The sequence below is a fragment of the Dermochelys coriacea genome, chromosome 8, assembly GCF_009764565.3.
Source record: "Dermochelys coriacea isolate rDerCor1 chromosome 8, rDerCor1.pri.v4, whole genome shotgun sequence".
Taxonomy (NCBI): domain Eukaryota; kingdom Metazoa; phylum Chordata; order Testudines; family Dermochelyidae; genus Dermochelys; species Dermochelys coriacea.
In genome coordinates, this window is record NC_050075.1 from 102,630,033 (window position 1) to 102,696,630 (window position 66,598).

General features: G+C 45.6%; 1 protein-coding gene and 2 long non-coding RNA genes across 3 annotated transcripts; 2 read left to right on the forward strand and 1 right to left on the reverse strand.

Moving 5' to 3' along the window:
• The first annotated feature begins 1,421 nt into the window (after positions 1-1,421).
• Positions 1,422-21,252, forward strand: LOC122455526. Its single transcript, XR_006273754.1, has 3 exons — positions 1,422-1,554; positions 3,326-3,484; positions 21,104-21,252. It is a non-coding gene; the product is annotated as an uncharacterized LOC122455526 (long non-coding RNA).
• Positions 21,253-22,447: 1,195 nt separating this feature from the next.
• On the forward strand, positions 22,448-46,587 carry PDZK1IP1 (PDZK1 interacting protein 1). Its single transcript, XM_038413934.2, has 4 exons — positions 22,448-22,714; positions 35,874-35,982; positions 43,454-43,555; positions 45,749-46,587. The coding sequence occupies exons 1-4, from the start codon at positions 22,648-22,650 to the stop codon at positions 45,819-45,821; spliced, it is 351 nt and encodes a 116-aa protein (XP_038269862.1). The 5' UTR covers positions 22,448-22,647; the 3' UTR covers positions 45,822-46,587.
• Positions 27,898-44,914, reverse strand: LOC122461263. The gene is made up of 4 exons (XR_006283141.1): positions 43,144-44,914; positions 41,769-41,917; positions 39,063-39,289; positions 27,898-28,893 (listed from the first exon to the last, which is right to left on the reverse strand). It is a non-coding gene; the product is annotated as an uncharacterized LOC122461263 (long non-coding RNA).
• Positions 46,588-66,598: the final 20,011 nt, after the last annotated feature.

Here is a 66,598-nt window from a genome sequence, read left to right on the forward strand (position 1 = left end):
CCTTATAATGGTTCCCTCTGTACCAGCATACCTTTAAAAATCACGTCCCCCTGGGTTAATATGAAATCCATTCAGCATTTCTGGCTTCCTCCTCACTGCCTCATTACAATGGGAGGCCCATAGTGATTATGTGAAGCAGAGATGTATGCGCTCAGATTCATCTCCCCCCCACCCTTTAGTACCTGCATCTGCTTGCTTGGTCTATGGCCAAAAAAGTGACTTAAGTTCTTGTGTTTTTGTTAGATTTTTTTTTTTTTAAACAAGCAAACCCGCCTGCCTCTTGCAAAGCTACAACCAAGTGGCAAGGCCAAAATCCTGGGCCTCTGTTATGGTAATTGCACGGTTGCCGTCTCCACGAAGCAGATGCCGACTAGTTAATAATAAGACTGTTTAACAGCCACAGAGGACAGTGACTCTTTTGCGAGGCACTTGCCCAGGTTGGAAGACACTTGTAAGGAAACAACTGGAGCTTGTTGAATAGAAGTGCAGGTTATCAGATGGGTTTCGCTTGTTTCCGATGGGTCTGTTTTTTGGGGGGCTAGGGGATGGGTTTTGTTTTCCCTGCTGCTGAATTAGGGAAGTGCCTTGGCTGTAGCAATTGGTGGGAATAATGCTCCTGTCCCACAGTGGGTGTTTTCCTTTCAGGAATGGCCTGGGTGTGTGTGTGTGTGGGGGGGGGAGCTGAGAAAAGCAGGGCAGTCTTTTAATATTACTGACGGTGCAGGTTGGAAGTAGGGCGGGTCCCCTGTTGGGGAGTCTGGCTTCTGCAGCTGAATCCGGGTTGACGGAGCTCAGAAGCTCCGGGGCTGTTAGGAGCTGGGGTTTGGTCCAACCTGTTACAAATGGAGAGAGTGTTGGTGACATTGCGAGCAGGGTGTGGATTTCAAATCCCCTCCAAAGTGAATGGGTGCTTCTGATTCACAGGGAGTGGGACACAGAGGGCAGGCCAGGGATGGGGAGGGAATGTGGTCAGATCACATTGCACTACAGCTATTCTCTGCTTCCATGGCTTGGTGGGGACCAAGAGAAGAGGCTGCTCCAACTGAGGCCAGTGGACAAGCAGGACCCTGCCCAGCCTCAGAATATGGGGTGTGTAAAAGTGACTTAAAGCCCAAAGGGCAGAATACCAGAGAATCGGAGCAAGGGGATTCAAGCAAACCATTTTGTTTGGTCATCTTCTGAATGAAGGGTATAGGCTGGGACTCCTGTCTCAGCCTGGAGACAAAGACCTGGTCTAGCGGGAGCATGGCGCTCCTGAGATCTAATCCTGGCTCTGACACCCACACCGTCTGTGGACTTTAGCAAGTCACTTAACCCATGTATGTTTCCATTCCTCTATCTGTACAAGGAGGGGAAGAATGCTTAGTTGCCTGCCCATGTCTCGGGGCGGTAGGAAGGATTAACCAATTAGTTTTACAAAATGCTAATGAGCAATGAAAGGCACTCAGCCCAATCTGAGCCTGAACATGCTGGTTCAAAGTCACCCCAGATGTGTGTGTGACATCATTGACTACTGGGGGGTGCTTAGACCTTCCTCTGAAGCATCTAGACCTGGTGACTATCTATCTATCTAATCAGCCATCTTGATCCTCTCTGTAAACCAAGGGTTAAACAATCACTCCAGCAGTTTAAGTAATTCTGCCAACAAAAGATTCAGATACATAAATATATTCCTTCTCCAATTCAGGTAGCTCCTCCAGGCTTCAGTGTGATCTCCTAGGACTCCAGAGTCAGTAGCCACCCTATTTAATCAGCCCATATGATCAGTCCCGTTCGTCCCTCCCAAGTTGCAGAAAGGCCCTTTGAAACCTTTGTCTCTTTAATGAATTATCTGCGCGTTGCCATTGATGATTTAACCAGCCAGCCTATTCTGCACTACAGTTCTCAGGTTAATAATGTGCAGTGCTGGCTACAGTTGAGAGCTTTAAAAAAACAAACAAAAAAGCTGAAACCCTGAAAAAGCAAAGCACCATAAATAATTACAACTGTCAATTTCCCTTTGCCAAACCTCCATTGTCCTCAGTGGTTTCATTTGTAGATCTCAGTCACTGAGTGTCCCATTTAAAACAATGTGGTTTATACACACAATGCACTGGAATGGAAGGGTTCCCAGTGAAATCCACAGCAAAACTCCCATCGGTGTGAATGGGAGCCGGAGCAGATCCAAGCTAGGCACTTCTGTGAAGTCAACAAGAGTTGGGATAGCTCAGGATTTGGCTTCAAAAAACCTGATCCAAAGCTGATTGAAGTCAATGGGGTCTTACTGTTGACTTCAGTCTTCTTTGGTTCAGGTCTATAAATACTGGTTCAGGAAAACACTTAAATGCCCTTCTGGACTGGGAGCCCTAGTTGAGAAAGTCACTTCTGCTGGGTTCTACTGAAGGTGGATTTCCCCCAAGAGCTTTGCTACCTGTGTCAGTCTGAATACTTCCCTTTATAACATCAGATGGGCACCAGCTTGCATATTGCTCCAAAATTGACAATAATAATAAATATGCAAGCAAACACATCCAGCTCACCTCCTCCCAACTCACGGGATACGGAGTTTTCCAGGAGGATGCTGTTGTTAATAAATCACAGGCATGTCAATATGGCCCACCACCGAGACCGGGGAGGCAACCTAATCTACAAGCGCATTAGGATGTGGGAAAACAATCATCCAAGAAGGAAACACATTATCTTGCCTTGTCACTTTACAAAGTAATTTAAATTAATTTTTCCCTAGAGTGGTTAGGGACCACTGCTGCTTGCCCTTGTCTATTCTCTCTGGCTAATGAAGCTTTACCAGCTACTGCTAGTGAATTTCTATTAAGACCTCATCTTAGAGGTTACGGGGCAAAATCATTTCTGCTCCTGGGAAAGATGTCTATGAATTTGTAATTGTAAGTCCATGTTTGATAGGGATTAGCATCTGAAAGGGATAGTGTGTGTGGGGGTGGGTGGGGGGTGGGGGTGGAGGGGCAGAACATTATTTCAATTAGTAAAAGAAAAGCAACTTAACGTCTGGTTATAGTTTATGCTTTTAATTTTCTTCTATTCAGGCACCTGGGATAATTATTTTCATAGGACATTTCTCTCCGCTACCACTGCCTCGCAGCCCTCTTAAAGTCCACTAGATGAGATGAAGTGTTTTCAGTCTTCCGACTTTCCTCCCACGAGATAGCCATAACTTCACAATTCAGGGGGGAAAGTTGCTTCCTCTCCAACTGTATCTTCTCTGGGCCTGACCTGACCTGTCATTTGTGCGGGTGATAGTAACTATGATGCTATTGTTCATAAAGGGGCACTGATCTATGAACTAGTTGCTTTATTCTTATTTATTTAGACAGGAAGCTGCTCTTGTTCTTAAGGCACTGGACATGGGTCTAGGTTCAATTCCTGGGTTGTCCAGAGACTCCTTGGGGGACCTTGTGGAAGTCACTCCATTTCTTTGTTCCTCATCTGAAAAACGGGGCTGAAGACAGTACTTCCTTCTCTGAAGATGGTAAGATCATTGAGACTGGCCTGTCTCTGATTATGTCGAGATACAGTGCTTAGCACAATGGGAGCCTGATCTCAGGCCTCTAGGCACTACTGTAATACTAAAACTATAATAATTAAAAGTGATTAATAATAATTAATAATAATAATAATAAATAATAATAATAATAATAATTAATAATAATCACCATATTTTTGGAGGTGTAATTTCGTCTCAGCCTGTGAATAGCTTCTACATCAAGGCTAAGTCAGCCACATACAACAAAACCAGCTTTGTGTTGAGCATCATTTGGCCTCTACATAAGACGAGTGCTTAATTTCACATCAGGCAAATGTGATCACACTTGCCTTCAAATCTGCCAATTTCAAACTACACAATGAAGGCCAAAGCAGATTATTGGCGCACCAACGGGGCTTAGTCCATGGGCCTAACCTGTAGCCCAACTGCTTTCTCTGCTCAATCGGGTCAGCTATTCCTTGGCAACTGTGCAATCAGTATTCATGACTGGAGAGTCAATGTGACAAAGGCCAGTTATTATTTCGGGATGATCATGAAATCCATTTAGGGTCATGCCTAGTGAAAAGAAGGGAGAAAACTCTTCCACTACTGATGCTGTCAGCTGAGATTATCATTGTTATGGGGTTTCCAGTCCTTCCAGCTTCCTGTCTTATCAGTGAATGCAGCTGGAGGCTTCAAACATCCTCCCAGCTTGCTGCTAATTTTATGGGGTGAAGATTAGAGATGTTGATCGGATAATAAATTATGCATTCCATTTGATACCGGTGGGCAATAGGGAATATCTAGATAAAATTAATCTTTCCCCTCTTTTTAAGTATCACATATTGGAATACTTACTATCTCCCACCACAGTATTACAGTAACACTTGTCCTTGAATTACTAGTCATGTAACATCCTTCTGTGCGCTGAACAGAGAGCAGAAGGAAAATAATGAATGAAAGGTCTCAACGACTGCACTCAGGCAGGACTGATGTTACATGACTAGAATCCCTAGAATTATTCAGAGTTTCATAGATTAAGGCAAGAAGGGACCACTGGTAGTCTGAGCATCTCCATAACACCGGCCAGAGACTTTCACCCTGGATGGGGCAGAATAGGATAGGTTGGCTCTTTTGTGAGAGATGAAGTTTTAACTTCCTTGTCCTGGCCAAGTTGCTGTTTGGCTGATCACATTTTGCTTGGCTGAAATTCCCTCTGCAGCTTCTATTGGACTCAGTGTTCTTCGCGTCCACTCCAAATCTGCTGAACAGGGTTGCTGTGTGCTGCCAGGCCGCTGTCGTATTCATCTCAAGAGTGGAACAGAACAAACCATTTGCCTTGAGTCACGCAGTTAATGAATGCAGGACGCTCCTGCGGCTTGTGAAGGATCAGTCAGCAGGGGGCGACTTCCTAAGATTTATTCAAGAAGTGGTTGCAGGTTTCCCCCAGGCAGCTCTGCTCAAGAGCTAGATGCATTTCGGATGGTTGAGTCTGTCTGTCTGCAGTGTTGTTGTAGCTGTGTTGGTCCCAGAATACTAGAGAGACAAGGTGGGCGATATCTTTTATTCGATTGGACCAACTTCTGCTGGTGACAGAGACAAACTTTCAAGCTACATAGAGCTCTCCTTTGGGTCTGGGAAAGGTACTCCCAGCATCACAGCTAAATACAAGTGGAACAGATTATTTAGCACAGGTAGTGAGCAGCACATATTCCAAGGGACTATTCAGGCCGATTAACACCTCTGCAGTCATAGGACAAATAAGGGGAGGGGAGATTAATGAGTTACAGATTGTTGTAATAAGCCATAAATCCAGTGTCTCTGTTCAGTCCATGATGTTTAGTGTCTTGCAGACTTATGAATTTAAGCTCCCAGGCTCTTTTTTGGAAAGTATGGTGCAGGTTTCCTTTGAGGACAAGGACTAAGAGGTCAGCTATAGAGTGATCACTTTGTGACAAATGCTCACCCACAGGTGACAGGGTGTTTTTGTCTTTTATCATTCTTCAGTGTGAGTTCATTGGAGAGCCTAGCGATTGTCTGGTTTCACCCATGTATTGTTATTGGGGCATTTAGTACACTGGAGGAGGTACACCACATGTTGTGATAGGCATGTGTAAGGCCCATGGCTCTTGAAAGGGGTGTTGGGGTGGGAGTTGATCATTGTAGCAGTAGCGATATGTCTGCAGGTTTTGCATCTGTTGTTCTGGCAGAGTCAAGTGCCACTCTTGTGTAGGTGTGTCCTGGTCTGTCGGGAGCTTGCTTCTTAGCTTGAAAGTTTGCCTCTCTCATCAACACAAGTTGGTCCACTAAAAGATATTACCTCACCCACTCTGTCTGTATAGCCGTTACTCTTGTGAGTAGTCCCACTGGAGAATTCTTGTAAGTACTGCTCCAGGGTTGTATAATCAGTCTATAAGTCTGTGGCTATGAATGATAATTGTGCTGAATCTGGAGTCGTTTTGCTCCGTCTCTATTCAGGCCCAGCCCATTGAAATGGGTGGGAGTTTCGTCTGCTAAGGACTGAATAAGAATTCTAGGCTTTAGTCCTGACCTTGCAAAGTTCTCTGGGTTCCCTGGGAATGAAAGGTGCGGCAATAATATCATTAATGTTTTAGCTACAAATTAGCCAACACCTGAGGCACTGGTTACCCAAGGAGGATGCATGAAATATTAGGGCAATGGGACAGTAATTAATAATCCAGATCCTCAGCTGGTGTAAATCAATCGCTGGAGCGATGCTGATTTACACCAGCTGGGGATCTAGCCTAGCATTTTGAATTTCACTTTGTATGGGAACTGCTCTCTGCCTCACTGGAAGCTGTGAAGCAGGATGGGGGCTCACTGTATTGGTTTATCAGCTAGTGCCTTTGGATTATGTACTGAGCCGGGGGGGGGAGAGGGGTCTGGTTTTTCTCTTGCTCACACCGGCGTGAATCCGGAGCGACGCTGCTGAAGTCGATGGAGTAACGCTGGTGTGAAAGGGTTGTGAGAGGAGACCCTGGGACCTGGTCTCTAGGCACACTTTCTAGGCATGAAAACTTAACAGAGTCAAGGCACAACTCAGGCCAGAGAGCGAAGGTGTCATCAGACATCACCGGTGTGGTGCTCTGCTCTGTTCAATGTTGATAACAGTCGGCTGCATGCGTGGGTCCCTCTGTGTGCTGCCCAGACTCTGCACAGATCGCTGACACAGCAGACCCCGAGAGAACCCCCAATGACCCGGCCAGGTTTATTGTCAAACGAAGCACAGTGATAGTTGCCTGCAGACTCTACAGGACATACTACGAATATGTGCTCCCTGACAATGGACTGGCTCAGTCAGTGGCGGGATTCTCCACTGACCTCTAGGCCAGACAAAGACAATTCTTCGGGGGGACACTTTTATACCCAGGTACAAACAAGTTACACGTTACTCCTGATGCACTGAGGTGCAACCCCGCTACGTGTTAGGGTGCCGCCTCTCACCTTGTCCATGTTGATTCAAACAAAACAACTCTCTCAATCATATTACCCTCCTGCCGCTGTCTTTAGGATGGGTCAGCCTGTTCCTTGTTATCTATGTGGAATGTGCTCGTGGGCTAAACACTGTTATGTGCTTACCTTATTTTACCATCCGTACACACCTGCCCCGTCTGTCCTGTAGTTTGCACATTCCCTCGTATGACTGAGGGGCAGATTTTATTATCCAATTATATTTAGTCCCTTATGGTGGGTCTGGGAATGTAGGCCCGGGACCCTCGCCTGAGGAAGGTAGTTTTATAATTGAGTCTTAGGGGCACTCCCAGATAATTACTATATATAAGCAATATGGATATGGGGTGTATATTTGTAGTGTAAATGGGCATCTATGTATAGTATGTATGTCTACATATAACAGCACTTCATATCCAAGCATAACAATTCTTTTCCAATCTGGTCGTGTAATTTGGCCCTTGTGGTACTGCAGATAGCAACACACTTTTATGAGGGCAATTGCAGTTACCGTCTGTATCATTTTTAGCAGTAGGCTGAGTGTTTTGAAATGCTGGGACAGGGATTGTGATAATGTGTCCCACAGGGCAGTGTATATGAGAAGTAAAACAGAAATTTGGAGTAGTGACACTACCACTGAGGCCTTTATATATATTGTAAATAGTTACTACCCAGTACTGTCCATCCATGTTATAGATTATCCTTACTGCTGGTTGTCACCCTCTGGTAAGCTTCACTGAGCAGGAAACAGAAGCGGCCAGCTTCTCTGTTCCATGGGTTGAACTGCTCTGTGATACACCAGTAGTTGACGTAGATCCAGTTGTCTCTTATGGCTGCTGTCTTCCAGATAACCTACTGAATGGACAGTAACCAATTTATCAAATATTGCTGTGTCAGGATGTAGTACTGGTATCCAGACACTGAACAAGATTGTTTTGAATAACGTGCCTTAGTTAGGATGCAGTGTCAGTAACCCAAATTATGACTGGTACTAACAGGGAATTTGTTTACCCCATTTGTAGTTACTGTGTAACTTAATTTCTTTACCAATTTGTTTTTTCCTTGCCTACATGTTGTTTTCTGCTATTTATTTGTTGATTTTTACCTGTGTGTTGGTTAAACAGTTTAGCAATGTTATGCACATTGTAAATGATATAGAGCAATAATACAGTAATGCAACAATAATACAACACTACAACAATAATACAGTAATACCAGGGCCACCCAGGGGCGGGGGGGGCAAGTGGGGCAATTTGCCTCAGGCCCTGGGCCTCACAGGGGCCACCGGAGAGTTTTCAGGGGTCCTCAGGAGAATTTTCGATGGCCCTTTGGCAGCGGGTCCTTCAGTGCCGCTGAACATACCTGGAGTGAAGGACTCGCTGCTGCTTCTTCCGCTCTGGGTCTTCGGTGGCAATTCGGCAGCGGGGGTCCTTCCGTTCCATGTCTTCGGTGAAGTGCCCCGAAGACCCAGAGCAGAAGGACCCCCACTGCCGAAGACTCCAGGCCCCCTGAATCCTCTGGGTGGCCCTGAGTAATAAAGCAATAATAGTTGCTTTTACACAGTAGCCAAATTCAAATTAACTTACAGTGATTTCTAGCTGATTGCCAACTTAATTGTTCATATATGGTAGATTGAAGTGTATTTGACCAATCTCTTACTTATAAAGCACTTCATTTTTCTTTTTGTGATACCTGGGGGGTTTCTTCACTGTATACTGACATAAGCTGGTGTTTTTGTGGTGTGATATCTTCTGCTGTCTTTGGTGTGGTATCTTCTGGTGTCTTTGGTCTGTGGAATGCAACCTTAAACAGCCAGTTAGTTAACACAATGAAGTCTTTTGTTTGTTTTACGTCTCTTCTTGTTTTCAGTAATCCAAATTTAATACACTGATGAATGTAGTTTGTTTACGAGTGATGGGGACCAAGTCTTTTATAACACAAGCTATACTTTTGCAATTGTTGTATAGACATTCATTTTCATTTGAGGTGCATTACTAATACTTTATACTAAATAAAATGCTTAACCACTAAAATAGATGCTCACAATCTTCTATGAGAAGGTGTATTGCTTTCCCTTGCTGAGCACTCTGTTTTAGCAAAACAGTTAATAACAGATTTTTTTACCAAGCTCTTTAGATTTAATTTGCTTGTGATACCAATTCCACTTCTGTTAACTGCTTAGAAAAACAAACTTTAATAACCACTACTTCCCTTTAACATAATATAGAAGAAAATAAAAATTAAACCAAAATGAATTTTAAATACAGGTCTATTCAAATACTTTGAGGGTATTGTACTTTTAGGATGCTTGGGAGACAAAGGTGGAAACCTGTTGAAAAGATGGAAACTTGTTGAAATTATTTGGTTAGCTTTATGCATAAATTTTAAAACGTTTTTGTTATGACAGTCTTATAACTATATTCAAAAGTGCAAACAAGTTTATAAAAAGCCCAAACAAGAAATTGACATTTTGTTAATATTACCTTAATCTTAAAGTTGAGATTTTCCCACCTTTTTATTTCTTTGAATAAAAATCAAAAACAAAACTGTGATTAATAAAAGAGTATTCTTTTTGTTTGTGATAGCGTTATTTGTTGAGACAGCTCCTCTCTCCTAATGTGCTCTGTGAACTGTTCCATTTTTTCCTTCATTTGATTTACCAATTCAGTGAAAGTATTGTGTGCTACTCTTTCCTTCTGTGCACTTACTTCTCCCATTCTGACAGGCACCAGTCTAGGTCTCAGTTTAATTTAACCGGAACTTGGCTTTTATTATAAGGTGGTGGTTGCAATGCAGTGGACCCCGTTTCCTCTTTTAATTTTGTTAGGGCCACCTTTTTCCATTTCTGTCCCCATTCTTCAGTCACAGGGGAGCTACCTGAAGCCTGCTGTTGATCACAAATCTCTATAACAGGGAATGGCACATCTCTTTTTTGTAGGTTTCTTACAGCTGGTTTTATTCTGTTCCTGTGCTTGCTGTCTGTGGACCACTTTCCACCCCACAAGGAGAGTGAGAGCAGGCCAGGGCTTTGTAGCATCTTCTGATTCTTTTAACACTTTCTTTGTTTCTGTTACTTGCCCCACCAATTTTGTGACATGTTGGTCTTAACCATTTAACAGCTATGGTTATAGTTTGCAATATTCTACATTTCAAGGCTACAGTTTCTGCCCTAGCCTTACAAATTTCATTCCATGTTTCTTCCCCACTATATTTTTTAAATTCATATGGACCTCTTTTGCTAGCAACCCAGTGGGTCCATGAGTTATCAAACTCTGGAGGGATTGGAAGGGAGGGGATAAGGGGGTTCCCTAGCTCGTGGCTTTCTGTCATGTTAGATCGTGATTCCTACAGCGGACAGCTCACTTACTCACCAGATCAGCGGGGTCACCAATGTCATCAGATGTCACCGGTGTGGTGCTCTGCTCTGTTCAATGTTGATAACAGCTGGCTATGTGCATATGTTCCCTCTGTGTGCTGCCCCAGCTCTGCAGATTGCTGGCACAGCAGGCCCCGAGAGAACCCCCAATGACCACAGACTCTGATAAGGTATGAAGGCACCCAGCCAGGTTTATTGCCAAAAGAAGCACAGTAATAGTTTCCCGCAGACTCTACAGGACATATGACGAATATGTGCCCCCTGACAATGGACCGGCTCAGTCTGTGGCAGGATTCTCCACTGCCCCCAGGACAGACAAAGATACCGCCCCAGGGGTACACTTTTATACACAGGTGTTATACCAATAAAATAAAAAACAGTAGGGTCTTATTAAAGGGGATAAGACAAAATGCCACATTTATTGTAACACAATTTGATTGATGACCAATAACTAATATCTAAGACCTATGTATACACACACACACACACACACGCACACACACACACACACATCAGATGTTCTGCAGAACTGTATAGTTACCAGTGTATAGTTACCAGTCCTGAATGTAGCTTGAGTTCATGGCTTGGGTTCGAAACTTGTGGCGGCTAACTGGCCAGGAAAGCCGGGCACAAGGAAGGGCTGGGTCTCTGTTGGGCATGCACCGATGCCCTTCCATGTTGGCAGCAGAATGTTACCCTCCAAAATGTTCCATCTCATCCATCCTTTTTTGTAGGCTTTAGTTTGAATCCAGAGTCTATAGGTCTTGCTGCCTCTGGGTTCAGTGTGATTGATCACCCATCAATTGCAGACATGACTTTCAGCCTAGGACCTGGCTTTGATGTTTCTTCAATTGTGCTTTTGTTCTTTTCTTTTCAGGGTGGACTCTTCTTGCTTTGTCAGGGCTCTTGTCTGCATCTGCAGCCTTTGGTTTTTACACTTTATTTCATCAGGACAGGCTGGGGCTGGAGGTTGATTCCACCATCCATATTTACCTCATTCAGACATCTAAACCAAACTAATAAGATTACAGCAGGGTTTTGCAAAAATGAAGGTTGCAGCAAGCTTTTACAAAATGGAGTGAGCATTTTAAAATGGAGTTCAGGACAAGTTAAAATGGAGTTTGAGTTACAATATGGACAAGTGTAAGGAATGGCAAACAGTGAACAGAAGTTACAATATAGACAAGGATAATGAATGACAAACAGTGAGCAGAAGTTACAATGTTGAAACAGTGTAAGTTTCAGCAATTTAAGCAGCAATTGGATTGAAGGTGAAACTCAATTAGCCAGTTATTGGGGTAACCGGTTTTACGAATGAATGTTGTTTCAGTCATAAAACTTTGCTTTGAAGTTATATTAATAAAGTGAACAATTAAAAACAATTTCATTGATCAGTTCTACACAGGTACAAACAGGTTACACATGACTCCTGATGTATAGAGGTGCAACCCCCCTACGTGTTAGAGTGCTGCCTCTGACCTTGTACATGTTGGTTCGAACAAAACAACTCTGTCCATCATAGAATCATAGAAGATTAGGATTGGAAGAGACCTCAGGAGGTCATCTAGTCCAACCCCCTGCCCAAAGCAGGACCAACCCCAACTAAATCATCCCAGCCAGGCTTTGTCAAGCCGGGTTTTAAAAACCTCAAAGGATGGAGATTCCACCACCTCCCTAGGTAACCCATTCCAGTGCTTCACCACCCTCCTAGTGAAATAATGTTTCCTAATATCCAACCTAGACCTCCCGCACTGCAACTTGAGACCATTGCTCCTTGTTCTGACATCTGCCACCACTGAGAACAGGGGAGCTCCATCCTCTTTGGAACCCCCCTTCAGGTACTTGAAGGCTGCTATCAAATCCCCCCTCACTCTTCTCTTCTGCAGACTAAATAACTCCAGTTCCCTCAGCCTCTCCTCATAAGTCATGTGCCCCAGCCCCCTAATCATTTTCGTTGCCTTCTGCTAGACTCTCTCCAATTTGTCCACATCCCTTGTGTAGTATAACCCTCCTGCCCCGTCTTTAGGATGGGTCAGCCTGTTCCTTGTTTTCTATGTGGAATGTGCTTGTACTGGACTGTTCTGGTACCATCCTGGCACTTGTTTATATTACTAGTGCTTAGTACCTTTTAGGTATGTGTATATTTGCAACATCAGCCTTCTTCTTGCCAGCTTCTGTGAGCAGGGCCTGCCTCTGACTCACAGCTTAACTTTGCTTTATGTTAGCAAAGTCTTGACCATTACTTTAGTTCAGGCCTTAGGCGTCATACCAGACCTCTGATACGAAGACTTATGTTTCAGGACCTCGCCTTACTGCAGAAGGGATCAGCAAAATAACAGGGTGAGCTGCTTGGGACACTGGCTGAGCCTACGGGGCTTCAATCGTTTGGGACAGGCCAGTTCCTGAGGGTGTGTGATTGCAGAAGGAGGGTAGTGGTAGCAGGGGGATGGAATGCAGCAGGTCCTTCTCCAGCCGATCCTTCCACCTCTGTCCCCCCTCACGCTTTTCTCAGCCGGCCCCACTGTGCCTGGGATGGGAGGAGTGGAGCTGGGGCAGAGACGAAAGCTACTATGTGTCGTTAGAAGGAGAGGGAAGGCCCAATTAGTTGGCCCTTTGCCCAGGGAGGAGCACACTGAATCGCCCCCCTTCCCCCTCCCGGCACCTCTGAGTCCTGTGCACACAGAGCCCCGGGCTGGGTTGCAGGTGGGGCACCCCTTCAGCCATGGGGTTTATAGGTCACAACATTGATTTGGGCTGTTTTCTGCCCTACAGAGGCCTGGCACTCCATGAGTGCTGTTGTGCCCGCATCTCATTATCCTCTGAGCATTGCCATGGTGTACATTGTCACTTCCAGTGAATTGCTGTGGGTAACATGGCGTTCGCATCCCCTGGAAAGTGCTACACTGGGCATTGTGCTCTGCCGGGGCTGGGCACCCTGTGGATCTGCTGCGGTGGGTAATGGCTCCCTCTGGGCCCTGCTTTGCTAGGCAGTGCAATATTTTGGGGCTAGGCATCATTGTGATTGATTGGCACCATCACTCCATTCCCGAGCAGCACCAAGCTGGGCATAGCCCCCCTCTGGATCTGCGGGGGAATGGGGGTGGGCTGGCCCTCTGTAGCCACTCCTCTGCTAGGCATTGCAATCCCTTGGGCTAGGCACTGGGACAACTGACAGGCGTCATCATTCCAACACCGGCCTTTAGCCATCACCATGCTAAACCCTGACACTCACCGCCATCACCATCCCGAGTAGATGAGTAGCGATCTCGGTCACATGTCGGTCTGGCCGAGTCAGTTCTGAGTAGCCCAGAGGAGGTATCTGCAGGTCTCCAACTGCAGGGGGATGAACAAACACTCAGAGGAAACACAAACACTTGCCCTGTCCTGACATCTAAGTGTGTGTTGGCAAATAGTATTCACCCCGCACGGGCCGCTGCTTATCCAGGCAATCTGTAGCCATGCCCTCTTTTCAAAGCTTTCCTCTGCTTGGATGACTCCAGGTCTGCTTCCAAAAGAAAGGCCTCTTGTGTAGAAATGTGTCTAATTAGCACCAGCCCTCAGGGGGCTCATGAAGTGAGAAGCAAAATGCAAGAGGAGCCTCTTTCTTTCCTCTCTTTTGTGTGTGTGTATGCTGCGGGGAAGTGAATCTCTCCTAGTGAGAGCCTGCTTGTCTAACTGCACCAGGAGGCAGGATTTCAACTGGGCAGAAACAGAATTTTCTTTCAAACATCCACTTTTATTCCCTGTGTAAACAGAATACCTCGAAAATCGGAGACTCTGTCAGATCCAGGCAGTCCCACAATAATAATGCCTAGCTCTTATATAGCAGTTTTCATCCGTAGACCTCAAAGCCTTTTACAAAGAACGTCAATGTCATTATCCCCATTTTACAGAGGGGAAAACTGAGTCACAAAAGGAGACGTAACTTGATTGTTGGGTGATCATTCGACTGCGGCAGAGTGGGGAATAAAATCCAGGTCTCACTAATGCTCTATGCCTTTCCAGATGACTGTGCCCCTTTCAGGAGTCTGATTTGTCTTGTTCACCCTCAAGTTTCACCTCACTTAATAACTATTTGCTTACAAAATCGGACAAAAATATAGAAATTTCACAGCATATTATTACTGAAAAATTGCTGACTTTCTCATTTTTAGCATATAATTATAAAACAAATCAGTTGGAATATAAATATTGTCCTTACATTTCAGTGTATAGTATATAAAAAACAATATAAACAAGTCATTGTCTGTAAGAAATTTTAGTTTGCATTGACTTCACTGGTGCTTTTTATGTAGCCTGTTGTAAAATTAGGCAAATATCTAGATGAGTTAATGTACCCCCTGGAAGACCTCAGCATATCCCCACGGGTACATGTACCCTGATTGAGAACCACTGCTTTGCGCAGATGGGCACACTGCACAAAACAGAAGCCTTTGTCTCATCAAGGATACGGTTCTAGGCTGTCTCTGAAGAGGAACCCTGGGATTTTTAAACACTTGAGAGTCAGTGCTGTTGAGAATGAGGTCAAGAAATTTGGTGGTAGGGCTGGGGATGGGGGTCAGAATATTTAATGTCATGAAACTGCAAAATAAATGAACAAGTTTTGTTTTGTTTGCAAGTTTTTTGTAACATTTTTCAACAAAATTTGAAATGAAACAAAATGTACATTTCTTTTAGGGGGAAGCTCCCCCCCTGCATATTTAAAGGTTTTTGTGTCCCTCCCCCCATGTCTATCCCTTTTAATTTTATTCCTCTCTTCCGGGGTGGAAAAAGCAAAATTGGGAGAAAAAGGGATGGGAGAAATCATAAACTGAAAACCTTAAAAATGGCCCCCAAAATGAAATGATTTTCCTTTTGAAACTTTTAATTGGAAATGGTTCTCTTTTTTTAACCAAATGAAAATTCTCTGTGAAAAATTTAATTTTGGTCAAAAAGCCATTTTTCATCAAAGAAAATCTGATGAAAAATGTTCAGGCAGATCAGTGGAAATTCTAAAATTCCAGCAGCTGATTGTTCACAACACTTGACAAATGTGGGCATACCAAAAATTCACTCTCAGCTGTTGTGACATTTAATATACAAATGAATGTAAAGATGACAGAGAAAATAAGATTTCCCCAAATCTCTGAACTGTATCCAGTGGAAGCTTGCAATTTTTCTTATCTGCTGGATCAGAGGCCACGGGTTGCCGTGGAGAGAATTATGAAATCATAAATCAAACTGCAAAGCAAGATTTAATCTGTTGAGATTTATTACATCTTCTCTGGTACGTTTCCTGCTGTCTTAGCCATTTTCCACTTCCTGTCCACAGATGGACTGATTGAACAAAGTATCAGGGGGTAGCTGTGTTAGTCTGTATCCACAAAAACAACAAGGAGTCCAGTGGCACTTTAAAGACTAACAGATTTATTTGAGCATAAGCTTTCCCAGACTTCAAAGAGTAACAGCAGAACTCAAATTCATTTGCAAATTTAACACCATTAATTTGGGCTTGAATAGGGCCTGGGAGTGGCTGGCTCATTACAGAAGCAGCTTTGCCTCTGGTGGAATTGAGACCTTCTCATCTATTGTTGGGAGTAGACTACATCCACCCTGATTGAATTGGCCCTGTCAGCACTGGTTCTCCACTTGTGAGGTTTCAGAGTAGCAGCCGTGTTAGTCTGTATTTGCAAAAAGAAAAGGAGGACTTGTGGCACCTTAGAGACTAACAAATTTATTTGAGCATAAGCTTTTGTGAGCTACAGCTCACTTCATTGGATGCATTCTTGTGAGGTAACTCCCTGCTCTTCATGTATCAGTATATTTATGTCTGCATCTGTAACTTTCACTCCATGCATCTGAAGAAGTAGGGTTTTTACCCACGAAAGCTTATGCCCAGATAAATCTGTTAGTCTTTAAGGTGCCACCGGACTCCTTGTTGTGATTGAACAAAGATGTGCTATACGTCACACCTCTGACAGGTTTCAGAGTAGCAGCCGTGTTAGTCTGTATTTGCAAAAAGAAAAGGAGTACTTGTGGCACCTTAGAGACTAACAAATTTATTTGAGCATAAGCTTTCGTGAGCTACAGCTCACTTCATCTGAGCTGTAGCTCATGAAAGTTTATGCTCAAAAAAATGTGTTAGTCTCTAAGGTGCCACAAGTACTCCTTTTTTTGTCACATCTCTGACATCCTTACCTTAACTAAAATCTCCACAAGACCTTCCTCACAAAACCATATGTTGTAAAGCCTGAAGGAACCTTGCTGAGCAGCTGGTCCGATGTGCTGCACCAGAGCGTAAGAGTTGCTGACTAGATTAAACCAGGATCCTCATCCCAGATCCTGTCTCTGACAGTGGCCAGCATGGGCTGCTTCAGAGAAAGGTACAATGGACAGTGAGGGGATAACTTGCCCTCAGGGAAAGTTTCCTCATATCACCTGACAATGGTTGGCTTATGCCCTGAAGCAGGAGGCTTTATATCCCTTCCAGAACTATTGTAACTCTGGTTGTTCTCGTTACCCAGACAAATGCATTCTGTAGAAGTTCACCCAGCAATTCTTGCATTGAGCCCAATGGCCTGTGGTTGAACTACCATACGCCTTTTAGAAATTAAGGCCCATCTTAATTTAAAGACTGTGATGATGGAGGATTTGCAATGGCCCTTGCACTGGTTAACTTGACAGGGAGCTCAGACTTACTTGCAACACTGCTCAGGTGCTGCAAAATTGCAAGTCACCTTTGCAGAGCCATGAAACAAAATGGTTTTTAAAATGTCCAATGTAACATAAACTAAACTGTACAGAGAATACCCAGCTTTTCCATAACTCTCCAGCTAAAAGCTGAGGGGAAAGGATGGCCCAGTGGTTAGGGCACTAGCAAAGGACTTGGAAGACCTGGATTCAATTCCCTGCTCTGCTACTGACTTTCCATGTGACCTTGACCAAGTCACTTAGTTTTTCTCTGCCTCAGTTTCCAATGGGGATAACAGTGCTGCCCTTTCTTACAGGGGTGTTGCATGGATGAATACATTAATGAAGTGTAGGTGCTCAGATACTATGCTGACAGTGGCTACCTAAGCCAGGCAGAGGATTGGTGGGAAAACGGGTTTGATCCATCTCCTGCTGAAGTCAATGGGAATCTTTCTACTGACTTTAATGGATGTTGGCTGGGCCCCACCTGATCTCTGCATGCTGACACTCTGTAGCGAGGGAATCAAATACATGTAGATGCTTAAAGTGCTTTATAATTCTTTTTAAAGTACACTTGGTGCTTGGGAAAGAGGCCAGACTGACAGCCAGGGAGACGGAAAATCCTCTCTCTGGGTCTGATCCAAAGCCCAGTGAAGTCAAGGGGAACCTTTCCACTGATTTCACTGGGCTCTGGAATAAGCCCTTTATCTGCTGAACTGCTACAGCGTGAGGGGCAGCAGGGCATGTCCTGCCAAAGAGCCTCAGTCCTGACCTGGAGAGAGGCCCTCTAAAGGTGAAAGGGGAGTTCAGTCTCTATCGCTATTCATCCCTTCACTTCCTTAGCAGAACGATCTCCAAGGTGGGCCAGTTAATATCAGTGTCAATGGATATTTCTGTAATATGGATTCCTGTTCACAGGGGACCGACTGAGCCCAGCATCAATCCATTTCCCACAGGCCACTGGAGAGTCATGAGCTGGGAACAGATTTTGCTTGCTACCAATCTGGGCCTCTGCCTGCCATCTGATCCTCATGGGCAGAGCCTGATGTGCATGTAGAATCCCTCTGATGTCAGTGCAACTCCAGGTGATACAAGAGTCTGTCCACGTGGATCTGATTTCAAGGTTTGGGCCCTGGGCTGGATCAGCGCCAGTAACCTAGAGGCAAAATGGTGCAAGCCCCTGGGTTCTGTAATCTTCACAGCAAACTATTCAAAATGTCACAAAACAGAGACAAAAAATCTAATGAGCACGGCAGTTCTTTTACATGCTAGGGGAAGCAGAGTTATAAAACGCATCTGTTGTCAGACAAAGCTGCAGTTACAAGTCAGTGGGAAGGCAATGCTAAAAAAACAAAGCACACGGTAAAAATGAGAAATCTGACTTGCCTAAGAGTCAATATATTGACAAACCTGTAATATCCGAAGCTCGGCAATAGCTAAAACCTTTCCAATGGCTATCAGAGAACAGAGCAGATGCATTAAAACATCGAGATAAGCAGATAATTTGTTTGGTAGACTCAAGCATACAAATGTTTACCTAAAACACTTGTAAACGGAGGAACCAGTGGTGATAAAGTGCTGTTTGGTCTTAAGAAGCAAATAAAATTCTATTTCCATTTTTCTATGCAAGTGGATAAAATTGCTTGGAGCTAATCAGACCTTTTTCATGAGCACTGAGATAGGACGTTCTCAAATCAATATTTTGACAACTTGTGGCTTAAGTGGATGCCAGCCATCTCAGAGATACAAACTTTTACATGGAGCCAGTAGGATGGGATATCTTACTGCTGGTTCTTCCAGGGTCTTTGCTCTTGTGATGCCTCCAGTTTGGACATTTATTACAGTGAATTCTACTTAGAGGTGAACCGGTGAGTAAAACTGGAAAATAACTAGGCTTGGAAGGATTCGATTTTTATCAGTAGATTTTGGTACATGTTGATTTCACTGAACACACACAAACAGGTGAAAAATAGTTCCATCAATGATAATCAAAATTTATAGATAGGCAAAGTAATACAAATGGTGCTCAGGAATGCAGAATCAAAATCCAGTGAGTTAGACTTTAGAAGGAGGCTTGTTACAAATAGACTAGGGAATGAACAGCAAAAACAGGTATGACTTGTTGATTTAAGTATATTCACTTTGTGTATTTTGCCAAGCACTGATGACAATTTCTATTTTAATGGTTTATAAAGCGTTAACTTTTTGAACCTCATCATTTACTATCATTAAATAAGTGCCTTTCTCCCCCCATACCCCCATAATTTTGCACAACTGGGAAAATTTACATCACTAAAAAATCTAAAAAAATGCTTAAAAATAGATATAGATATCCATCAAAATTATATATTAAAAAAATTGGAATTCTGACAAGCCTAAAAATAACAAACCGAGACCAGCAATATGTTTTGAATGTAACCGAGGTAAAGCTCATAAAGGAGTCAAAACTAACTTTAATTTTTACGTCTTCACAATCCAAGTACTTGCCCATTATTTATTATTTCTCTCACAGTAGCGCTAGAAAGGCTAACTGGCTAAGCCCTACTACACACTGCTAGGTACTCTGCAGACACGTATTTCAGAGTAGCAGCCATGTTAGTCTGTATTCGCTAAAAGAAAAGGAGGACTTGTGGCACCTTAGAGACTAACAAATTTATTAGAGCATAAGCTTTTGTGAGCTACAGCTCACTTCATTGGATGCATTCAGTGGAAAATACAGTGGGGAGATTTATATACACAGAGAACATGAAACAATGGGTGTTACCATACACACTGTAATCAGAGTTTCAGAGTCAGAGTTCAGAGTAGCAGCCGTGTTAGTCTGTATTTGCAAAAAGAAAAGGAGTACTTGTGGCACCTTAGAGACTAACAAATTTATTAGAGCATAAGCTTTCGTGAGCTACAGCTCAATTCTTAAGGTGAGCTATTACCAGCAGGAGAGTGGGGGGGAGGGAGGGAGAAAGAGGGGGGGAACCTTTTGTAGTGATAATCAAGGTGGGCCATTTCCAGCAGACACATAGTGAGTCTTAAGAGTTTGAAATTTAAATGGACAAGATGGATAAAGGCTGGGAGAAACAAAATATTGGTATTCCCATTTTGCAGATGGGGACCTGAGGCACAAAGAGCTGAAGGGACTCACCCAAGGTCACCCAGGGTGGCTGTGGCAGAGTCAGGAATTGAGGTTAGCTCTTCCGAGTGTGTGGTAAACTCAGACAAAACTTTCTGAAGGCTTGGTTTTGAGGGGACACCATCTGCTGTGTTGCCACATCTCATGATTTTATCATGAGCCTCATGATAGTTGATGTTTTCCTTAAAGCCCCAGTTCCTGGAGTCAGATGGTTCTAGAGAAATCTTAGCTTTTACTTTTAAAAAAAGAAAGTTTCTAATCCTTATGGGGGCATAAAAGTTGAAAATGTCAGAGCTCAAGTAAAAAAAAACACATTTATTATTTTTAGAATCTTACAAGTTTTAGGACAATCTCATGATTGGGGGGAGGGGGTGACATGAGTTTTGAATGATTAGGGTTGTCAATAATGCATCTGGCTCATAGACAATTATTTTTAAATCACAAATTTCTTTTCCTATGTTATTAATAACCTCTTAGATAACTGAAAATGAAAGAATCTAATGTAGTTTGTACTGCTTGTTTACTTTGGGTTTATTACAGACTAACACGGCTGCTACTCTGAAACCTGTCATTATGCAAGGCACTGAATTTAGCCGTATAGAGTGGAAAATTTGTTAGTCTCTAAGGTGCCACAAGTACTCCTTTTCTTTTTGCGAATACAGACTAACACGGCTGCTACTCTGAAACCTTTGGGTTTATTATTTCCCTTTTTCTCAGCCAAGACACTGACACCAGACAGGTCAATTTCAGTTTTGTTTCTAGTCAGTTTCACCTTCTCATTACATATTGTTTATCTTCCAGCAGCACCCAGAATGTGCTACTGGGCCTGTAAGATAGTCCCTGCCCCAAAGAGCTTGCAATTTAGGCAGCAGATCAGTGCTGAGATGTCTGGATCACAAGCACAATAGGTGAATGTTTATTTGTTTTGGTTTTTTAAGTAGAGTTCATTGGAACTTCAATCGGTGTAGGTATTTTTTTGCAGGTCTAAAGCTTCCATGGTTATCACTACAACTACAATACCCACCTGCTGAAGTGAAGAAACAGATTGACAGAGCCAGAAGAGTACCCAGAAGTCACCTACTACAGGACAGGCCCAACAAAGAAAATAACAGAACGCCACTAGCCATCACCTTCAGCCCCCAACTAAAACCTCTCCAACGCATCATCAAGGATCTACAACCTATCCTGAAGGACGACCCATCACTCTCACAGATCTTGGGAGACAGGCCAGTCCTTGCTTACAGACAGCCCCCCAACCTCAAGCAAATACTCACCAGCAACCACACACCACACAACAGAACCACTAACCCAGGAATCTATCCTTGGAACAAAGCCCGTCGTCAACTGTGTCCACATATCTCTTCAGGGGACACCATCATAGGGTCTAATCACATCAGCCACACTATCAGAGGCTTGTTCACCTGCGCATCTACCAATGTGATATATGCCATCATGTGCCAGCAATGCCCCTCTGCCATGTACATTGGTCAAACTGGACAGTCTGTATGTAAAAGAATAAATGGACACAAATCAGACGTCAAGAATTATAACATTCAAAAACCAGTCGGAGAACACTTCAATCTCTTTGGTCATTTGATTACAGACCTAAAAGTGGCAATTCTTCAACAAAAAAACCCAAAACAGACTCCAACGAGAGACTGCTGAATTGGAATTAATTTGCAAACTGGATACAATTAACTTAGGCTTGAATAAAGACTGGGAGTGAATGTGTCATTACACAAAATAAAACTATTTCCCCATGGTTATCACTATGTTGCACACCACGGTCACTTGGAATTGAGATAGAACTCAGATCCTACATTACCACAAGCTTCTTCCTACCACTTGAGCTAAAAAAGAGTCACCCGTAGCTGTACAGGTTCTATGACCTGCTGTTCTGATTCCATCCTCCCTAGGGCAATGGCATAGCCCACTAGCTAGTAGAGTATATTATTTTCTATGCAACTATTTCTACCAGTCAGAGTCTGAAGGCTTAGTTTTACAAATGCTAGATTTTGGGGGCTTTTATTTGATTTGGTTCTCTGGTTTTGGTGCTGTTGCATTATCTGGTATCATGCAAATATGCTACACCAGGGTGTTCCTTTCAAGAAGGAATATGTTGATCTTAGTATTGGTTCCCCACAATCCCCACTGTAAGTAAATACACAAACATGGTTCATTGTCTCCTCTGAAATTCCTTTAGGCTCTATAGTAACTGCCAATTATTCAAACCGCATGTCTGCAAACTCACAAACAATCTGAGATGTTACTTATTCACCTGGCCCAAAGAAGAAGCAGATATGCAAATTCCATCTGTACCTCCTCCATTTAAAAGCCACTTATTAATGACACTGATAATTTACCAGGCTCATTTTCATGGGAGTCAGCCGTGTTTAAGTGTGCTCTGGGTCTTCAGATTTCACATTCAGCTCTCTCAAAAGCTTCTGAGAAGAAGCAGGGCTCATTGTTCCTCTCACAAAGCAAATAACTCTCCACACTGAGCAACAAAACAACTGCTTTCCAGTCATGCAGGCTCTCCAGGTTGCTGCCCTATGCATTTTAATGGCTCTGGAACCAGTGAATTGCCAGCAAGGTAAGTGTGATTTCCTACTTTTTGGAGTTGAACGGGTTGAGACTTGAAAGTTTATGGTTCTGAGTGAAATAGCTGATCCATGAAGGGGTTAGTCTTTAAGTCAGCTAAGCAGCAACTACAGCAACTACAGATACTTTCTTTTTAGCCAGGTGAAGGAAATGGGACTTCAGTGCACTTTACGAGATGCTCTGTCTGTGTCACAAATGAATTGCTGAGAGTTTGAAAACAAAGCATTTCATTTGAAGCTTTGTCTTCACTGCAAAAAAGCAACAAAAAAACAAAACAACCAAAACAAGGCATGTTCGCTGTCTTGCTGTGAAATCTAGTGGAGACAAGAAAGACACAGGTAGTTTTTTACGTTGTGGTAGCTCACTGAGCACAATATTATACACCTCCAATCTGGTGTTTAACTCCATTGAGGTAATCTACCTGTGCATCCACTAAGATTTGACGCAGAGATTGCTCTTTTGATATAAAGACACAGGGTTTTTTTTTCAGTGAAGACACAGTGCTAGGTTTTTAGTTACTCTAGGACCTTTCCAGACGACTGTACCCCCTTCCGGACGGTCTGATTTGTCTTGTGTACCCTCAAGTTTCACCTCACTTAAAAACTGCTTGCTTACAAAATCAGACATAAACATACGAAGTGTCCCAGCACACTGTTACTGAAACATTGCTGACTTTCTCATTTTTACCATATAATTATAAAATAAATCCACTGGAATATAAATATTGGACTTGCATTTCAATGTATAATGTATATAGAGCAGTGTAAACAAGTCAGTATCTGTATGAGATTTTAGTTTGTACTGACTTTGCTAGTGCTTTATATGTAGCCTGTGGTAAAACTTGGGGGAGATTTTTTGGCAAGCATGATCAAAATTGCAGATTCACAACATGAGAATTAGGGAGATCTCATTGCATGAGCAATGATTCTCAACCAGGGATACACATACCCCTCAGGGTACAAAGGGGTCTTCCAGGGGGCACATCAACTCATCTAGATATCTGTAAAACGAACAGGAGTATTTGTGGTACCTTAGAGACTAACATGTTTATTTGAGCATAAGCTTAGCCCACTTCATCGGATGCATAGAATGGAACATATAGTAAGAAGATATATAAGAGAACATGAAAAAATGGAGTAAGAGGCTAATTAATAAAGATGAGCTATTATACAAAAGTTTTTTTCTCCTGCTGATAATAGCTCATCTTAATTAATTAGCCTCTTACAGTTTGTATGGCAACTTCCACCTTCTCTGTATGTATATATCTATCTTCTTACTCTATGTTCCATTCTATGCATCCGATGAAGTGGGCTAAGCTTATGCTCAAATAAATGTGTTAGTCTCTAAGGTGCCACAAGTCCTCTGGTTCTTTTTACAAATATCTAGATGAGTTGATGTGCCCCTTGGAAGATCCCTTTGTACCCTGAGGGGTATGTGTACCCCTGGTTGAGAACACTGCTCATGCAATGAGATCTCCCTAATTGTCATGTTGTGATTCTGCAATTTTGATCATGCTTGCCAAAAAATCTCCCCCAAATAGATGGCTCCACCCACTTTTCAGAAAAGACTTAATGGCAGAGAGGCCTTCTGCTACTGTGACATCATTTGGTTTTATTAAACACACAAGGACATTTAATAGTATTATAAAGTGTTCTAATGAATCATTAAAGCTAATCTTGTCTTTTCAGTGTCTTGTCTTTGAACCCCTACCCCGCCCCCCCCCCGCACTTTGTGTTGCTCCATCCTTTATTGTTTTGTTTGCTTACTTGCTTATTCTCAGAATTTAACTGCCATGGATCTCCCAGTTATTAGGGTCCAATCCTGCATCACTCAGTCAAAGAGCGTGTTGCCATTGACTTAAAGGGAAGCAGGACCGGACCTTTTAATGATGCTTTTCTGGATTTAGGGACCTATATGACGTTTCAGTTATGGCCAAAGCTCACAGACAGCCACATTTTCAAAGCACCCCAGAAAGATGCACCCTTTCCCCAGAATCCATCCAATGTGTATGTGCGCATATGGGCATTGATTTGTGCAAAGCAGGTAGCAGCATGTGCAAGGGCTACTTGCATTGGCAACCCCCCTGCACCTCCAGGGCCGGGAATCGCTCCATCCCCTCAGGAATGGCTCGATCAGCTAGGCCAGGACCTGCCCCGGCTGGGGTTCCTCAAGACGCACTTGCCTGGAGGGGCCCAGCCAAGCCCTCCACACTGTTCTCCCCCCCGCCCCCGCTGAGACTGGCCAGGCTTCTGCACCAGTCTCAGGTAGCTCGGCTCCGGGGAGACGGAGGGCCACAGGTGGTGGGAAGCAGAGACTGCCCAGAGCTGGAGGTGCACCTGGGTCTAGCCAGGGGGCTGAGAGGAGCCAGTGGGTGGGGCCAAGGGGTGGAGAGGAGCCATCCGAGAGGAGCAAGTGGTGGGCGGGGGGAGTCAGCGGGATCTCGGGGCACAGGGCAAGCGAAGCAGGCCAGGGCCCCTTCTGAGCATGGGCCCAGCTCCATGGAGCCTCTGGAGCCATTGTAAACCAGGCACTGAGAAGGACCACTCACCAACCACCAATGACCCCTTCCCTCTTGTCTCCACTTGCTCTCCAGTCTCTGCCTTGTCCATGTGCTGCTGGTACTTTCATGGCCCTGCACTGACCTTTGCGCCATCTCCTTTGATGCAAAAGATGCTGGGGCATGTAGGGAACTAAAGGTGCCCATTACAGAAGTCAAAGCAGAAACATGGAAAACTTTCTGAACTGATACAGAAACGGGACATGGTGCACTTGTGGGGAGAGGGGAGTAGTGTGTGAATTTGGATAGGGTAAGGGGCACATCTCATCCTAGTCAATGCTGGTCAGGCTCACCTTGTTTTTGTAGTGAGTTTACATGCCATTTTGCTGACTTGTGTCTATCCGATACATATGTGATGGCTCCTATACCTGCCAATCTATGCTCTTCAGGGCTTGCAGGAGTTGATGCATTTTGGGCTATGTTCAAGGGCTCACATATGAGTTAGAGTATGTGTTCTTTGCTATTTCTGTTTCATTTGGTTTGCCTTTTTAAAAAATAAAACACTTGGAGATGGGTCCAGACTGGAGCCCTGAATCCAAGTCCTTATGAATGTTCTGTTCAGATAACCCCCCAGAGACTGGATTCAAAACCATAGAGGGTCCATTTTCCTGGTCAGGTTTGAATGCTGCTGAAATCTTGTGAAAACAGCTCTTGGAGCAAGATCTTGGCCCAAGATGGTGGAAACCTCTTGGGAAGAGAGGAACGGATGAAATTTCAGTCTTTGGGGCTAAAATGTCATGGAAACAACTTGCCAAATTTCAGTACTGCTGAATCTGAATCCAAATTCGCCCTTGAGCTGCTAACACGGGTCCAAGCTTCATCTGGATCTGGATGTGAACATCACTTCCCTGGGTCACGTCCAGCACCACTAATGCTCACCCACCGACCAGGAAAAAACCAATACAGTAATAAAAAGAATCCAACAGCCGAGGGATGAACCAGAGAAGGAAATGAAGCAGTCCAGGCTTCAGGATTATTTGGGATGATGACACATTCCAAGGACTAAACTCTGCCCACAGCTAGACCTGCCCAACCCCATGGGTGGGCCTGAGAGCAAGGAGTTAAGCCCTCTTGTTTATGACCTACAGGGAAATGCCAGCAGTGGGGCCAAATCCTACTCTATTTACATGCCTCTGTGAAAGTCAGTGAGGCTGCTTTTGTGTTCCTGGATCCCGGCTTCGGCAAATCTTTGAACACATGAATAATCCCATTGCATCAGTGGGACCAGTCTCCTGTTGAAAGTTAGGCAAGTGTTTACTTTACTTAGAGGTGATTTTGGGCATCAATCTTTTAGCATAAAGAACAAACTGTCCTCAACCTACAGCCTTGTGCTAAGTTAGGGCTGGAAGCTTTTGCCTCTTGTACTGCTGGGATTGTCCTGTTTGGTTGCTAAGTTTACAGTACTGCCAGTCCTGGGCATTCAAAAATCCTAAAACAGATCCTCCCATTAACATGAGCTTGGCTAAAAAAAACATGAGATTTTTAAAAGAGTGATACATTTCAGGGTCTTTATATTTGCCTTCTATTTACTGAACATTCAGGGTTGCACTTGCTTCATAATTTTCTCCACAAACATGAGGTCTAGAAACTTACTATTTTTAAAACAAGAACAGAGAGTCTCCTATAATCACAGGATTCCAGGAGCTGGGACTTAAAGAACACACCAAATATGGCAAGACTCATGGTACAATCAAGAGAATTCACAACACTGAGTCTAGTTCATAGCCAATTGCAGATGACTCTGCTTTATAAATATGGGCGTATGCAAAGCACGTTTACAGCCACTAATAAAGAGATATTAGTTTTGTCATTATGTGGGCCAGATGCTTGGCTGGAGTAAATTGTCAGAGTCCTGCTGGAGTCCAAGGAGCTACATATATTTACACCAGCTGAGGATTTAGACCATAGCGTCTTTGCTTACACTTCCTGGGCCAGATCCTGAGCTGGGGTATATGTGTGTAGTTCCATCTCTGTATTTTGTTTACAGCTCTTTCTTTGTAAGAGTTCCCCAGCACCACCAGGGGCCATGGGAACTGGCGGAAAGATTCACCTCCCGGTTTTACAACAAATGCGCAGGGACACAGGTGTTTCAACTCCAGAGGCATGCAGTGTCCTTTCCTGCTTCTCCCAGCCCTGCCACACACCCATATGCAAATCATGTGCATTATTAAAAGCCTTAAGGAGCAAGGGGCGATTAATGCACTCAGTGATATTGTAACCTGGGAAACCTATTTGTGCTTGTGCAATATTGCTAATGACACTGTGTCCCTCCTTCTAAGGAGGGGATTTTACACCTGGACACATAAGCAGATGGCAAACCATGAATCACAGCAGTTGACACACAGGCCTTGCTCATTTGCTGTATTTACACGCGGAGCTGTGAAAGGCGATCCAGATTTCAATTTGAATCCAAACTTTCCGAGATTGTGGGAGAGTTTCAGGGCTGGAGTTTTGGCCTGATCTTATGTCTCTTCCTATGGAAAGCCCTTTCAAACAACTGGAAGGGCTGTTGGACAGGGCTTAGTTAGGCTTCAGATGTACATTTATTTTTTTTCTATCAAGAAGATCAGCAAAGAAATAAATAGCTCCCAAGGGGGTTGTAATTCTGCCTTGGTGAAGTTCAAATGCAGACTCAAGGAGCCAAGTTTTTTTTCAACCGAGCCTTTACAGTTGTGCCTGCAATTTTGCCCAGGCAAATCCCTGCTTTTTCATGTACACATTGCAACTGTGGGTGCTGATCAGATGATGAGATGTGTAATCACAGGGCTTCAACAAGCAACAGTGGGTGATTTTGCATGCTCCCAAATTCTGGGTGCAGACAGAACCTGCTCCTACAGTGTGTTTTTCCCCTCCAGCTGAGGGGACTGTATAGTGGATAAAAGGACAGATCTAACAGTGGTGGTACTTGAAGTAGTAGCGGTCTGAGTTAAAGGTGCTGGGTTCAACCCCCGCTGGGGACTCTCACTGCAAATTTAGAAGCTGTCTTAGGAGCCATGTGTCCTAAATAACTTACATCAGATGCTGTCGGAAACAGTAGCAACAGAATGCTCAGTAGTGACACATGCTTGATTGTCTCTGGATTTCTGCTGTCTATGGCTTTGCATTTTTGCCCTTACTGCATGCTTGTATTGGCACATTCCCTCCAGTGATGCTGGAGTGAATCCCATCTTGATCTGGAAGCCCATGCTACACCACCTCATTTCTCGGAGGGACTGTGGCTATCCCAGCCTTCAGAATAAATGAGATGCCCAGGAGGGAAAACTTATCGGCTGGCAAGAGAAACTGGCCCACTGGCTGGGCTTCTGGTAAAGTCAAGTGCTGGGCGGAAGCCCTCGGAAGCATTTCCACTAGGTTTTCAAAATGGAAAAGACAAGACAGCCTTAGCAGGGTCTGTCTTAGCAGAGGGACAGCTTTGGTGGGACATCAAGGGCATGTGAAGGATACTTTTGGTTTAGGGAGGGGCATTGGGCTCCCAGGAAAGGCTTTTGGGGTGAGGGAGAACGAGCAGGGTGGGAACAGGCAGCAGACCTGGGAAGGATGAGCCTGGACTTCCACATACGCACCACCAGACAGTCAAGTTCCTCTGAGCAGCAACCCTTTCAAGTGATCAAAGCCTGTAAAGAAGGGGGTCAAAACAATGAAACCAGACTAAGAAAACACTGAGCTGGGTCCTGCATACAGGGCCATTTCGGGGAGCAGGTACTCGAGCAAGGAGTAAAATCACAAAAAGAGCCAGGCCCTGAGCCAGGGAGGAAGGATAGTTAGGAATTTGGGAGACCTGGGTTCAATTCCCTGCCCTGCCACAGAATCCCTGTGTTACTTAGTCTCTCTGTGCCTCAGTTTCCCTCTGCACAATGCAGATAACAACACTGCCCTACCCCACAGGGGCACTGTGAAGATAAGAACCCTGAAGACTGTGAAGTGCCCAGATATAATGGTAATGGGTGGGCATGTAAATAGTTAAGAGATATCTAACCAACCCCCTGGATCCAAACACTATCCAGTGTAGGATTGGATGCTTTGCAGCTGCGGCCCTTGGATGAATGCTACCAGGAAATGGTAGTTGTTTGATGGTAGTTGTGTGGCGCACCCCACAGTTTGGGAGCTCTGATCAATTTGGCATCAGTTACACTCATAATATGCACGTATTGGATGCCAGTAAATACCCATTTACACCTGATGTGTAACTTACCACCACCAGGCACCTCACTCCTGAATTTGGCCCATTGCCTATATGCTAGGTAGGATAGGATTTTACTGTTGTTCTAACCAGCTTGCCTTTCAATTTCCTGTTGAAAGACAAAGTCCTGATCATCTGGGATCTTAGTTAGCTTTTGAGTGCCCCCTTCCTTGCCCCCCAGAGGATATTCCCAGCCTCCTCGCCCAAATACATGTCAACAGGAGTTATTAATGCAAATGCTGACCTCACTTTACCGTGTCCCTACCTAGGCACTGATTATTGAACTGGATTAGCAAATAAACAGAGAGACCATTGTCTGAGAGAGCCCTTTAGGGACCATTGTTGAAACTTAGGCTGTGTTGCTAATCTAAGGTAAACATTTTACCAGCCAGCCCAGTTCTAGAAAAACATTGTTAAAGTTCATCTGGGCCAGGACCCATCCGGCAGCATTCTTTGTGTCTTTCCCTTTTACATAAACTTCTTTCCTCCCGGGAGTGAAGCCATTTTTAGTTTCCTTCCCAATGCTTAAAAGCGGTTGCTTTTCTTCATAGAAGCGTAGGACTGGAAGGGATCTCGAGAGGTCATCTAGTTCAGTCCCCTGCACTCATGGCAGGACTAAGTATTATCTAGACCATCCCTGACAGGTGTCTGTCTAACCTGCTCTTAAAAATCTCCATTGATGGACATTCCACAACCTCCCTAGGCAATTTATTCCAGTGCTTAACCACCCTGACAGTTAGGAAGTTTTTCCTAATGTCCAACCTAAACCTCCCTTGCTACAATTTAAGCCCATTGCTTCTTGTCCTGTCCTCAGAGGTTAAGGAGAACAATTTTTCTCCCTCCTCCTTGTAACAACCTTTTATGTACTTGAAAACTGTTATCATGTCTTCCTTCTGTCTTCTCTTCTCTAGACTAAACAAACCCAATTTTTTCAATCTTCCCTCATAGGTCATATTTTCTAGACCTTTAATCATTTTTGTTTCTCTTCTCTGGACTTTCTCCAGTTTGTCCACATCTTTCCTGAAATGTGGCACCCAGAACTGGACACAATACTCCAGTTGAGGCCTAGGGCGCCAACTTCCCTGCTTTCCCCTGTGTGCTCGACCCCCTGCTCTGCCTGGCCCTGCTTCCACTCCACCCCTTCCATGTGGCCCCATCCCTACCTCGCCTCTTCCCACCCCTGCCCTGCCCCCATTGCAACCCGTTCCTCCAAATCCCCGCCTCTTCCCCACCTCCTCCCCTGAGTGCGACACATTCCCGCTCCTCCCCTTCCTCCCAGCATGCCGCCAAACAGCTGTTTGGCGGTGGCTGGGGGAAAGCGCTGGGAGGTAAGCGGAGGAGCGGGAATGTGTCATTCTCAGGGGAGGAGGTGGGGAAGAGGCGGGGCCGGGGCAGAGCTTGGCTGCCAGTGGGTGCAGAGCACGGACTAATTTTTCCGTGTGGGTGTTCCAGCCCCGAAGCAACCACGGAGTCGGCGCCTATGGTTGAGGCCTAATCAGCGTGGAGTAGAGAGGAAGAATTACTTCTTGAGTCTTGCTTACAACACTCCTGGTAATATGCCAAGAATGATGTTTGCCTTTTTTGCAGCAGTGTTACACTGTTGACTCATATTTAATGCAATCCAGTCTCATTCCAGTCAATGGGAGTCTTTCCACTGATGCCGCAGGGTGCTAACTCAGCCCCGACGGACGCAAGGAGGTCCCGAGCCGGGCTCCATTGGAATCAGTGGGAGTTTTGCCATTGGCTTCAGGGGGAACATGACTGGGCCCCGGGGGTCTAATCTTTTCAGATTGTCCCAGCCAAACTCCGTTGGGAGATTGCCCTCTGCCTTCTTACATTCCTCCTAGAGTCCCATCTAGACCCTGCCTTCTTCATCATCTCCTTTCCTCAAGCTGTACAGCGCTGGTCCTGTGCCCCGGTTCTAGCAAGAAGGTGGCTGCATTGCTCCAAGGGGTGATGTGATCCTAAATATACGCAGGGCTAGATCCAACCCAGCTGGTGCAGCAATGCCCTAGCCATCCAAGGGGAGATTCAAGGCTTGCGGCTTCCAAAAGGGCTGGGGAAAGCTGCTTTCAAACCTGCCAGAGATCTATCAGAGCTCTGCCACTGGGAACAGCCTTTGAGTGGGGGTCTGACTTTTTGGTTGCTCTGGCCATGTCTCGTTTTCAGCGAGCGATGATCACCTTTTGGCCCCTTCCCCGTAAGCAGAGCTGCATCTGCTTTGTCCTGCCATAACACACTCCTGGGGCAAAGCTGTCATGCGCAGGAATCTGCAGCAGGGTTGATATCTGTGTGACCCGGCAGTGAATCTGACCCATGGTTGGCATGCTGGGATCCTTTGGGGTGAAAAGAGTGGAGTGGGGGGCAGCCCTTCAATATGCCATTTTTCATAAGTTGTTTGCAATGTTGCAGTAGCCATGTTGGTCCCAGGATAAGCGAGAGACAAGGTGGGTGAAGTATTTATTTGGAACCAAATTCTGTTGGTGAAAGAGACAAGCTTTTGAGCTCCACGCAGCTCTCCATTAGGACTTTCCTTCAGGACTTGAAGAAATGCTCTGTGGAGCTTGAAAGCTTGTCTCTCTCACCCACAGAAGTTGCCCCAATAAAAAGGCTTACCTCACCCACCTTGTCTATCTGTTACTTAAAAATAATGAGTCATAATTGCCCCAGATTGAATAAGGGAGTGGGGGGGGAGGTGAGGTTCTGTGGTCTGCGATGTGCAGGAGGTCAGACTAAATGATCATGATGGTCCTTTCTGGCCCTAATGTCCATGAGTCTATAATGAGTCATGCATGGACCAGGGTACAGTTTCTCCTTCCAAGTAGATTGCCACAGTAACCAGGGTTTCTTTGCTAGAGAGAAGGTCCAGAAATGTAGGGATGTTGTTGGGATGGGTGGCATGGCAGGGGACACAACGAGACTTGATTCACTCCACTTCATTCTCACCCAAATGCAGCATTAACACAGCCAGACTAGTTCCCCTCCTGTTGACCTTTCAGATGTTTGAAACCCATTCTGTCCAAGTCAGAGGCAGAAATTCCAGAGACCTTCCTCCCAGCCCTGCTGGGAAGACCCAGACTCAAAGATTAGCTCAGAAGCAGAAAGTCCCATTATTATTATTATTGTATTCAAGGAACACCTACAGGCCCCAACCAAGATTGCGTGGACCCATTGTGAGGGCCCATTTGTATAGCAAGTCTCGGTCCTGGCCTGAAAGAGTTTGCAATCTAAATAGACAAGCCAGGCAAAGTAAAGGATTATTGTCCCCCTTGTGCAGATGGGGAGCTGAAGCCCAGATCTGCAAAGGTGTTCTGACTACCTAACTCCCATTGATTTCAATAGGAGTTAGGCACCGGAATACTTGGAGCATCTGGGCTTAAGTGACACACATGAAGTCTGTTGCAGAGCTAGGAACTAAAGCCAGATCTCCTGAGTCCCAAGACTTAATCCCAAATTCATCCTTCCTATTAACATGGAAGCCTTTAATGCTCTCTTCCCCCACTTCCCACCACAGAGCCAGCTAGCGGGTAGCTCTACGGCTTAGCAGAGTTGGGAAACCTCTGTGTGGCTTGGCAAAGGAGCCGGGGGAATTAGAACCGCATCCCCTTTTGTTCTGACTTATCGAGTTGTCATGAGCGTTGTTTCCCTGCATTCTCCTGAATGCATCACCCCCAGCTTGCAACTGGTTCCCTCTGCTGCTGACTGGCCCCCCTCCAGCCCTGTCCCTCCCCCAAAACTTGGAAGGTGATCACACTCCAAACGAGCAGCCGCCAACCAGCGGAGTGTCACACCGAACATGCTGGCACCTCCTTTGCCAGGTTTGTTATGCTAATGGACCCACCATAATCCGCTTTGCAACATCATAATAATTAGTGATGGATTACAGAGTCAGGAAAACACCACACTCCTCAGTGTGAGCGGACGGTTGGAGGCTTTCGTTTCGGGAAAGAGGGGTTGGGTGGAGCAGTGTGTGCTTGCGAAGATAAAGGTGCAAGTACAGAGCTGGGTTGGGGCATTTAATCACAGCCTTGGTTTGTGGGCAATGTGGAGTCACATTTCCCCCAAGGGCAGCTCAGCGAGTGATTGGTCATCAAGGAGCACCCCAGTGCACAGGAATGGTGCACAGACCACACCATCCTATCAGGGCGATGTACATCCCTGGCAAGCATATGGAGGGAACAGTCTCTACATTCCCCCAAATCCAGGGACTTGGATTGTCCCTAGTCCCTGCACAGGGTGCTCCCTGCAGCCCGTTCCCTGCACATCCACGCAACAGCCAGAGAGACCATCCTGCTGATTATACAGAGATTCTGAAAAAGCCCCGTAGATATAGTATATTGAGGACTGTGTTGGACTTGCAAGTTATCACCTTAAGGGGGAAAGGGGTTCTGCTCATGTTCATAAGAACATAAGAATGGCCCATCTAGCCCAGTAGCCTGTCTTCCGACAATAGCCAATGCCAGGTGCCCCAGAGGGAACAAACAGAAAAGGGAATCATCAAGTGATCCATCCCTTGTTACCCATTCCCAACTTCTGGAAAACAAAGGCTAGGGACACCATTGCCTGTTCGCAAGCTAGAGGGCTCTGTAGGGAAGTGTGTTCTCAGAGCCAGTCTGGAAAAAGCCATCTTAAAGCAAAGTAGGGTGAGCTGTACCTGGCTGCCTTAGGAAGCAGCCTGTTTTTTCTCTCTCTGGTTCTGGGTTCTTGTGTGTTATCTTGAGTTCTGAGAGGCAGAAGGGTCCACTAGTTAAGGCGCTACTCTGGAGACATGAGTTCAGTACCCTGCTCTGTATACATCTGGTACAGACTTCCTCTGTGGCCTTGGGCAAATCACTTAGACTCTCTATGATTCTTTTCTCCATCTGTAAAATGGAGATCATTGTAGCCTACATCAGGTAAGCCATCTATCAAAGGGACTTAGATGGTTCCCATTATAGCAGCTTCTGAGCACCTCAAACTCTTTAATGTGTTTATTCACACAGCATCACTCTGAAGCAGGGCTGTGATGTTATCCCCACTTTACAGATGGGGAACTCAGGCACAGAACAAAAAGTCTGATTTTTAAAGGCATTTAGGCACCTCTAAAAACCCAACTGTAAGGGACTTTCCCAAGCCAACAGCAGAACAAGGGCTTAAACACACGTCTGACAAGTCTTAGGTTAGCACCTACTCATTGGGCCACCCTTCCTCTCAGCTGCCAATTTGTTTTTCCTGTCAGAGACAGAACGTTGCCTAGTTAGTCACATTGTGTGCTCTCTCTCTCTCTCTGTTTCTTGGGGAGACTTTATATTCATTTTTTCTTGTTTTCCTCTCTCTGAAACAAATGGCATTTTAAATGAGGACTATATTGCTACTATTATTTATTTATACAGTGGTTTTGTTGAAAGGCCCCAACCCAGGAACGGAACCTCTGCGCTGGGTGCTGTTCAAATGTATAATGAAAAGACTGTCCTTTTCCCAATTACATGGGGCTTATTTTAGTTCTACAAGGGGAAATATAACATTAGAGATGGGTCAGAGATGCAAAATTTAGATCCAGATTTTTAACCACTCATCACTGGGAGGGCATTTGGACTCAAGGCTTTGCTTTGGGCCCCTCTCCAATGGAAATGAGGGAAAGGGGGAGAGGAAAGGGTTGGCTCATCTGATGGGCTGCTGGTACAACTGTCGAGGACAAAAGGAGGGGCTGCTACTTTGGCACACTGTGGTCAGTGCCAAAGTCCATCCCACAGTGCAAGGCTAAAGACCGTCCTGTCCCCATTAGTCTGCATGAGGCGTGGGATGGTATTGATGTGGTGGGGGATGGATGCGCTGTTGGGGGTGATGGCGGGTGGATATTTAATGCCAATACGGTTTCTTTGCTTGTTTGGATCTGCAAGGCTCAGACCACAGACCAACCCGCCCCCCGGATCCTTACTAAAGCAGGGTGGTGTTGAGGTCAAGACCCAGCTTACGGCTGAAGAGCTCTGGGTTCACTTTCCCAGCGCTACCCCATGCTGTCAATCACAATCGCTGACTCAGCCTCACAAAGCACTTTTGACTCAATCCTGCAAGGTCCTTACACTTGTGCTTACATGGACTTCAATGGGCTTTCCTAGGTGCTTAAATTCAAGCATGGGTTTAGTGCTTTGCTGGTTTGGGACCAGAAAGCTCAGCAGGATTGAGCCCTGAGAGCCTACATTAATGGAAAAGCAACAAGGAGTCCAGTGGCACCTTAAAGGCCTACAGATTTAATTGGGCACAAGCTTTTAGTCTTTAAGGTGCCACCGGACTCCTTGTTGTTTTTGTGGGTACAGACTAACACGGCTACCCCATGATACTTGACACTATATTAATGGAGGCAGTTTAAGAACCTAAACAGAACAGGTTAAGCTAAAAATATCTCTAACGTTTGTCTCCCCCATTTCTCTGCAGCCCGGGGAAATCTCCAGCCATGGATGCAAGGGGTTATTGCAGTGGCTGTTTTCCTAGTCCTGGTGGCAATTGCTTTTGCGGTCAATAAGTTTTGGTGTCAGGAAAAAGAGTAAGTGCGGGTTTTCTTCATTCCATTTGATATGGGCTTCATTGTTGCTAGAGCAACTCCAAAAGCAGGGCGTTTCGAGTTTTATCCACGTGGGGCACAATGTGATCACTGCACAAAGTGGATAAAAACAGGGAATCTTTTCTGATCCTCTTAATGGAATCAATTTACAGGGACCGTGGACAACACTGCACAAGGCGATGATCATACTGTATAACTCCATAGCCTTGTGGTGGCACTTTCACTTCCTGTCCTGGACAGAATCCAGAAATGGTGCTTAAAATGCCAAAGCCTTGTTACCGAGACGTTAAAGTGGCAAATGTACAAGTTCCAAATTCAGGAAGCAAAAGGGCTGAAGTTCCAGACCCTGAGCTCATTGAAATGTTCATCGCTCCAGTCCCTTCAGTCGGGTGGCATTTAGAACAGACACTGCTCCTTGGCCCAGCTGTTACTCGGTATCAGGGAAGGCCAGCTGAAATGACGCATGTTTCACCATTTACATGGTGCCACCAAGGGATACGGGGCTGTTAAAAGGACGACTGACTAGCCAGTCTCAGAGGGCCATGTTTGATTGAGTTAAAGAGTGGTACCAAAAATTATAGCTGCTGAAACTCTGGCCTATGGAGATCAGTGATGTTATGTTCATTGACATATTTTGCGGATCTGGCCAGAGAGGAAGGATGGTCAGTAAGACTTGGGAGGCCTGGGTTAAAGTCTCTGCTCTGCTACAGACTTCCTGTATGGCCTTGGGCAAGTTAGTTAAGCCCAGATTCTCAAAGTATTTACACGCCTAACTCCCAGTGATTTCAGTGGGAGTTAAATACCCAACTACCTTTGAGATCTGGGCCTCAGGGTTTGTTTCTCTGGACGTTTACTTTGTGGCAGGAGTGTGAATCTCCCCTGCACTAGCCAGCTGCATCCATGTGGACCCTGCTGATGCACACTAAAGAGTTCCTTAGTGCGCTTTGATCTAGTCCAGTTTCATAGATTCATAGATTCATAGATACTAAGGTCAGAAGGGACCATTCTGATCATCTAGTCTGACCTCCTGCACAGTGCAGGCCATAGAATCTCACCCACCCACTCCTTTGAAAAACCTCACCCATGTCTGAGCTATTGAAGTCCTCAAATCATGGTTCAAAGACTTCAAGGAGCAGAGAAGCCTCCCTCAAGTCAACCATGCCCCATGCTACAGAGGAAGGCAAAAAACCTCCAGGACCTCTCCAATCTGCCCTGGAGGAAAATTCCTTCCCGACCCCAAATATGGCGATCAGCTAAACCCTGAGCATATGGGCAAGATTCACCAGCCAGATACTACAGAAAATTCTTTCCTGGGTAACTCAGATCCCATCCATCTAATATCCCATCTCAGGGGATTTGGCCTATTTACCAAAGAGGAGTAGATCAAAGCACATTAATGGACTGTTAGTGCGGATCAGCAGGGTCCACACAGACAGAACGTGGCAGGCTAATGTGGGTTCTAGCTGCTCGTGAACCCATCAGTGCAATAGGGAGATTTGCCATTCCCTATCTCCCAGGGGTATTGTGAGGATGAAGATATTAAAGACCAGTAGTTGCTCAAATAATACGTTGATGGAGGCCATATGTGTACTTCTGATGAATGTTTAATATATTAATATTTAACTTGTTAAACACAGACCACAGATAGACAGGTTGTGCAATGCTGCTGGGGTCACCACCCTCGAGATGGGTTGACTTGCTTGGTTTCATGTCAAACCCAAGCATTCCAGGGTTGAAAGTTCGACTCAAGCCAGGACCATCCTGGGCTCGTGAGGCTGGGGGAAGGGGAGAAATGAAGCAGAGAGAAAAATTCTAATGAAAAACTATGGTGAAATGGGGAGCAGAGAGAGAGAGCAGGCTGAGTGAAAGCTAAACAGAAAGGGGTAGAAAAGGGTTAGAGAAGAAGAATGAGAAAAGCTGAATGAAGAGATAAATACTGTAGACAATATGGGCCTGGTTCTCATTTATTCTGTTTCTGTATTTGGGGAAGAGTTGAAAGATACCCTGGGAGATTTTGTCATCCTCTGAAGCATGGGTTACTTGCTGGTTGAATTAGAATACATAGTGGATTCTCTGTAACTTGTGGTCTTTAAATCATGAGTTGAGGAGTTCACTAACTCAACCAGAGGGTAGGGGTCTATTACAGGAGTAGGTGGGTGTGGTTTTGTGGACTGTGATGTGCAGGAGGTCAGACTAGATGATCACGATAGTCCCTGCTGACCTTGAAGTCTGAGTCTATGAAAGAGGGGATTAAGGTCTCTGGCTTTAAACCACCATTGGGATCCTGCAGGGGTCTGTCTAGCTCCCGTGTAAGCTACAGCAGCCCTGAGGCAGCTCTAACTTCGATGCTGCTTTTCTGTGCCCCCATGGGCCCTGAGAGGCAGAATATAGCTGTAGCATAGTGTGACCTGGCCACATCCCTGATCCACTCCTCAGTAGGGCAGACCTACACAAAGTAGGAAGCCCCTAGTGCAGGGGCATTTTCAAGGGTACATTTCTGGCACTTTACATACACTTTACACTGCCAGAGTGGCATAAATGGGTCTTAGGATAGCTGAGGATCAGGTCCCATACCCTCCTAGCTTCTGGGCATGCCATTCTCTCCTTAACACAGAGCATAGGCTACCCTTGAGCTAAAATACATGCTTTGATTTTTACATCAAATTGAGTGCTCTCTAATGGTATCTAGTAAGAGTCAGGAAAGAGGCCCCGCTGCATAGCTGTTTGGTGGTGGAGCCAGCACAGCTCCTGTCATATCTGACCCCCTCTCCCTAGGAGCCTAGAGGTATCTCTGGCTCCAACATTACTCCTTGTTGTCCTGTCTCATGTTAGAATCTGCCTGCTAAGGCTGGGAAGGCTAGAAGCCCATTTTGTTTTACTTTTGTCTCTCATCAGAAAAGACGCTGTGGAGGCGTAGCAACCTGGCAGCATTACCAGCCCTGGTTCTGTCACTGTGGCTGCAGTTAGCAGCTTAATCCCTGCCTGTTTCTGCCTCTACATTTCTTGTGCAAGCCCCAGACATCCCCCACCAGCAAGCACGGAAGGGAATTGGAGACATGCACCTTCAATGGACCGGAGTCAGCGCAGTAGATCCAAACCTCCCTTAGGGGAGGGCACAGTGCTGGATCTGGCTCCAGGTCTAAACTTCTTTGGCTCAAGTCTAGCTGTATGATAGGCTGACCCAGAACAGTCTATCCAATTGCCATCATCAGCTTGGGACACGGACAAACACAAACACACCTTCTCAGAGGCAGACTCCAAGACACCATTTGAGGCAGAGTCTCTTCTGCTGTTGAAATAAAAAGAACATTGCAAAGTATTTTGCAACAGCCCATTCAGAGACCGACTGGAAAAACCAGTTAGCAGCAGAAAACAATTCAAAGGTCTGACAAATTAGTCTAACCCAATGCTGCAGACCTGGCACTGATGTTACTGTGCAGCAGGGAGGGCAAACTGCAGGGATGTAGGATTTGCAGAAGGAGCAGTTAAAGAATGACTGACTCACCAAAAATCCCAGAGGGCAAAATCCTGCAACCCTTAGTGATTATGTTCAGGCAAAGTCCCTGAGCAGGGATTTTTTGAGCTGTAGTTATTAACATTCTGGCTGCAGAAAATAGACAAAGCATGTGAACTATTCAGTACATATATAACCTACTGGTAAGTGTATGTTACAGATCCTCCTTTGTACCCAGTCCGCAGAGGCAATGAGTCTGTTATCACCCTAGTAAGGTCAAGCTGTGGGAGCTTTTTAGCTCTGGAGGTCGCTGGGTCAATCGCTGGTCTATCAGCCATGGAATCATAGACGTGTAGGGCTGGAAGGGACCTCGAGAAGTTAGCAAGTCCAGCCCCCTGCGTTCTGGCAGGACCGTGTAAACCCAGACCCTCTGGGGCAGGTGTTTGGCCAATATCTTTTTAAAAACTTCCAGTGATGGGGACTCCACAACCTCCCTTGGAAGCCCGTTCCCGAGCTTAACTCCCCTGAGAGAGTTTTCCCCAAGATCTAACCTAAATCTCCCTGGCTGCTGATTAAGCCCATTACTTCTTGCCCTGCCTTCAGTGGACATGGAGAACAATGGATCACCGTCCTCTTTATAACAGCCCTTAACATATCACGAGCCTGTTATCAGGTCCCCCATCCCTCCAAATCTTTTCTTAAGACTAAACAGGCCCAGGGTTTTGAACCTTTCCACATAGGTCAGGTTATCTAAACCGTTTATCATTTTTGTGGCTCTCCTCTGGACTCTCTCCAGTTTGTGCACATCTTCCCTCAAGCGTGGTGCCCAGAATTGGATGCAGTCCTCCAGCTGGGGCCTCACCGGTGCTGAGTAGAGTGGGACAATGACCTCCTGTGTCTTATGTACGACACTCCTGTTAACACGCCCCAGAATCATATTTGCCTGTTTTGCAGCTGCATCCCATTGTTGATTGGGTTGAATTTGTGACCCACTGTAACCCCCAGATCTTTTCCAGCAGCGCTACCACCTAGCGAGTTATTCCCCATTTCGTAGTTGTGCACTTGATTTCCTTCCTCGGTGACATCCTTTGCCCTTGTCTTTACTGAATTTCAGCTTGTTGAATTCAGACCAATTCTCCAATTTGTCAAGGTCATTTTGAATTTTAAACCTGTCCTCCAAAGTGCTTCCCACCTCTTCCAGCTCGGCGTCATCTGCACATTTTAAAAGCATTCTCTCCACTCCATTATCCACGTCATTAATGAAAATATTGAATAGCATTGGACCCCCGCAAGGCCCACTAAATCCACCCTCCTAATTTGACAGCAAACCATTGATAACTACTCTCTGAGTAAGGTCTTTCAACCAGTTGTGCATTCGCCTTACAGTAATTTCATCTAGATTGCATTTCCCTAGTTTACTTATGAGAATGTCTTGCCGCACTGTGTCAAAAGCCATACTAAAATCAAGGTATATCACATCTACTGCTTCCCCTCGTCCGTTAGGTCAGTAACCCTATCTAAGAAGGAAATTAAGTTGGTATGGCATGATTTGTTCTTGACAAATCTGTGATGACTATTCCTTATAACCCTATTATCCTCCAGGTGCATACAAACCAGGTATTGAAGTGAGGCTGATTGGTCTTTAATTCCCCAGGTCGTCCTTGTTCCCCTTTGTAAATATAGGCCATGAAACCACCTCCTGAGCTCTCTGATCTCCCTCGTTAGGAGGAGCACTTCGTTCCAACTGTCCCACCTCCACCTCTGCAGCAAGTAGCCTGGTGCCCTCAAGAGAAAGATCACTTGTCCCACAATGCTCGTGGGTGGCAGCTGCTGCAGCACTTCCTGGAGGATTGATGACCAGTGAGTGGTCAGCACAATGATCTGCAGTGGAGAGCTGAATGTGTAAGATTCAAGGAACTGAGCTGGATACAGCATGGGTGATTGACAATGGGACCGGGGCATGAGGCAAGGGGCTGGTGGAGAACCATCTAGTCCTAGGAAGGATTTGAGGGTCACGCAGGGTAACTAGAGTCAGGGGTAGCAGAAGATTCCTAATAAGATTCCACTGGTGCCCAAACTGTGGCCCCGCCCCAATACCACCCCTTCCCCCTAAAGCCCGGCCCTCATGCCGCCTTCCCCCAAGAACCCCCCACCCCTGCTCATTTTTCTCTGCCCTTTTCCCCCCATCGCTTGCCCTTATGGCTGGTAAAAAGTGGGAAGGCCATGGCCCCCTGGCCTCCCCTGTTCCACACCCCTGCCTAGAGTAGCTGCTGTGGACTAGTTTTGAAGCCTGGAGAAATAATTCTCTACTTACTTCTATCAAGATCCCCAGCAGCCATCTGGGATCATCACTCCCACATCAAACCACTTTATTCTCCGGCATCTTTGCAATTCTGGGTTGCAGCTGGCAGAGGAAGAAATGAAATGCCATGAGAGAGGCAATCCTGGTGTTGTTGTCCCAGCCTGATGAGAAACACAAAGTACTGAACAACTTGTGAGAAAACCTCTCATCCTGAAATCTTCACCCTGGTTTAGCTGACCGGTTCCTGGCTGTATCACAGACTCTCTCTGTGCTTTTGGGCAAATTACTTAGGCCAAGGTCACGAATTAGATGCTGAAATACCTCTGAGGAGCTGGGCCTTAATTATGCTCGGTACCTCAATTTCCCCCTCTGGAAAAGAAGGATGAGGACCCAGGGGTGCTGAGAAGTTACTGTTTGTGAAGTGCTTTCAGGGTTGGGAATAGAGCCCAGGGGCGGCATCTCAGTTGGTGTACCTGATCAGAGCTCCGCTGACTTCAGGGGGCTATCAGTTTACACCAGCTGATGTGCCTGACTCCTGGTCTGGAACACTGTCCCCTGGGCCATGTTGCCTGATGGTGGCAAGGAGGCAGTGTGGTCCGGTGGCTAGCACCCTAGCATGGAGCTTAGGTTTCTAGTCCTCGCATTGTCTCTTTTTCTGCCACAGTTGTCCCCCTGTCTATGACGGAGAGAATAATTCTGACCTCCTTTGTAAAGTGCTTTGAGATCTGTGGTGAAAGGTGGTGAAAAATTATGATTTTTATTAGGAGCTTGGACAAGCATTCATAGTCTGGTGTGTGTATATTAAGCGAACCGCATCTCAGGTCCTTTTGAGGTTCACTTGTTTGCTTGTTAGGGGAGCACGAAAGGATTCATTAGTTGAAAACAATATTACCAACCCCAAATGTTCAAAAATCAGGAGTCAGGCTCCTCAAAAATCATGAGATTGGCTTAATCAGGAGGTGATGTAAAAATAGATTTGGTGTTCTTTCTATTTGCCTTCTGCTTTTTGGACATTTAGGGTGCACGGGAGTCACATTTTTGAAGCTTTCTCCACAGCCATGAGGGCTAGACTCTCAGTTTTTCTTTAAGAATGAAGGCTGAAGTCATCACAGACTCCAGGAACTGGGGCTTTAAGAAGGCCAATAATTATCATGCGACTCATGAGAATTGGCAACTCTGTGAAAATCGAAAAACAGCTTGGTGGGACTCCATTACAGGAGGACACACACTGAGACAAAAAACAAGGGAGGAACCATAAGACAAAGAACTTCACTGATCACCTTATAAATAGATTTCATGCACAGATTGTTAAGGCCAGAAGGCGCACGTTGTGACCATCCAGTGTGAGACTTCTCCAAAAACCCTTATGCTTAACAATCGGTCCTACCTTGTATTTACCTCTTGGATGCTCTGGTTACCTTCTCCAGACCTGAGGAAGAGCTCTGTGAAGCTTGAAAGCGTGTTCCACTCAAAGATATTGCCACCCCCCCCCTTTTCTCTCTCTTAATGGCTTGATAAGTAGTATGAAAGCTTCGGGTTATTGTTCAAATGATACCTGAGCTTTACAGAGTGTGAAATCATTTGAGCTGAAGTCTGTTGCTCACTTGTGTGTCAGCCAAAGAGGCAGAAATACAATGCAGCCAATGGTCCTTCCATGGTTTTATCTTAAATTCTTTCAAATGTGCTTCTTTTGTTAGGGAAAATATGGAGTCAGTGGTCACCATAAGAAACAAGAAGGAAGAGGATGTCGTATCCAACGGGACTGAGGGGAGGTATTCGATCACAGCAGCTGATTTCAGGTGAGCCAGGCGTTCAAGAGCTTTCGAGTTCATCCGAAGTGGATCCCATTCTGTGCTATGCCAGGAGCGGGGCAGAAATGGTTTGACGTCACACTTGGGCCATTCAGCATCTGGGTTCGGGTCAACAAAATAATCTCCAGTGTAAATTAGAGCAGCTCCTCCTCTCATGCCCAGACCTGCCCCTAGTCCTGCCCTCTTCTCCAGGACACTTCCTATGCCGAGTCTTGGAGGGAGGGGACAGCGCAGGGCTGCTTATGGTGGCTCTGCGCAGGCCTATTGAGATTAAAATTTAGGGCCCCAGGTACATCATGTTTGCTGGGGCCCCACCCCTATTACAGCCCAGTTATAAACAATGGGGGGGGGCCTGAGCTCAGGGCCACAGTACAATTGTCCCCCCTTTTCTCCCCTGCTCTTGTCAGTTTTGGCTGTACTGTACGCTTGCACTGGAAGAATTTTTCCTCTGGTCCTTTTCCTCTCTACATGTGTGTAGAGGCCCACATCTGCCTTCATAAAACACGGGAGATTGCCAGGTGACAAACATTACAAAGTCAGAACAAGTCTCCCCTTTTTCCCTAATAACAGTTTATGCAAACAAAAGCGGATTTTTAAAATCAAACGGATCTGTTCACCCTTAATGCTGCCAGGTTCTTCAGCCCACTTGGATCAGGAAACCGGTCGGTTTCACTTTTGTTTCTGGCCAGGATAGGCTTTCTAGGGCTGGTTTACAGGGGGTTAGCAAAGATAGGGCCTGATCCTGCAGGGCTCATGCACCTGCATAACTTTATGTGCTATGAAGAGTTCTAAGGAAGTGTAAAGTTAAGCAGGGGCATAAGTCTTTGCAGGAGGGGGGCCTCCCGTACACTCATTTTGGCAATTCCCACCACTGACAAGCCATAATTGATGGCAGCAGCAGTGCAGACATTAGTGCAGGCCAAGCTGAGGCATTTTCACTAGATCATAAAATTCTGTTATGGATTTGCCCTGGTTAGTATGAAAGCCCTGGTTCCACTGTCCAGAATTCCAGAAGCTGCTACTTGAGCATTAGCTGTTAGCATTACAGGCCCTATGACAAATAGTTAATGCACGGTAGTGTCCCAGGCAAATGTTTGAATTCCATGGGATCTGCACAGCTGCCGAGTCTCCCCCGTTCCTCTCCCCAAACTGCTGTGATTCTTCCAACAGCGAGGAGGTGGAAGCTGTCAGCCCTGTCCCAGACAGTGGGGTTAGGGGCAGGCTGGTGGGAAGGCAGTGTCTCACCAACGGACAGGATCCCAGGATGCCACTGCTGCTTCTGGTCTGGCTGATGGGGCGCGGTGGGGGGTCAGTGCTAATAATGCCTCTGCTCCTTGCCAGCCAGTGCTGCGGTGTCTCCCTTGGTCCTAGGAGTGCTTCTCCAGGGCTAAGCCAAGGCTCCTAATCAGTGCATTGTCAGTGCTGCTTCCCTCTCCCTGGTGGCCGGACAGGAATGAGCAGCAGTGGCCAGAATCCCTGGCCATGAATGAGACACTGCCCGCCAGCCCACGCCACCCTACTCTCCACACTTCCTGTGATAGGACCTGCTGCCTCCTCCCCCCCCCCCGGATGGACCTGCTAATCCTCTATGAGCAACCACTACCTCCCGCTGCTGGAAAAATTGCAGCATGGATTTATCTCATGATTTCCATGAAAGCAAAAGTTACACACGTTCGAGCAGTTTTGACTTCATCCAGTAGAGGACAATGGTTCACATATACACAAGCCAGTTCACTACCCTACCACATGGGCCATTCCTCTAGCTCCATTCAAACTAAGGAATATTGAATTAAAAGCCTAACCATAAATCCTTCCATTACTGTCATGGTATGTGTGGTGTACTGAAAACTTGGTTAAAATTGTAGGCTGTCACTTTAAATTTCAGGGGGGTTTCTTGTGGGTTAGGGTGCTGTATAGGGAAGCATGCATTCTGAGTCTAGCAGCAGTCAGTCTGCAGCCATCCAGCCTCATGTAAGGTGGGTGCGTTGTCCCGGTCTGTTTTAGGAGCAGCCTGTTTTCTCTCTCTGGTTTTGGGTTCTTGTGTGTTATTGTTTGGAATTCTAAGCAATGAAGTCATGTTACATTGCAACCTTCCAGCAAGAGTATTTATGTTTTTATTTACTTCTCTGTGTATATGCTGTGAATGTAACAGTAATTAATGGCTTTCCTATAACATTTCAGGTCCAAAGAAACCCAGCACGCCTATGAAAATATCATTGAGTATGAGGGGAAAATCATCACTACTCCGATGTAAGAGCCACCTTCAAGGATCGCCCATTTCGTGCCATCCTTTTTTGCCCCTCTCCAATTCTAACTTGGCATCCCTGTGCGGTGGTCAGCTCGATAGCCTGGAGTCATCGCACCTGGATTCACCCACGCCCCGGAAGATGAAGATTGCTCCCAGCATCATTCAAACCTGAGCAGGGTGGGAAGGACAACAGCCACGGCTGCCTCTTACTCCCCGTTCCCTGTTGGTGTGCAGGGAGTGGGAGAGGCCATCCCCTCCAATGGCTCAGAACCAGATACAATGCAGAGGGAGAATAAAGGTCTGGTTCAGATTTCTCTCCATCCCCCCCACCCCCCACCAACTGAAGCAAGAGGGAAGCAGGAACCAGCCTGTTATTCCCAGAATCACAATCCACTCCAGGCTAGGCTGTAAGATTGCAATGCTGTCCTGTTTGTACAGAAGTCCCTTCCTTCTCTTTGCCTAAAATAACGTCACCTATGACATCTCTTCTTCTTAGTCCTAGCCCGGTGTAATAGCATTTCTGTTAATCACCTGTGCAGTATAACAGCCTTTCTTTATAGCCAAAGAAGCTCAAATATTCTACACACGTTCCCTCAAGAGCTAGTTATTTATTGATCGCCAAAGCTGGGCATCCTTTTGAGGGTAAGGTATCCCCTTTCCTTTTTTATGCCTCTTTATGAACAAAGAAGCCAATTGGTTGAATTTTGCCAGATCTGAAATCTCCTCTTGTGAACATATTTTCCTGGTAGCAATAAAGAGAATTATTCTTTAATGTCATGGTGGCACCCAATGAGTTACAAGGCACAAAGCATCTTCATAGATGCCCAAAAGAATTTCGTGAACAGGAAAGAACTTCATGCAGTGTGAAAAATGACATTCTTGGCAACATGCGGAAGGCAGGGCCAGCCTGGGATTGCCACAGGAAGGCTAGGATCAGATCTTCAGTCCTGGTGTCTCTCACACATTCCTGGCTAGCCTAGAGGCCAAGCCTCAGTGGGAGTTTTGAGCGAGCGAGGAATATAGGATTGGGATCTATCTAAGGCAGAGCATTGACGGAAGAGAGAGAGAAGGATGATTTTTGTGGCTGAGGCGCTGGACTGAGACAAAGGAAATTGAGGTGCAATTCCTGGCTCTGCCCCAGAATCCTTGTGTGATCTTGGTTAAGTCACTAGGCCCAGATCCTCAGTGGGGGTTAGGCACCTAAATCATAAAACCATAGTACTGGATGGGACTTCAAGAGGTCATCTAGTCCAGCCCCTGCACTCATGGCAGGACTAAGTATTATCTAGACAATTCCTGACAGGTGCTGTCTAACCTGCTCTTTAAAATATCCAATGATGGAGATGCCACAACCTCCCTAGGCAATTTATTCCAGTGCTTAGCTACCCTGATAGTTAGGAAGATTTTCCTAATGTCCAACCTAAACTGCCCTTGCTGCAATTTAAGCCCATTGCGTCTTGTCCTATCCTCAGAGGTTAAGGAGAACATTTTTTCTCCCTCCTCCTTGTAACAACCTTTTATGTACTTGAAAACTGTTATCATGTCCCCCCTCAGCCTTGCAACCCCTCAACATACCTTTGAGGATCTGGGCCTTAGTTTCTCTGGCCAAGATATTTAGGCTGCTGACTTCCATTGAGTTCAATGTAAGTTAGGAGCCAAAATGCCTTTGGGGGATCTGGGCCTCCATTCCCCATCTATAAAATGGGGATAACATGTTGTTCTTTCTCCCATTGTTTGTCTGTCTTGTCTGTTCAGACTGTATGCTCTGTGGGGCAGGGACTGCATCTTGCTATATGTGTAGACAGCACTGAGCATCATGTGGCCCTGATCTCCGCTGGAGCCTCTAGGGTCCGCTGGTATACTGTTGATAATAATGGATTGCAAAGGGAATCACATGCCCTAGCCTTTTCTGGAGGATTTCAGCTGCTGGTTGAGGTCGCCCAGGTTGTGGTTTAAAGCAAGAACAAAACTGGAGGAGGTTCAATGTGGCATCAGCCTGAATCACCCTCCACAGGGGAAATATTGAAGAAATCTATTGATGCATTTCAGTTCGGTGGGTTTTCCAGCATTTAAGGACCATGGGCCTCACTGTTATTTCTGTTCTGATGGTTGTTGCTCTCTAGAACGGGCCAGAAATTGCTTGTGCAGAGATGAGGGAAAGAGAATAATAAAGTAAGGTAACAAAACTTTTTTAAACTCAAGAGATGTCAGAGTCTGTTTGGTTGGAAACCTGGCAGAGAGACGGTTCTGAGGTGGGGCAGGGAGATAGGTTTTTATTGAGCAATAATATTTAGATGAAAAAGCTATAGATCTTAAAGTGCTTCAGAAAAGAGTTAAATAGCATTACCCTCATTTTACAGATGTGGAAACTGAGGCACGGCGTGCAAGTGGCTTGTGCAAGGCCAGCCAGTGGCAGAGCCATGGGGTCTCCTCAGCCCCAGTTAAGTGCCCTATCCCCTGCCCCACACCAAACTGGTTCCCTTATTGCTAATGTGAATATTCCTAAGGCTGGACCCAGCTCCCCTCCAGCTGACCAGAAAGACTCCCATCGACTCCAGTGGGAGTTGGATCAGGTCCCTGACAATGACTGGGGCTGGCACTTCCTGGTTAGCTGCAGCTTAGAATAGCTTCTTCCCACTGGGCTGTTAATTAACCAGAACGCCTCTCATTCCTACGTGAGAGACGTGGGTTGTTTTGCTGAAGCTGAGATACTCTCTGGGGAGATTAGCCGCAGATGAGAGGCTCTGGACATCCTCTGCCAAGCATGCTTGGCTAATACAATGTGCCAGCCCCACCCACCTAAGAACTTGAGCATACAAACATCTAGCCCAGGAGTATCTCCTCTCAGGGATGCAAGTGTTTGCAGGACTGGGCTGTTAACACTTAAAATCCTTTAGGGACGAAGCCTTTATAGCCTTCACCCACTGCCTGGTTATCTCTCTACTGTAGCAGAATGCTTTCAATTCAGGTGGGGAATGGGGCTGGACTCAGCCGCAGGGAATTATGCCATTAAGGAAGGACTATAAGAGGGGATTTTGGGTGGCTCTGGGTTTGACTAGCTCTGGGGTTGGGGATGGGAGGGAAAGGAGGTTTGGTTTGGAGTAACCTATTGTTTAATAATAGTGGTACCTAGTCAGGACCCTATTATGCTGCACAAACAGAACAAGGAGAGTCCCTACCTCAAACTTCTGATAATCTAACGATAAGACAAGAGGCTACAGCCAGGTTAGCCTCACCTAGTTTAGTTTATACTCGTTCTGCTCCAGCTTCATGAAATCCTCTCCCTTAATGCACTGAGCTTAGGCTTGGAGAAGCTTTTTAAACTGCACAGGGCTCTTTGCCTCTCCTTACACGATCTCTCCTGCTAGCCTCAAAATATTTCTTTCCCACTTCAGACCAATTGTGATGTTCCTTGCTCTGGTTTAAGAGGGCAAACCTGTGGAGTGCTTACAAATCAAACTGACTTCCTCACCCATGCTCCCTCTGTTGTTGAATCACTGAGATGTTCCCAAAGGCTTCAGTCAAGATCACAGCCAAAGGTGTGTGTGAAAAGGCAGGGCTTCCCTGGAAGAACTTTATGGGTGCTCCACTGGCTGCACAGATTTGCCAAGCAAGCTTTGAAACATTTGTATTGGATCAAATTTCAAGTATAGGAGCACTAATGCACATGTAGCTACAGGGGGAAGCTGAATGGGTGTATAAAATTCTGTTGCCTTTTGGCTGTGTCTATTTAAGTGAAGAGGGGCTATAGATCTGTGGTGTTCAGAGCCAGATCCAAGTAGCTCTGCAGTCTAGGGATCTGTGATTCTGAAATTTTGGCTGGGGCCCACTTCCCACAGCATCAGAGCAGCTCTCAGAAGAACAAAAACAGCTACATGGCCCCACGCCATTATTTCAAGAGCGATTTGAAGTTTTTGTTAGGTGAGCAGCCAATTCAATCTACCTGGAGGCTGAGTCAGAAAAGGAACAAAGCATGTTGTTTCTAGATCACACCTCCTTTTCTAGACAGCAGAGTTTTCTGGCTAGGGCAAAGGACTAGGATGGGAGTACACTGGGCTTCTACTCCCGGCTCTGATGCCGACTTGGGCCAGTCACTTTATCTCTTTGTGCTTCCATTTGCCTATCTGTAAAACAGGGATCATACCTACGTTAGGGGGGTGTTGACAGAATGAATTACTAAAGGACAAGCAATAGTCTCATTTACACCATTATTAATACAGAGTGACTCCACTGAATGTTTGTAAAGGGCTAAACAGAGCTATAGAGAGAACAAATATTTTTTGTTATTCACTGATTCTAGAGGATGTGCATCGTCCAGCAGTGGAGAGGTAACAGGCTTTTCCCCACACTGACATCACCTCTGATGCCAAGATAGGTGAAGAAGCAAGAGATACACAGAAAGAGAAACCTTTAGTGTGTGTAATCCCTGTGGCCTATGACAGCAGGAAACTTGAAATCTCCTTCTGTTTTGTCTCCCTGTATAATGTCTCCTTACATCGAAACCAGAACCTAATGTTATTGGAATTAGGAAATGTTTTCACCCAGGTGATGCTGCTGATGTCTTCAGTAGGTGGTGGCCAGGAAATCCAGGGGCCCAAATAAAATATAAACACATGGCCTAGCTAGTGTCAAGACAACAGTACTACTTCTGATAATACTTCAATATATAAAGTGCCCTTTATCTGAATGTTATGTTCATGGGATACAAACAGAGAAGTCAACAATATAAAAATACTCTTGCTGAAAGGTCGCAGCATAACAGAACTTTATTTCTTGGAAATCAGAGCCAGAACACACAATAACCCTAAACCAGAGAGAGAGAATATAGGCTGCTCTCAAAAACACACAGAGAGAATTTAGTCTGCTCTCCAAAACAGAGAGAGAGAATACAGGCTGCTCCCCAAAACAGAGAGGCACAACTTCTCCCACCTTACTCTAGTCTCACTGCTGTGAAGTCTAGATTGCAAGCTTCTCTAGAGAGCCCACTAGCCTGCAAGCAGGAGCAGGAAGCCCCCCACCCCGTGCATTTAAAGTGACAGCTTGCATTTCAACGGCATTTTCAGTACACCACACTGAAGATCTTAAAGCATGTACTAGTATAACAAAGAAAATATTTTTAAAAAATCCAAGAGCTTTGGAAAAGTGAACCCCTACTGCCTCAGGACCTAAGCCAGCTTCTGATTATTGAGGGGCAGGAAGCAAGTTTTCCAGAGGGCAGTTTTGTATCCCATAACTGTCTATTGCAGAGTGTTTTGCACCTTCTTTGGATGCAGCTGGAACTGGCTGCTGTCAGAGACAGTCTACTGAGCTAGATGGACCCTGGGCTGATCCATTCTGGCAATTTCTCTGTTTCAGATTTAAGGGTCCCAGTACTGCAGTGAGGCAGGTGAGCTCCCCACTTTACAGGTGACAAGAGTCATGCACAAAAATTAAGTGCCATGCCTAATGTCACATAATGAGTTTGTGGTAGGAACGGAGATGGAAACCCAGACTCCTGATTCCCAGTCCCGGGCTCTAACCCCTAGTCTGCACTGCTCTCCCAAGCATTCCTAGCCTATGGATGCTCACAGATTGCAGCATAAGCACTGAATGCTAGGTAGACTTCAGAAACCAGATCCTGGAGTTTATTGGCAACTCCTTGCTCAATGGACTATACCTCAGATTAGTCATTTAGACTTATAGACTGTAAGGTCAGAAGGGACCATTATGATAGTCTAGTCTGACCTCCTGCACAACGCAGGCCACAGAACCTCACCCACTCACTCCTGCAATAAACCTCTCACCTATGTCTGAGCTATTGAAGTCCTCAAATCATGGTTTAAAGACTTCAAGGTGCAGAGAATCCTCCAGCAAGTGACCCATGCCCCATGCTGCAGGGGAAGGTGAAAAACCCCCAGGGTCTCTGCCAATCTGCTCTGGAGGAAAATTCCTTCCTGACCCCAAATATGGTGATCAGCTAAACCCTGAGCACATGGGCAAGACTCACCAGCCAGACACCCAGGAAAGAATTCTCTGTAGTAACTCAGATCCCATCCCATCGAACATCCCATCACAGGCCATTGGGCCTATTTACCACTAATAATCAAAGATCAATTAATTGCCAAAATCATGTTAGCATTTACACTGCGTAGGCATTTTAGCTCACGTTAATGGGCTGCGGGGAGGAGGGGTTGTGGGGAAGGAGGGGTCCTCTTCCTTTTACTTCTTGGTTGCAAAATAACTTATAATGAGTATAATAACACCACGTCTGTAATGAGTAACCATAACACTGGTTCATCTTCGCACACATGGGCTAAGCACCGGTCACAAGCTGTCTGCAGTGTTGTAGCACTGTTGGTCCGAGGATATTAGAGAGGCAAAGAGGGGGCGAGTTGTAGCTTTGATTGGACCCGCTTCTGTCAGTGAAAAAAACCCAGCTTTTGAGCTTCTGCAGAGCTTTTCAAGTGCTGGGCTGCTAAGTGGGCGTGGAACAGTGATTTTTCCATTCATTAGTATATGGTTTCGATGCAGAATGAAGCAGAAACTGGTGTAATCTGGAATGAGTGATGAGAGCCCACCGCACACAAAAGGAGAGTGACCCTGGTGCGGCCTTGTGTGAAATTGCTTTCAGATCTGTTCTGTAGGATAGTAATCATAAGCACATTTCACCTGGAGAACACAGGGAATCTTACTTGAAGCTCCTCTTCTCTTCCCACACTCCTTCGTGAAACTTTGCCTGCCTGAGTCACTTGTTGCAGTGGCACAGTGAAAATGGCCCGACTTAATGCCTGTGAAGTTGCTTTCTAGCTGCTTGCTTTGGAGGCAGTGTGGCCGTAGGTTAATCCTGGCTCTGCCACCGAATTGCTGTATGATCCTGGGCAAGTCACTTCACCTCTCTGTGTGTCCATTTTCTCTTTGTCTATTGAGACTGTAAAGTTATTCTGTGCAGAGACTGTCTCTCACTGAATGTCTGAACAGCACCTGGCACAGTCGCGGGCAGTGAGCCCTGATCTCAACCGAGGTGCTGTGGTGATAAAGATACAGACAGAAAGTCACCCATCCACATTAACAACTGATCAGATGGCTCACAGACATTTCTGAGCACACCCCTACAAAGAACAAAGGGAATCTATTGCTGGAAAATCTTAATTAGATTTTAAGCCCCAAAGGGAGAAAAGTGAGGTATTATCTGACACAGCTAATGCGTGTTAAGGGTTCATTGTTATATTTCTTGTTTACCTTGCTACGCTGGCTGATAGGGAATGGGTTCTCGGCTGTATTGCCATAATGAGGATATCTGATCTCTGGCTGATAGGCCGGGCAATGCTGTGTTTAAATGGGTTTAAATGCTGTACTGACAACACTGAACAGGATGGCAACTTCTCACTGTGCCCAGGCACTAATGCCATCCAAAGCCGAGCACCCAGTGAATTGTGGCCCATGGCTCGGAGATCCTGATAACACTGAGGTGACCCCTTGCTCTGACAGTGGGTGATAAGCAGGGTCTGTGAAGGTCCTCATGTCCATCCTGAGGATATGAGTTGGCAGCATCATGGCAATCTGGCTATGCAAAGGGGGGAGCTGGCTTCTCCTTATGCTGTAGGCCAAGGCTGGCCATGTTGGAGTGACCATACAGGCTGCGGGGAGGTTGTCCCATGGAGAATTCTCTGCAGGGTCATCCAGACCCATGAGCCTGGCTCACACTTGTTAGAGGGTGTCAGAGGCCCGGCCGCAGTCCGGAAGAATTCGAGCTGGCTCCCTCCTAGCACTTCTGCTGCAGGGTGGTCAAACTACCATGCCCTGCTTCCCCTGAGCAGAGCTGGGCCTTTAACGCATTATCTCCAGCCCTCTGGTTCTATACTTACTTCTTGGCTGTGTTAGCAAAGGCCACATCAATTACACAGAAACAAACCACGAGCCACAGCCCACGCTTGCTGTAACCGCACGGGCTTGAACAGGGAAATCAATGGCGGGTAAGTTGAGAGTAACATCTGGCAACAAATCAGAAGCGGCTGTGTTATACTTCTGCTCCAGACAAGCCTGGGCATCCTAGTGTGTGAGCAGACAATGGGCTTCTACGTCCCACACAGGTTCCACAAAGTAGCCCCCTCTTTCACCCTCCTCTGTAACAAGGAGGTGTGCCCACAGGTGCTACCAATCCCAGTCACATTGGCCCAACCAGCATGGCACTTGTACGTGACATCCACCCTTCTGCTCCCAGTCTGGGTCTAACACATGCACACACAGGAAGGGGAGGTTAACCGAACTGGTCGACATCTTGTCATTCCTGATTGTCCTTTGGACAAAGATATTAGGGGAGCGGGTGGTTGTTTGTTGTTATTACTACCCATGATTGTAAGGTGCCCATCACCGCAGTATCAGGGCACGTCTTTAACTCTCAACCAGTCAGATTTCAGAGTAGCAGCCGTGTTAGTCTGTATTCGCAAAAAGAAAAGGAGTACTTGTGGCACCTTAGAGACTAACAAATTTGTTAGTCTCTAAGGTGCCACAAGTACTCCTTTTCTTTTAACCAGTCAGATAATTCCCTACTACGATGAAAAGTAAATGCCTGGTCCCATGATGCTGAAGAAGAGCTGAGGTCCAGATACCACACTTTTAGGACCTAATTTAGCATTGCATCACTCCAGTTCTATACCAGTGTGAACTCAATGGGGTAGCACTGACATAACAATGGGGGGGGGGTAGCAGACTCTGTGCTAGAGCTGTGCTTTAGGAGCATCAGGGAACCAAAATGTAAGGGGCGAAGGAATCAGAACTGTTTCAGCCAGGTTACAATTTGATCCATGGGCCCAGTGAAACCTTCACCGTGGGATGAGCATGGAGGACTTTGTGTACGGTGGGAGAGGGGCCTCTTAATGAGGGCGGTCATGACGAGAGAAAGGCCTCAGAGCCCTTTCCCAAGCACTCATTTTAAAATACAAATATACTTATTTAAGGACCACAGGTGAGGGGGGAGAAAGTCACTAAACTGCAGTCTACAGAAGAGCTCTGTGCAAGCCCGAAAGCTTGTCTCTCTCACCAGCAGAACTTGGTCCAATCAAAGCGATTACCTCACCCGCCTTCTGTCTGTAATATCCGACCAGCGTGGCTACAACAACATCGCATACAACAAACTACAGTGGTATATTTGTGTCTACTATTCCCTGACATACAGGTCCCTTAAGCAGTGTCAGTGCTGCCCCCTACAGGTAAGAGATTTAACTGGAACAGCTGTGTCTGCAATGACAAGGCACAGAACTGGTAGAGAATCAAGCCAGTGTCCCGATGGCTTGAAGTTACAGACCAAGTGGCAGTCACAGTACAGGTGCTGTACCCTGACCAGACAGTCACAACTCCAGTACTAATGGCCTGTACAGTTTATAGCGAGGCTTGTGGGAGGATCCCAAAGCACTCTATAAAGGTTAAACAACTAGAAACTCAGCACGCCCCCCTCCCAGGCCTTGGATATCAGCTGTAATTGCCACCTTACAGATGGGAAAATGGAAATGAAGATAGGTTAGGAGTGACTTGGCAATGACAGATCCTTCAAGAGAACCCCTATGGACCTGGCATCCCACCTCCTGCTCTAACCGCGGTCAACATTTCTATTCAAAATAGCTGAACGATCATGATGTCCTACAGCTGGCTGGCCCCTGTCATCAGAAGGATGCAAAAGTTACTCTGCAGAAGACATGTACTGGAACCACTGCCAAGTGCCACTGAAATGCAGCCACCTCAGGGGTGAAACACGTGCGATTGCTAGCATATCTCTTCCTCCTGCAATGCGCAGGTTGTGGTGGTCTTATGTGAAAACCACAACATTGCTATCTGCAGCAGGAAGGTCATTTCAATGCTGTCAAGACACTGGAGAGTGTATTGGAAGGTACAATTCTACATTGGCTAAGTGAGGGCTCGGGGGTGGGGGTCAATCCTCTAGGTGACCTAGCCCATCTTTTCTATCCCTAACAGTTCTGATTACTGTATGTCTTGGCTCATTGGCCATTTGTCCATCACCTGTACTGTGTGTGGGACAGCATCTGTAGACAAGCATGTAGTAAACACGTGCATGCTTCAGCAGCTGTACCTGTGTAAAACAATAACAACAACCAAGAGAACCTAGTGAGGACCCCAGAGTGCTAGGCACTGTCCGGACAAAGGCAGTGCCTACCCTGGATTGCTCACAGTCAACGATGATGGTGCGACACAACGGGCAGACAAATGGGATCGGATAGAGGATGAAGTAACAGGAAAGGTAGGCATGTTTGCATAAATCAGCAGCTTTAGTCCTTGCGGGAGGCCACCAATGCCAGAGGGTTGTGATTTTTGGGCATCACAGCCGAGGCAGGATCAGTGCAGAGTGGGTGTGAAGCCTTATCCCACTTTGAATACGAGCTGCTTGTCTCCTTGAGCAGCATAGTCACAGTTACGCACACACTGCCTGGTGGCGTGACCTAAAGTGGATGTTCCACGAGGCTGATTTAAAAGGGACGTGTCTCGCATAAATCTCCACCGCCCTTAGTCTCTGGCTGGCTGACGGGTGAGAATTCCCGTAAGTGGATGGTGTAAACTTGAGCAGCCACGAGGCTGCTCTAATTTGAAATGTGAAATTGGTCACCACTCAGTGACCTCTAACAACGTCACGCTCCATTCCTGCCTTTCCACTCATGTCTCTTTGCATGGTCCTACCACCCTCCTGCCCTTTTTGGATGAAAGGATTGCTTGGCATGCTGCCCATGGACACGAGAATCTGTTTGCCTTTGGGTTGTATGGAAGTTGGCAATATTCACATCACAGCCACAGTCACTAAGAGTCTGCTCTCCTCTTGAGACTGCCATTAAGGGCCTGCTAGTGGAGTGTGTGCAAGATTTCCACTGGGGATTGATTCTGACAGCTGCATACATAAGGTGTGACCCCAGTGAAATCAAAGGAGTGACACTGGTTTTATTATTATTTGTCTTACCCTGTGGGTAGGAACCCCAGTAATTGATCAGGACCTCACTGTGCGAGGCGCTGCACAAACAGACCAGAAAAATGGTTCTTGCTCCAAAGAGCTTAAATGTTGCTTGGTATTAAGGCTGGGTACTTGGCTGGTATAAACTGGTGATGCCCCATTGCCTCTAATGCATTAGCAACCGATGTAAATTGATGTAGCTCTGCGGCCTTCAGTGAAACAACTCCAGTCCATACCAGCTGAGGATCCAGCCCCAAAGAAATTTGGAATGTGGCTTTTCAAAGATTACAGAATCAGACCAGAACATTTCCTTGTATTTCAATGATCATTGCAAGAAATAGATCAATGATCTCTGTAAGCAACTTTTTGTTCCGCAGTCCTGTCATTGTAAAAATGAAGCAGGGTTTTCACTGCTGTTTGGTTTTTAACTGCTGCTAGGGTGGAGTATCCTGCATTATAGTCTTTGCATTGTGTGGAAGTTGCTTGGGGGATGATCATACAACTGCTGTGCCTTAAGGCCTTGGTGGAAATGAGATTTGTATCTCAAGAGGCTATTTGGGAGTCAAACACACATAAAGATGGGGGAAATTTTGTTTTGTCATAACAATGTGCATGCAAGAATTCCCCAAGGGGGAAAAAAAATCACAGGATCCGAATCACGGGCGGAAGAGAACAGAAATGGAGCCTCATGTTTTTTAACCCACAAACTGCCCCTGGCTTCCATGCATGGCTGCAATTCTGGCAGATGGCCGGAGCAACCTGAGGTGAGCACTGCAGCTTGTTTGGAAGAGGTATATGTTCCCCACGTCCTGACGATGGGCATGTCCTCCGTGGCCGGATGGTATCTGGGGCCAGTGCAGGGGTGTGTGTGGCAAAGTGGCTCAAAAAGTTTTTGGTCTTGGTTCAAACCAATGAAAAGCCAGCAGTAAAACCCCATCTAGTGTTGGTTTGTATACCCACAGCAGTCAAACAAACATCCCCTGAGCCTTTCCTTATCACTTTATTACACCTGCTAGAACGGATAGATTAAAGGGGGTGGGGAAGAGGGGAGAGAAACCATAAGAATCCTGCAGAAAACTGCGTTTTGGGATTGTTAATTATTCTCTGGGGTCTCTAATCTTTAACCGGCAAACAGCATCACTAACTGTCTTAAACCTCCTCCTGGAGCATGCTGATAATAAACCATCTGCATGGAGGAACCAGTTATCTGCCCTCCTCCAGCCGCCTGTGACGTGGCTGGAGGAGGAGATAATAAATGTGCGGCACGTAATAATGGCACGTCTTTTGCGATTATCGGGCTGATACCCTAACCTTTTAGCTCCATTGTTTGTGGTTCAAAAACAAAACAAAAAAAGAGAGGGGAATATTTGGTACTAAACACACAGCCCAGTTTCCCTAAGTGCCGCACTACCATCTCATTAATGCCAACAGAACTGGCGCTATCTATGTCTTTAACTGGATTTATGGCACCAAGCTCCCCTCCCCCGCCCCCAAAACCCCCATTAATAAATTGCCATTTGATTGTGCAGTCGTCGTAGTCATGGCAATGCAGTGGGAGTGCCGGGAAAGTACAGAAATGTCATCGTATTAGAGGGAGTCATTTGGGGTGAACACTTGAGTGATTAGCTCTTTATCTCGCCACGCTGACCGCTGCTCACTCTGGTTTTCTTCTCCTCTAGAAGTCGTTGAACGTTGGTTTCAGAAAGAGATGAAGAGCTGTTTAATGTCATGTGAACATGCAGGCATCCAGATGCTCACTGTTTTAAGGCTAGAAGAAGGGTCATCTAATCAGACCTCCTGTATGGCCCAGGCCAGAGAATTTCATCCAGTTGCCCCTCCATTGAGCTCATCAATGAACCAGAGGTTAGCGTTTTTCGATGTCATGCCAGAAGCACTGGTCTTGCTGCAGGCAAATCTACAAGTCAAGGCAAGTTTGGTCCACGTTGGCTGCAGGAAAAGGCTGTAAATTGGCTTTTAAAAAGGTATTCACCTCATGCCTCTTCCACAGTAATGACAACACCTGGCACTGCTTACCAGAGCAGGCTGAAAACTTTCAAGACGTTGATCACAAATGGAAATTGTTGTGCAACAAAATGTTCTCTGACCGGCTTTCCTTATTACCTGTTATTTCTATATATAACGCCTTTAATACAAACGCTGGGGGAGAGTGCCAGAGAGATGCAATGGCAGCATTGAAAATAACAATCAACAACAAAAATTAACACAGTGGTCCTGGCGCATAGCGCATTTCATCCGAAGATCTCCAAGCGCCTCACGTCCAGGCATCCACTCAGCCCCATAGCATGGCTGCGAGGTAGCGAAGTGCTGGCTGTTTTCCAGATAATACGGACACACCAAGAAGAACCCGCATTCACACAGTGAGTCAAGAACAGAACTCAGGAGCTGTGACTGCTAGTTCCCTGTTCTACGCTCCAGACAGCAATGCCCTCCCTGCACGCCCGTCCCCACATTGAAAGAACCGCGAGGAAGTTCTTAGTTCTCTTTTTTAATCTTATTTTCCTACCTGTTAGGGAAGGTATCTGTCCCATCTCCAGAGATCCTTCAGCCTGGGTCCTTTCTGAATAAACACTGCAAATTATCATGATAGGCCACTGAGTCATTGTGAAATATAAACACACACACCAGCTCAGGCTGGGTCAGTATTTGTCTGGACAGCCTCGAAGAGAAATCCAGGGTGATGTTGGGGCATTGTAGTCCCAGATGGTACTTCTAGGTGAGGATATAGAATGGAGATTCTTCCTGATTCTTGCCATTAAAATCAACCCAGGGCATCACTGTGCCATTGGAAGTTAGCCTCTCACTATTAGGTAGCTAGCTGTTACAGCGAGTCATCTTAGATGTGTGTTTCATGCCTTTTGTAAGAATCAGAGATGGAGTGAGATGATCGCTCAGGCACTCTGATCCAGATACAGAAAGTTAAAGGCCAGAAGGGACCTCTCACCTTCTGCAGAACACAGGCCAGGGAATTGCACCCGTCAATTCCTACGCCTGGATGTGAAACGTGTAGGACAGCCGGCTCGTGAATCAATCACAAACTGAGCCCAACTTGGGTGAATGTTTCTTCTTCATGACTATTCACCAAACCATTTGGACCAAGCAAGTAAACTGCTCTCACGCTGATAACTTTGATCCTTTGCTGTTTGCGATGTGTGATTTCTGTGCCCTGACTGGGTGACTGGAACTCCTTATTCCTGGGAACAAGGATTGCAGAAGGGTGAATTCCATTGATCATGAATGAACACCCTTGGTTTTGGGTGAACGTAGATGTTACTGTGAAGACCAGCCTTTCTCCCAAACAGTCATGTGATCACACACCCGTGGGTGTGAACGTTCCCCAAGAGCAAAGCAGAACAAGCAGTGAAATGGGTAAATCAAACAGCCGACTGTCGGCAGAGTGCTGTTTCTGCAGGATCCAACCATCTCTGCCATTTACTGCATGAAGAAACTGTGCTTCTTGCCAATTACCCAACAGTCCCTGCTGCATGTCCCATAGGGGACAGCAGACCAGATGCCTTGGGGGAAAATCTTTTCAAAGCAGCTACCCATTAATATATTTTCAAAGGCCTCCAGTAACTGGTTTGGCCACCCCTGCCTCTCATCATTGAGCCCTTTGAAAGTCTACCCCTCCTTATCTAATTCCATCCACCCTGCTGTGAGAGTTGGGTAAAATGAAAAGAAACCAGGATGAGAGGGAGGGCCTGCGGTAGCCACTGAGACGGAGTCTTGCAGTCCATCAGGAAAACCGTTTCCATGTTATCAGCACAGCTGACTCACTCTGAGGCGGCCTCTCGGGTGGTGCAAAGGGGTGGAGGAGACAGAAAAGAGTCTCAAGCCAAAGGGGACGAATAGGTAATAAACTGCAAAAAGTCTCATGGAAATACCTTCCTTTGCTTTGCAGGCTGCAGACGGGGTGAAAGGGCCAGATTCTAATCTCTGAGATCCAATGTAACCTCCAGGACTTTAGGGGAGCTACTCCAGATTTACGCTGGGGTCAGAGAGATCAGAATCCATGCTTGACTCTTAAAAGGCAGATTCTGCCTCCCCATCCCCTACCAAAAAAATAATTTAAAAAGCCATACATTGCACATGTGCCGCTGAAATACTAAGGCATAGGTAGCTCAGAAATGGCCAAGACACTCTAAATAGATAGAAGGAAAGAGACTCAGTTTTGCAGTTAGAACTTTATACTTGGAATAAGAACAATGTATTGGCTTTGTGACTAGTGGAAGGAGCAGTGGGCTGAGAGTCAGGCACTCCTGAGGAGTAAATCCCCAGCTCTGCACAGTGTGGCATTGAGCAAGTCATTGCCCAGCTCCGTGTCTCAGTTTCCCTCACCTGTACAATGAAGATAACAAATAATACTCTCCCTAGCTACACCAGAGTGTAGTGAAGGTGACAATGGTTTAGCATCAATTTGAACATGTCAAGTGCTGTGTAAGTGCTAAGTAGTAGTGTTGTCAAAACAGAGGACTGGAAATATGGCCTCTTGAGTTTCCTTCCCAGCTATCCCTCTGCAACACTAACTGTGTGCCCTTGCCAAATCATTGATCTCTCTGTGCCTCAGTTTTCCTGGATGTGCAATGGATATTATACTTCTAGTACCTATCTCTCCTTGGGATGCTCTAAGGCTTAATGAATCAGTCACTGCAAAGCACACTGAGATCCTTGCTAGAGTGCATGGTAGATGGGAATTTTGTTATTGACTTCAATGGGCTCAGGATCATGGCCAATATTCCAACTCCTCAAGTTCTAAAATCATGAGAGCCTTAAAATGCATGAGATTTTTTTCAGAACTATTCTGTTGGGGGCTCCCTTTATTTGCCTTTTGTTTTCTGACCCTTTTGGGATTGTGTTTTCAAAGCTTTCTCCACAACCATGAAGCCTAAAAGCTTAGCTGAGGTTCTCAGTTAAGCACCTGACTCCAGAAGTTGGGGCTTCCAGGAAAAACACCAGATATCATGAGAGCTGGTTAGGGAATTGGCGAGGGATATAGCACCTCTCACCTCCAGACTGAATGAGCTGGCACACGGGAGTAACAAATCCCATGGCTGTCAGATGGCATATGAGTAACAAGTTAGTGGTCTCCTTTGATTTCCTAAAGGGCAGCTTGCCATGCCATCAAGTGATGGGAGTGAAGGCTACATCTGAATGTGTGTGTGTGTGTGTGTGTGTGTGTGTGTGAGGGAGGGAGGGGGTGTGTGGTTTGCAGGTAAAATAGGCCAATAATAGGTGATTTCTGGTCTGGAAGCAGGGAATAGGTGTAGATAGCAAGACAAGACTTGGGGAGGAGCCCCTGGGAGAATTGTGGGAAGACACTGGCAGCCTTCAACTGCTGGTCACGGCACAAGCTGTGCCCACACTACAGAGAAGTTATGTTAGCAGCTGATGAGGTGAGTCCAATTGAGGTGTGCCTTGTACGGTTGGTCGTCCCGGCCACCTCACGTTGGCCCCCTTGCACATAAGGGAGGGAGGTTTTGTGTCTGGACAAGGGTCAAGATGATGGGAACACCAGAGCTTCATGGTAACTTTGTGGTGAGGACAAGCCCTTGGAGGGTTTCTTTTCTGAGTCTGAGCTGAGTAAGCTTTACCATTCCCTCTGACCTGTCCTGTGGCTGAGCCGAGGGCATCAGTCTCCAGGACTCCCTGTTCCTGAGTAACTGAATTCACCCAGAAAATTGGCTTTCAAAAACAATCCAAGAGGATCCAAAGATTTTTGTGGCAATTCAACATTTGGTCAATCAGCTCTGGTCACCCTAGGGGAGGTGAGTCAATAGTTGAGCTGAGCGAATGATTTGTAATGAATAATTTATCCCATGAATTTCACCTCTCGTTCTCTTCCCAGTGAGTGAACTTTACCTCTGTGCAGAGGGCTTAAATGGGCCTTAAGTGTCTACTGAGATCACCACTTACCAAGCTAATAAATACTATCTCATTGTTTCCTTTTGCTGCCCCGTCTGTCTGCCTCCATCTGTTCTCTCTTGTCTTATACTTAGATTGTAAGATCTCTGGGGCAGGGCCTGTCTTTTAGTTCTGTGTTTGTACAGCACTTAGCACAATGGGGTTCTGATCCATGCCCAGGGCTCTTAGGGTCGACTGAAATGCAAATAAGAAATAAGTTAAAGAAGGCATTGCGCTGGCTCATCACAGAGGAATGAATGTTGCTCTTCATCGCCACAAACAGATCACAAATTTCTCAGATCGATTCGCTGTTCAGAATTATACCACATTTCCCCACAATACTTTTACAGCTTGTATTTGAGCTACCGTAGTCCCAGATCAGCGCATCAACCACATGCATTGTTTCTCTCCCTTGACTGGACATGGGTTAACTCTTTTAATGGAGTTTTTCACATGACTGTTCAGAGAGAAAAAGTGAGTTTTAAATGCATGCTCCGGGAATATTAGGATAGCTGAGTTGACATTTTGATTTGCAAGAGGATTTCTGGTATTAAAATGCAGTCACACAAATACTCCGACAACATAAGCAAGCACAAGAAGAGTCTGAAGAAGGCCAAAATGAATTACTTCAACAATTCAAATGAATAATTATAGAACTATGCAATATTAGCCCAGTCAATTTGAATTCAGTGACAAGTGACTCTTTTTTTCAGTATATCTGAATCTCTCTGCTGCCACCTAGTGTTATGTTGTAGATAACAACACAAAACTGGAATATTTTCAGGGAAGGCAAATGTATTTAAACCTATTTTAAACCTCCAGTTACAATCCTAGTGGTGGACTGGGTACTTTTCCTCCTCCTCTCTGAGTCAGAGCTAAATTTGTGCCTCAGCAATAATGTCAGGGACCCTGTACTCACTAATTTGCTGAGACAAACAGATCCTGACATTTGTCCTTTTATGGCATTTTTTTCTCGGGAGTCAGGGATTAATCTGAGTGTCTTTGATCAGTTCCAGTTTGGCAAATCACATTTGCCTATTGAAAATTTTCTCGCATGTTGTGCTGAGATACATATTCTTTCACATCTTTCACATCTGTTGTGTGCTGTTAAACCACCGATGTGCTCCACCCCAGAGACGGTGGCAGGTAATAGCAGGTTGAAGTGATTTCACTGTGTTTTTTTATAAGGACTATTCTGACTCAAGTTGTAATTTTATTAGCAGATCAAACAATATAGCAAATCAAATCAACAAGAACCAAATGTAAGACATACACCTAGGAATAAAAAAATGCAGGGCTTACTTACAAGCCAGGGGATTTATCCTGGACACAGGTTTCAGAGTAGCAGCCGTGTTAGTCTGTATTCGCAAAAAGAAAAGGAGTACTTGTAGCACCTTAGAGATAAATACATTTGTCAGACACAGTGACTCTGAAAAAGACCTGGAGGCCACAGTGGATTGTCAGCTGTGAACATGAGCTGCCTCTAATGTGACACTGTGACCAAAAGGGCTAATGTGATCCTGGGATGCATAAACAGGGACATATTAAGTAGGCGTCAACAGGTTCTCCTACCTCTGTATTTGGTGCTGGAGTGACCGCGATTGCAAGACTATGCTGAATTCTGGTGTCCACGTTTCAAGAAGGGGGTTGGAAAAACTGGAGAAAGTTCAGAGAAAAGACACAAGACTGATTAAAGGATTGGAAACCAGGCCTTATGATGAAAGACTTAAGTCACTCAATCTACTTAGCAAAGAGGAAGGTTAAGGGGTGACTCAAGCTGTCTAGAAGGACCTACATGGAGAACAGAAATTGAACCCAGCAGACAAACATCTAACAACCAATGGCTGGATGTTGAAATTAGAGAAATTCAGACCTGAAAGAAGATGTACATTTTTCACAGTGAAGGTGATTAACCATTGGCTATCTGCAAACATAATTTCCCTAGGGTTGATCGTGTTACTCCTCTGCATCCCTCCACTGGTTCTCTACCACATCAGACATAAGCTATTTGTCTTTGCTTTCAAGGCACTTCTGGGCTTACCCCACCCTTCCTTTCATCTCTGATTCAGTGAGAAGAGGTAATCCCCCATCTCCAATCCCCCTGCTTGTTACATTTCCAAACCCTTCCTTCCCTTTGTGCTTTCTCGCAAGCTGCTTCTCGTGCTTGGGAGGAGGTCCCTGTAAACATCTGCAAAACTAAGTCTTCCTACTCCTTCAAATTCCTAAAATTCACCTTTGCTGTGATGCCTACAAAAAACTTGACAACTGTAAGGTCACTGGTGTGCTAAGACAACTGCCTGTCATGATGACCAATATCATTTCATTTTTGCCTTGTTTCCCCTCCTCTGTCTGTATCCATCTGTTGTCTCTTATTTCCTACTTACATTGTAAGCTCACTGGGGCAGGGACTGTCTTTTTGTTCTAGGTGCTACAGGAATACCAAGAAATAATAATAACTGAAGCAACTTACCAAGGGTTGTGATTGATCCTACAGTACTGGAAATGTTTAAATCAAGAGCAGATATTTTTCTATTTCAAGCCCAGCTCTGAAGCTGAAGCAGGATTAACACAGGGAAGTCCTAAGGGCTGTGCAGAGGTCAGACTAAATGCTCATCTACGCTAATTACTGGTTTCTAAAAGCTGGCTGTGTCCTTGTGCATTTTCATCACTTACAGTCACCAACAGGGCCTGATGTATTGAGAGAGTTTCAAACCCTGGGCTGTTTTAAGTAGAGATTCATGTATGCCAAGGCCAGAAGGGGCAATTGTGATCAGCTATTCTGACCTCCTGCATTACAGAGGCAATAGAACCTTGCACAATTAATTCCTAGAGCAGATCTCTTAGAAAAACATCCACTCTTGTGTTAAAAATTGTCCGTGATGGAGAATCCACCACAATCCTTGGTAAATTGTTCCAGTGATTAATTACTCTCACTGTTAAATAATTAGGCCTTATTTTCAGCCTGAATTTGTCTAGCTTCAACTTCAAGCCATTGGACACCTTTTTCTGCTAGATTGAAGAGCCCATTGTTAAATATTTATTCCCCAGGTAGGTATTTGTAGACTGTAATCACGTTACCCCTTAACCTTCTCTTTGTTAAGCTAAATAGATTGAGCTCATTGACTGTTAGGCAGGTTTTCTAATCCTTTAATCAGTCTCATGGCTCTTCTCTGATCCCTCTCCAATTTACCACCATCCTCCTTAAAGTGTGGGCACCAGAACTGGACGCAGGATCCCAGCAGCGGTCGCACCATTGCCATACATGAGATTAAAAAATCTTTCTAAGCCTGCTCAAAATTCCCCTGTTTACGCATCCCAGGATGGGTCTGTAACCATGAAATTCAAATCTGGGTGTGAACTTTTTCTTCAAGTTCATCTGGACTCTGGGTGCTGACTTGTGACTGCATTTGCAGAATTACTGAAGATAATGAAAAATTTCCAGGGGGATGACAGCAAGGGTGAATTTTGCTTTCGTTTTCAGAACAATTGCTAATATTTCCATGGTTATTCATGATGCTGGGACATATCACAGACTGTGTGGTTGCTCTTCTAGTAGACTGTTGTAAAGGTGCCAAATTCCACAGCAGTTTATACCCTTCATTTGAGGTAGGCTTGAGAGAAATGTAGGTCAAGGCAGAATTCGGCTCTCTGAAATTGTCTGCACACAAGTTGTATTGTTTTAACTAGACTGGTCTTTGTGTATATTCATGCTGCACTTTGTGCCTGGAATGGCCTCCCCTGTCTTGGTGCTTATATAGCCCTCATCACTGTCATACAGGAGCACCTCATAATCTCTAGCACTCCTCTGAGGGAGGGAAGTATCATTCCTGTTTTACAGAGGGGAAGCTGAGGCACAGGGCAGCTGAAGTCAGTTGCCCAAAGTCACACAGGATGTGAGAGACAGTGCCAGGAATTGAGCCCTGGTACCCTGAGT

What these genes read in the sequence shown, in the direction of transcription:
- PDZK1IP1 (XM_038413934.2), top strand. Translation starts at nt 22,648, where the DNA reads ATGCAGGCTCTCCAGGTTGCTGCCCTATGCATTTTAATGGCTCTGGAA. An exon ending in TTTTGGTGTCAGGAAAAAGA is followed by an intron (nt 35,983 to 43,453) that starts GTAAGTGCGGGT and finishes TTCTTTTGTTAG; the next exon opens with GGAAAATATGGAGTCAGTGG. An exon ending in ATCACAGCAGCTGATTTCAG is followed by an intron (nt 43,556 to 45,748) that starts GTGAGCCAGGCG and finishes ATAACATTTCAG; the next exon opens with GTCCAAAGAAACCCAGCACG.